The sequence below is a fragment of the Nicotiana tomentosiformis genome, chromosome 2 (genome assembly GCF_000390325.3).
Source record: "Nicotiana tomentosiformis chromosome 2, ASM39032v3, whole genome shotgun sequence".
Classification (NCBI taxonomy): domain Eukaryota; kingdom Viridiplantae; phylum Streptophyta; class Magnoliopsida; order Solanales; family Solanaceae; genus Nicotiana; species Nicotiana tomentosiformis.
In genome coordinates, this window is record NC_090813.1 from 21,190,692 (window position 1) to 21,262,330 (window position 71,639).

The 71,639-nt window shown below is 38.3% G+C and overlaps 5 protein-coding genes and 1 pseudogene across 9 annotated transcripts; 4 read left to right on the forward strand and 2 right to left on the reverse strand.

Annotated features, from left to right (window-relative positions):
* Positions 1 to 17,852: 17,852 nt before the first annotated feature.
* Positions 17,853 to 22,382, forward strand: LOC104102316 (protein IQ-DOMAIN 3-like). 2 transcript variants are annotated; one of them, XM_009609998.4, is made up of 6 exons: positions 17,853 to 18,093; positions 19,059 to 19,136; positions 19,236 to 19,556; positions 19,955 to 20,176; positions 20,782 to 20,901; positions 21,266 to 22,382. In XM_009609998.4, exons 2-6 carry the CDS (start codon positions 19,062 to 19,064, stop codon positions 21,986 to 21,988), a joined length of 1,461 nt encoding a protein of 486 aa, XP_009608293.1. In that variant the 5' UTR covers positions 17,853 to 18,093; positions 19,059 to 19,061; the 3' UTR covers positions 21,989 to 22,382. The 2 variants fall into 2 exon arrangements, with proteins under 2 accessions (XP_009608293.1, XP_009608294.1); XM_009609999.4 differs by having other exon boundaries at positions 17,860 to 18,093; positions 19,062 to 19,136.
* A 1,487-nt stretch (positions 22,383 to 23,869) lies between these two features.
* On the forward strand, positions 23,870 to 29,951 carry LOC104102315 (interactor of constitutive active ROPs 2, chloroplastic-like). 4 transcript variants are annotated; one of them, XM_018772858.3, is made up of 5 exons: positions 23,870 to 24,164; positions 26,055 to 26,139; positions 27,255 to 27,435; positions 27,916 to 29,577; positions 29,677 to 29,951. In XM_018772858.3, the coding sequence occupies exons 2-4, from the start codon at positions 26,120 to 26,122 to the stop codon at positions 29,554 to 29,556; spliced, it is 1,842 nt and encodes a 613-aa protein (XP_018628374.1). In that variant the 5' UTR covers positions 23,870 to 24,164; positions 26,055 to 26,119; the 3' UTR covers positions 29,557 to 29,577; positions 29,677 to 29,951. The 4 variants fall into 4 exon arrangements, with proteins under 4 accessions (XP_018628374.1, XP_009608289.1, XP_070051163.1 ...); XM_009609994.4 differs by having other exon boundaries at positions 23,871 to 24,164; positions 27,913 to 29,577; XM_070195062.1 differs by having other exon boundaries at positions 23,871 to 24,164; positions 27,913 to 29,571.
* A 3,180-nt stretch (positions 29,952 to 33,131) lies between these two features.
* LOC104102313 (subtilisin-like protease SBT3) lies at positions 33,132 to 35,743 on the reverse strand (annotated as a pseudogene).
* A 2,017-nt stretch (positions 35,744 to 37,760) lies between these two features.
* On the reverse strand, positions 37,761 to 39,544 carry LOC104102312 (small ribosomal subunit protein uS12). Its single transcript, XM_009609992.4, has 4 exons — positions 39,388 to 39,544; positions 38,326 to 38,481; positions 38,103 to 38,229; positions 37,761 to 38,012 (listed from the first exon to the last, which is right to left on the reverse strand). Exons 1-4 carry the CDS (start codon positions 39,390 to 39,392, stop codon positions 37,872 to 37,874), a joined length of 429 nt encoding a protein of 142 aa, XP_009608287.1. The 5' UTR covers positions 39,393 to 39,544; the 3' UTR covers positions 37,761 to 37,871.
* A 4,742-nt stretch (positions 39,545 to 44,286) lies between these two features.
* Positions 44,287 to 46,982, forward strand: LOC104102310 (subtilisin-like protease SBT3). The gene has a single exon (XM_033657698.2). The coding sequence runs from the start codon at positions 44,503 to 44,505 to the stop codon at positions 46,816 to 46,818; it is 2,316 nt and encodes a 771-aa protein (XP_033513589.1). The 5' UTR covers positions 44,287 to 44,502; the 3' UTR covers positions 46,819 to 46,982.
* Positions 46,983 to 49,128: 2,146 nt separating this feature from the next.
* LOC104102311 (subtilisin-like protease SBT3) lies at positions 49,129 to 51,627 on the forward strand. The gene has a single exon (XM_009609991.4). It carries the CDS (start codon positions 49,165 to 49,167, stop codon positions 51,460 to 51,462), a length of 2,298 nt encoding a protein of 765 aa, XP_009608286.1. The 5' UTR covers positions 49,129 to 49,164; the 3' UTR covers positions 51,463 to 51,627.
* Positions 51,628 to 71,639: the final 20,012 nt, after the last annotated feature.

The window sequence follows — 71,639 nt, forward strand, 5'->3', positions numbered from 1 at the left end:
GATTTTTCCACCAATCAAGTAGCAGAGGTGGGATATTTTGGACCATGCCGAACCTGGGGACTTCGTGCTTCATTTTCTGCAAGCAAATAGAGTTAGCCCTTCCCCCTCCAAATTCGACCATTTACACAATAATGATAAACATATTGGCACATTTTCTCCAAGTAATGCACATAACATGGTAGTGTCCATTGGGATTGTGGAAATCCCGTCGGACTTTGGACAAGGCTTATCTTAGCGGGCTATTACGTTAACAACGTCATAACTCGTACTAGGTTTAACATGATGCATGTACATTTGATGGTCGAGTAAGGTTTCTAGAATGGTCTAGACTGGTACTCTCAAGTGGACAACTTGAGGGGGAAAGGCACGGGACCGTCGATTGCACCGTTGATCGACTAGTCTACCGCAAATAAGCCTTTTCGATTTAAAAAGGGTAATTCTGGAATAGCGCAGACACTCATCAAGTGCCGCTATGTTGATAATTGGCACGAATGGAGTATGATGTGGAGCATGCTTTATACAGAGATAATAACGCGTTGCCAAGTATTTGCAAGATAAATATGTAAAAGCAGCAAATACGGTAATAAGTTAAAACATGAAAAGCATAATAAAGAAGGACAAAGGAAGAAGTTAGTTCGTGGAATATATGAAAGAATGTAATAAATCAAGTAAGGGAGTAGGGATGGGAGAGGCATGATATAGCACTCAAATGAAGAGCAGTCATAGCAAATAATGGGGAAGGTATGTGCATGTTAAAAGTAATTTAAACAAATAAAGGTGGAGAAGGTAAAGGATGTGCATGTTATAACAAAGAAAATAATCCACATAAGCCAAGTTCATTATGGTAAGGGCCTAAGTGTTTCCCCAGCAAAGTCGACATGCTATCGCTCCCCGTTTTCTCATGAAAGCGGGTTTCGACATCGTGACAACTCTTTTGGATGGAAGATAGAGTGTTAAAGAAAAGAAAAGTCGCCACCTAACAATTTTTAAGGTGCGTTAGGGCATCTATCATGTAGATAACTCTGTTTGACTAGTCAACGCCACCAAAGATCGGGTAAGGGCTCAAATTACCTCAAAGAGAAGCTGTTAGGTACTCTTCGAGGTCCACAACTGTGGGTCCCGGCCGAACTTAAGACTATGTGGATTATAATTAGGCAAGATAAACAAAGAGAGTATGGGTCAAATGAATTTATTAACACAATGAGAAGTAAGGATTACAAGGATATAACTATTAAACCTATATTAGATGTTAAACGAATAAAGAAGAGAAGGGGGTCCTAAGTTTTTTAGCCTAAAGGATCACCCCGTGCAACATAAATAATACTTCGCAACTCCCTTGAGGTAGGGAGTCACTCATATTATTCAGCGGGCACAAACTATCATCTCCTGCTACCCGATTACTATGTTAAAGTTGTTTACCTAAGCGCTCTAATTCAATTCCAAGTCGTGCCCACTACCCGTCCTATACCTATGGTCCAGGAGGCATTGGACCTCTATTTAGGGTGGTTCTAGACTTAACTTAGGCTGCTCAAAATGATAAAACTAGGCGATATACAAAACAAATTGGACTTCAAATAAGAGCAGTTAAAGGCTCAAGTTAGCCTCCACACTTAGACAATAAATGCACGTAAAATAGGTTCTCACATTGAGCATTGGACAATTTTAGAACTGAAGCCAATTAGAAATCATTAAGACCTATAGACATGGTTTCTATGTGACCTTGGATTCAAATGTACATATATGACATTACTGCTTCTAGTGGCTTAGACGAGGAAGCAGTAAACCATTTGCTATTAACGTTGGTTTTAAATACCAGTTTTAGAAAGGTGACATTGTCCTACAAATATGATATCTAATAGTGGCATAGTTAAGCAAATGAAAATAGTTCTAGGAACCCAGCCTTGACAAGGGGATAAACAATATTAAGCGAATGACAGTATCCTATAGGCAAGATCTCTAACAATTGACAATTGAACCTTGATTTTATAACACTTTACCTCTATGAGCAGGTTATCTAGGCGGAGCAATAACAATAACAGTAGCTAATTGATTAGTCAAGGTCCTATAGGCATGATTTCTAGGTGAAAATAGAACATAAGCCAGTGAGATCCTATAGGCAGAGCATCTAATGAATATGCTATAATCATACAAATCGAAAGAAAGTTCACTGTCATTTATTTCATGTATGTTGTCTAGTAGCACGTAGCAGTAGAATAATTAGAGGGTTTACACCCGTGCTTTGATAGTAGACAAGTTATGTTTGAGTTTCCTAAAGGCATAATTTCTACCAGTGGAAGTTAAATGGCATATACAGCAAGTCGGATAACAAGTAAATCACATGAATCCTATGGGCATGTTTTCTACCCTTGCATGCAAATTTCAGAGTATGCTTGTTACCCAATTTCACTATCACTCCAATTGTTCATTACAGAGTTATTACAGACCCAATGATAAACATAATTATAAAATATTATACAAGCAATGACAGTAGGCCACAGCGGGCCCAAAAGGAAATACCCAGCATTTCTTGGGCCTTCAACAACTCTCACATAGCATACCCAAATTCCCAAGAGGGAATTATATTCATTAGCACAACCCAAAAGCCATAGGAGAACTCAAGCCAAACCAAACAGCCATAGATTGACCAATATTACCCAGACATTGAATCACTTAAACCAACTAGTTTACATATTCAGTAGACAGTAGGAAGAAAGAGCTGAGTGTCAGAGATAGCTTAGGTCTCAGTAGTAAAGAGAGTGGCTAAAAGACCCCAAATTCTAGTGTGTCAGAGTTTACAAGGGTCTCAAATGGACTCCGAGCAGTGCTCACACTAGGGAGGTCAATAGTAAGAGTCTTGGTGGCCTTGGCTTTCAGCCGGCAAAGAATTATCGGTTCAGAATAACACATGTAACAAATGAGAGGGAGTGGACAGTGGTAAAGGGATAAAAGTTGAGGAAATACACTTATAGTTTAGAAAGCAGACATAGCAAAGTTGAGAACACAGAACAGTTAATCAAAAAGGTCAAGAAGATTTAGAAGCAGGTGTAACACTTAGCAAAAATAACACATTGGCAGAAAGCACATTGGGAGTTGGAGGAGAATCAAGTTCTCTGAGATTACAAGATCAACCAGATTATCATACTAAGGTGCATATTATCAAACAAGTCTAAGTGGGGCACTAACTTAAAAGGTTTAAAGCTTAAATGCCCAAACTATGCTAAGGATTCATCACAATATCATAAGACATCCATGTTAACTTATATCATGAAGCAAAAATGAATCAAACATGGTATGAAAACACAAACTAAGATAACCATTCTAAAGGTTTCAAACAGTTACTAAGGATATAGGATTAAGCAAAACAGAGACATGCTGTTAGACACATCAACAGGGGAGCAAATAATAGTTGATAGAAAAGGTCTTAACATAGATTAGAATGCATTGCATGTGCAAGTCTGTCATTATAGAGATTCAGAACAGAGTGGGAAAGCAAGCTCATGTCAAATAGCAAACATAGGCATTCAGGTATTGACATAGTAGACTAATGCACTTAAGAGGGTTCAAATTATTCAAATTAGGCATAAACATGTCTCAGAACTGACAGCATTAGGTAAAATTAAATACTAGATGCAAAACTAATCAAAGTTGCACACAAAAGTAGCCCAAAAATACATTAAGCGGTGAATTTCAGAGGTAAGAATGTGCGAGTCATAAACACATAAGAACGAAATTGCAAAGCCAAGTGACTTACCAGTTAAACAGACAATAAGAAAGAAGAAATTCCACAATATTTCTGAGTATCAACAAAGAACAAGAACCCAGAATCTCAATGCGTAAAAGTTCCCAAGGGCTTCAAAGGAACCCCGGACAGTGCTTGCACTAAGAAAAGGTTGAAAAGTCGAATTCAAGGTATAGAACAAGGGAATGAGAGAACAATAAAGTGATAGCTCCAATTTTTAGTGAAAATCTAGCGATTAAGGTCCCTCCTAAATGGGAATGGGGAGGGGTTTATATAGTTATAGAAATCCGGCAAACAAATAAGGCAATGCTATAAAATTAACATAAATAAGGAAATAATATCAAGCAGAATCAGTAAAAGTCAGATTAGGGAAAAATTAGATAAACCCTAGTTGACAAAAATTGGAGATTGGCCGGAGATCTTGTCTAATCGAACCCGTATAGCCTCGCCACGATGCATATGGACGAGATATCGTCCAGATTTTGAAGGGTGAAGCTAATCTCCCTTGATTCGGAGGTTTACACTTGACAAAATAGAGCAAGTACTTATGTAACACTATGGAGAAACACCCAGTAACGAAGGAACACTGATATGATAAGTAAATAATGGGGGAATCCCATTATCAGTGGGATTAGGAGTGGCAATTAAGGGGAGGCGGCTAGGGTTCTCCAGAAGAGTGAAGGGGAGATTGAGCATTTAGGGGCGGCGGGTTGGTAGAAATGGGCTAAGGTTTTGGGTAAGGGATAATATAAAGGAACGGGTAGGTTAATTATGGGTCGTTGATCATTTAAGATCAACAACCAAGATCAAACGGGGAAGCAGGGCGGTTTATTAAGCGGGTCGCGATCGGGTTGGGTACAAAGGTCGCCTGGTTTGGGCTTGGAGTTTATTGGGATAAGGTGTTGGGCCATTTTGGTTCGAAAAATTGGTTTAAATCTGGGCTACTATTTAAATATGCAAAATTTATTTAAAAATAAATACTATTTATGCACTAAAATGATTATAAATAATAATCTAACGTTATAAAAATATAAAAATGTTATTTGGACACAAATAACATAAATAAAAGCAATTATGGATGAGTATAGACTATTACTGCAAAATTGTGCAAATAGCTTAAAAAATGCTAATGTAATTATATATAATGAAGTAAAAATATTTGAAACATGTATTATAGGTGCAAAATAATAATTTTAGGTAACTACGCCATCACAAGATAATTTGAAGGAGTAATTAATAATTATTCAAGTAATTTAAGTACAGGAAAATCAATTTAAAAGCTCTAAAAATTATGAAAAATTATAAAAAATGATCGTATAGATTTGTAAGCTAAATAATGATGCAAAAAATAATGTTTTGAAAGTATATATATTATTTGAGAAAATATAAGGACAAAATTAGGTATCAACAAACATCATCCACGAAAGCTCTGAAGTAGTGGACGAGGACACAACGCCTAATGCCTCTCCTAGGCGAGGTGGATCACCCCCTCCCCACTGCAGCATCACAAAATCTCTTGGTAAGACGGCCCCCACATCTGTGGGAGAGGAGGCACCACCAGCGATAAAGAGGCCTGACTAACTGATACCCTGACTAGTGTCCTGCATAAGCTCGTTCAGGATGCAGCCGCAATAAACGCGAGAACATGTGCTTCACTACCAGTGGACGAGCAACATGATCAACCTCCTCCTACTCCTACGTCAACAGGTATCACTCACAATGTTGTTAACAATGCAGGCGTGGACGCTCTCACAACCATTCTGAAATGGATGAAGAAATGGAAAATGAGAATAAGGCACTTCGGGACCAAATGAGAGAACACCAAGAAAGGGTCGATAAAATACCGGGCGCTCCAAAGCTATTGCCGAAGAGAGATGATGGTCGGTTCGTCGAGCAGTCGTACAGTGATAGCACTGACTTACATGCCATACCAAAGACCTTTAAAATGCCACCTTATCTGAAAATATACGATGGCACAACTGACCCCAAGGATCATGTGACCCATTACGTCACCACCGTGAAAGGCAATGACCTCGCCAAGGAATAAGTATCCTCCATTCTGCTAAAGAAATTCAGCGAAACCCTCACGGGAGGTGCATTAACCTAGTATTTGCAACTTCTTGTACGTTCCATCAAAACCTTTGAGGAAATGGCTGATAAGTTCGTTGCGGCCCATGTTGGGGCCAAGAAGGTCAAGGCAAGAGTAAATGACATCTTTGCTATCAAACAGTCTCCGGGAGAGGGGCCGAGGGACTTCCTCGCCCGTTTTTACCGAGTAAAAATAACCTTGCCCAATGTATCGGAAGGAATATCGGTAGCTACTTTTAAAAACGGGCTGAGTAGAAATTGTTCAAAGGAGACAAGAAAATTATTAAGTTTATGAAGTATCCCCTAACGACTTGGGAAGAAATACATAATGCGTATTATGCCAAAGTACGAACAGATGAGGACGACCTCAATGGGCCGACCTATCGACTAACCTTGATGCAAGTAGAGTCCAGAAAAGATCGAAGAAATGATATCAGAAGAGATCCTGCAGCCTCAAAACCAAATCGGGAATGACATCTCCCACATGTCAGAACTACCATTGTGTCCTCCTCCCACCATGAAGAAGGCCCACCCCGATCAAGAACAAGGACTTACCGGAATGAGAGAGGTATACCCCCTTTACTATCCGCTCACAATTTCTGCGTGTCACCTACAGAGATTGTTTACGCCTTGGAGAAGCTCGGACCAAAGGTGAAGTGGCCATAAAAAGATGAGATCAGACCCGAATACAAGAAAATCAGATGCCCTCTACGAGTTCCATCAAGAGCGAGGACACAAAACCGAAGATTGCATTGCCCTAAGATAGGAGGTCGTAAACAAGTTGTGACAGGGACACCTCAAAGAATTGTTGAGCGATCGTGGAAAGACCAACTTTGCCAGAGGATGTGAATAACATCAAGGGCTGCGAAAACTATCCTCACCAGCCCGCAACATCCACATGATCATCGGTGGCGGGGACGACGTTGCCATCAACAATGTGAAAGTTCACCACAACCCACAAGATCAAGCGGTCAAACACCCACGAACGGTATGATGAACTCGAAGAAAGTATCATCTTCGATAAGTTTGATACCAACGGTTTGGCTTTACCTCACTATGACGCTCTCCTTATTACTTTACGAATTTTAGATACTGACGTAAGACGAATTATGATAGACGATTGGAGCGGCGTGTGTATTATCCATCATCGAGTACTTGCACAAATGAAACTCGAGGACAAGATAGTGCCACGCTGCATCATACTAACAAGCTTTAATAATGCAGTTGAGCGAACATCTGGCAAGATCACACTCCCCGTCCTGGCGGGAGGCATCACTCTGGAGACCACATTCCACATCATGGATCAGGACATGACATACAACGCTATAATAGGGCGACTATGGATACATACCATGAGAGTTATCCCCTCCACCTTGTACCAAGTCATCAAATTCCCAACCCTATGGGGCATATTTAGTATACGAGGGGAGCAACACACATCCCAGGAATGCTACCGCATCGCCCTACACGGCACGGCCACCCAATAAACAAAGGATAAAGAAAAGAGGCATAATAATCAACAGGGTCGAGATCGGTATGCGATGACAGCCAGGACGTCATCAGAGACCTCGATATGGTCAAGGCCGCAGGATCGACCATAGAGGACCTCAACCCCATTCAGTTAGACAATAACGACCACAGCAAGAAAGCTTACATCGGCTGCAAACTTCAGGAACCGGGTAAGTTTCATGAATTTTTAACTGCTAACGCAGATTTGTTTGCTTTTAGCCATACAGATATGCCAGGTATCCCAAAGGAGATCGCCACGCACAAATTAAACATCGATCCACTCTACCTCTAGTGAGGTAGGTTATGCGTAAGTTCAACTTCGCAATTAATGATGCAGTGCGCGAAGAAGTGGAAAAATTATTAGAAAATGGCTCCGTCAGAGAGTCGAAGTACCCCCAATGGGTCGCCAACATAGTCATGGTGAAAAAAAGAACGGCAAGTGGCGGATGTGCGTAGATTTCACTGACCTGAACAAAGCTTGCCCCAAGTATTCATTTACATTACCTCATATCAACCAACTCATCGATGCAACGGCCGGACACGAGCTACTAAGTTTCTTGGATGCCTACTAGGGCTATAATCAGATCCTCATGGAGGAGGAGGACCAGGAAAAGACTACCTTCATCACCCACCAAGGTACGTACTGCTACAAGGTCATACCTTTCAGACTGAAAAATATGGGAGAAAATTACCAAAGGTTGGTGACGAAGATGTTCAAAGAAAAACTCAAAAAAATGATGGAAGTCTACATCGACGACATGTTGGTCAAATCCAAAAGGAAAGAAGATCACATTGACCACCTAAGAGAAGCCTTCAGCATACTCAGGCAATACGGCATAAAACTAAACCCCGAAAAATATGCATTCGGCATGGCCTCGGGAAAATTATTGGGTTTCCTAGTGTCGCAGCGAGGTATCGAGGTCAATCCCGACCAAATAAAGGCCATCGAAGGGATACTAGAGCACTTGACCACCAAAAGGCAGGTCCATAGGTTGACCGATCGTATCACCGCCCTTTCGAGGTGTATCTCACGATCCTCCGATAGGTGCCATAAGTTCTTTGGCGTGCTAAAAGAGGAGAACGGTCTCCAATGGACCCCTGAGTGTGTCCAAGCCCTAAAGGAGTTAAAGGTGTACCTGTCCTCGTCACTGTTGCTCTCAAAACCAGAACCGGGACAACCTTTCCTCGTCTAACTCGCCGTGTACGAAGTAGCTGTGAGCGTAGTCCTGGTCCAAGAAAATAAAGGTATGCAATTCCCCATCTATTACATTAGCTAAACACTAGTCGATGCCGAGATAAGATACCCCCATATTGAAAAACTGGCTCTGGCCTTAGTCTTAGCTTCATGAAAGCTTAGACCGTATTTCCAATACCACCCCATCTCGGTCGTCACGACCTTTCCCTTAAGGAGCATTTTACATAAACCAGAGCTATCGGGCAGGTTAGCCAAATAGGCCATCGAACTGAGCGAGCATGACATTACATATCGGCTGTGAACGACGATAAAGTCACAGGTCCTCGAAGACTTTGTCGACGACTTCAGTGCAAAAATAATGCCCGAAGTCGAAAAAGAAGTCGTACACGCTTCTCCTTAAACACGATACCTCTGGGTCCTGTACACTGATGGCACGTCTAACACGTCAGGATCTGGGCTAGCACTCGTACTCGAAGTCCCAACAGGTGAAGTGATTCGCCGTCCATAAGATGCCCGGACATGAATAACAATGAGGCCGAGTATGAGGCCGTAATTGCAGGACTAAGACTAGCACTCAAATATGGGGTTAAGCGGCTAAGATTGTGTTGCGATTCTCAACTCGTGGTCAACCAAGTCATAGAGACTTTCCAAATTAAGGAGCAAAGGTTACAAAAGTACCAGACCGAAATCTGCAAGCTGCTACCCGATTTCGACGAATGTCAGCTCGAATAGATTCCCCAATCAAAGAACACCGAGGCGGACGACCTCGCCAAGCTAGATGTAGCCACAAAAAACATTACAACCCGGAGAAAGAAATATGGTCCACCTCCTCAACTCGTCGATAGACCAAATTGAGGTAAGAACCATAAACCTGACTTGGGACTGGCACAACCGTATTATTACATATTTGCAGGATGACATACTTCCCAACGATAAAAAAGAGTCCAAGACGCTACGAATGCAAGCAGCCAGATACAACATCATTCACAATGACATGTACAAAAGGACATATGGCGGCCCTCTAGCGAAATACTTAGGCCCAAATCAGACGCGACGCGTCCTTGAAGAAGTACACGAAGGGCACTGTGGAGCTCACTCCGGCAATCGAGCTCTAGTTAGATGCCATATACGGGAAAGGTATTATTGTCCCACCATGAAAAAGGTGGCCGCAGATTTCGTGAAAAAATGCAAGCAATGCCAGAAGTACGCCCCAATGATCTATCAAGCAGGTGCAATGCCAGAAGTACGCCCCAATGATCTATCAAGCAGGCGAACACCTACACTCAGTAACTTTCCCTTGGCCGTTCATCAAATGGGGAATGGACATCGTGGGCCCCCTCCCGACAGGACGAGGTAGCTTACGGTTCCTCTTGGTTTTAACTGACTATTTCTCAAAATGGGTGGAAGCAAGAGCATTCACCCAAATACGCGAATAGGAAGCGATCACCTTCATATGGAAAAACATCATATGCCGTTTCAGACTCCCCAAAGAAATCATCTACGACAATGGACCCCAATTTGCAGGAAAGAAGGTTGCCGACTTTTTTGAAAATGGCATATCAAAGGATACTCTCAATGCCTTACCACCCCGTGGGTAACAGGCAAGCGAAATCCTCCAACAAGTCAACACTGAACATCATGAATAAGAAACTCAAAGACGCCAAGGGACTGTGGCCAGAAATATTACCAGAAGTACTCTGGGCCTACCGAACAAAGCCAAAGACGAGCATAGGAGAAACGCCATACTCGTTAGTCTGTGGGACTGATGTAGTAATACCGGTCGAGGTTGGGGAGCCCAGCCTAAGATACTCCCATAAAAGCGGACCCTAGAACGATAACAGCAGAATGCAGGAACTCGACGAAGTCGAGGAACGAAGAGATATGGCCTATATGAGAATGGTCGCCCAAAAGCAACAAGCAGAATGCTATTATAACAAAAAGGCAAAGATCAGACCACTCAAAGTCGGGGACTACGTGCTTAAAGCCAAAACAACAAGCAAGCAAAGACCCGCGGGAAGGTAAACTAGGAACAAACTGGGACGGCCCCTACAAAATCATGGCAGCAGCAAATAAAGGGTCGTTCACACTAGAAACAATGGAAGGAAAGCTACTACCAAACAACTGGAATATTACACACCTCAAGTACTTCAACTTTTAAAGAATGAGGTCCCCAAAGTCACACCATTTTTCCCTCACTCGAGTTTTGTCCCAATTGGGTTTTCTCGAGGAGGTTTTTAACGAGGCGATGATGGGGATACTTCAGGATTGAAATGCACACAGACGAAGGCACTGGAGGGCTAGTTCATTGATCGATTTCTTACTATTTTTCCAATTCGACCAATGAAGGGACTAGATAGACCGGGATTGGGACTGAACTGCCAGCCAGTGCCCGAAAAATATGTAAATCTCTCCAAGTATATAAACAAAGCATAAATACATGAAGTTTATTTCTACTCTCCCCAAGCACAAGTTAAATTTGACCTCGTTCGAATTAACACCTACTCGGCCCACGGCCTTAACTAAATGAAGGTTACATTCGACCTCGTTCGAATTAACACCTACTCGTCTCACTGCCTTAAATAAATGAAGGTTACATTCCACCTCGTTCGAATTAACACCTACTCAGCCCACAACCTTAACTAAATGAAGGTTATATTCGACCACGTTAGAATGAACACCTAAATAAACATACAATGTGTTCGACCTCTTTCGAATTAACACCTACTCGGCCCACGGCCTTAACTAAATGAAGATTATATTCAACCACATTCGAATGAACACCTAATCGGCCCTCGACCATAAATAAACATGCGATATGTTCAGCCCCGTTCGAACCAATACATACTGGCCCTCGTCCATAATCAAACCTAGGCTTTATTTCCACCTCGTTCAACCTACTCGAACAAAGTTATTATGACTAAGGCAACCAAACAACAAAATCAAAAAAGCATACAAATTTGAATAGAAGAAAAAGAATCAGGTACGAATAACAAAACTAACATTTCATACTTAGAATATTTTTTACAAATACATGCCTACGAAAAATACACACAAGTTTGCGACTAAACAAAAAAGAAGGAAAAATAACTAATCGTCGCCTGAACCAGCAGCACCACCAGCTTGATCGCTCAGGCCATCTCCATCTACCTCTTCGCCATCACCATCGCCATCGGGATACTCATCCTCGTACCAGGCGTCTTGATCTATCCGATCCACGCTCGCATCCTCCTCATCATCACCGGCCTCCGGTGTAGCGGGATCATAGCCACAAACAAACCGAGCTTTACGTGCCTTAGAATGAGCATCCTCGAAGTCGGCTTCTGAAACAGCTCCCGCCCCCATCAGATCCCTAAATATATCCAGTTGGGCCTCGACGTGAGTCCATTCCTCGTACAAATCCCATGGAACATCAGGAAAAATAGAAGTACGGGAAGAGGACGGATGAGCCAATAACTGTTCCTTCTTGGCCTCGAGAGAAGTAACTCGATCACAAAGGCCTGAAGCCTCTTTTTCCAGCTCCCCTATCTGCTCATCGAGCCACTCATCTCTCAACATGACCGTCTCCAGAGCACTCTCCCGCTCAGAACGGAGAATGCGAATCACGACCTCCAAAGCCTCCGCTTTCCTCGCAGCCGATAACTGGACCAACTTCGCATTCTCTAAACCCGCTGCTTTCTCAGCGACCTCGCCACTCAAAGCGTCTGCTTTGAGTTGACACTCCTCGAGCTCGGTGCGCAATAAGACCACTTGGGCTTGAAGGTCGGCACATTGGGCCTCGACCCCCTGCTCACCTCAAGATCCTCCTCTTTTTACCTTAACGCCCCCTCAAGAACGCTGCATTTTCCGATGACTCTTACCAAGTCGTCATCATTCTCCTTTAGTTCATCTCGGAGAGCCCGAAAGTTGTCGCTCTTGCCGAACCATCTACAGATCTCGCGATGCTTGTTATGGTATTCATGATATTTCGGCTCCATCTTCTGAAAAATAGCCTTATGCCTCTCCTATCGTCAGACGCTCTCAATCTCCAAAATCACAGTCTGAAAGAAAGAGAAACAGAAAACGAAGAGTAAGAACGAAACTTTGAATTCGCCATACAAAAACGAAGAGGGATCGAAAAACTTACCCTAAGAGCGAGGCCGGCTATGCTCCTAGACAGAGTGGCATCCTTCAACCTTTCGAGGGTTTTACCCTCCACATCATAACAAAGGGGACCAAGAGAAGGGACCACGTCCTCCGTGTGCACCAGCAAATCCCGATCTATGGGGATCGCAATAGTCCGTGTGGTCCCCTCCAACCTCACCTCGAGTCGAGTAAGTCCTTCCCTCATCATCCTTACCTCCTTGACATCCATGTCGGAGCCCATTTCGTAACCTTTCTCCGCTACGGATTTTCCTTTTAAGTCGGCCCTCGAAGAAAGATCCTTGGCTGGTCGCGAGGCTGCTAGCTCGTCCTGCCGTAAGTCGTTAAGAACTCTCGTCGATGGACCTTCAAATCCCATCACGATTTCAGGGAGAGATGTACCCTCTTCTGCTTCAGACGATGGCAAAATCACGGGCTACAATTTGGCGTCACCTTCAAGCTCTATGGTTGCCGTCTATTGGACGACGAAATCCTCTATCACTGATATCTTCTTGTGGGGAAGCAAGTTACCTCCACTCGGCGACGATTCCCCTTCATCGTCCTTATCTACTAGATGATGCATTGGGGAAGTCGGAAGTCCTGCTGCATGTGTAGTCGACGACCGGGCAGACCTAGCCGCGGCAGAATAAGGAATATAAGCGGATAATCGGGCAGGCCTGGTCGCGGTCATAATGGGAACAGACCCCAAAGAATAAGCAGCCCTCCTCTTACAAAATGGAGGAGGATGGGCCCTTGGTCTATTCGAAGGTCTTCGGGCTAAAAAAGGAAAGAATAAAAGATTGTCACTTCCTACATAAAACTATAACGAGCAAGCGACCATGAGGTCAAAACAATATAGATGAAAAGATGTATAGGTGAACTCACTGGTCGCGGAAGGCGCATTCCCGAACTTCTTGAGAAAGGTCGGCCATTCACGAACACCCACTGTGTAAGGCAGAATCCAGCTGACCCAGTCATGAATGTCCCTGACCAAAGGAGGGGGCGTAGTCTCGGCTGCACGAAGAAGGGACGGAATATCAAACCACGAATAAAATAGGAAAAATAAATGCTCTACTAAAAAGGAGATACTTACGGGCGTAATTTCAAGTCTCATGAAATCCGCTCGCGTTGGTCACCATGACCTCGGTTTTGACGAAGAAGTAGTTGAGCCGGAACTGGTGATTTTCCTTATCGTCCATCTTCACCACCAGGCATTTACTTCCTCAGTGGTGAAGATGCAACATCGTCCCTCTATAGAAACTAGGGGCGAAGAGAGGCATCAGGTGACGAAGTGTGACCTCGACCCCGGCCAATTCCACGAATTTAGTTAACATGCGGATGAGCTTGTAGATGTATAGAGAAAGTTGGGCCGAGCAACACCGTAAAAGCGACAAAATTCTTCCGCCAATGGGAGAAGAGGAAAGGAATAGCCAACATAGAAAAGATACACATAGAACGCGCAATCCCTGGGGCAGTGTACTTGTACCAATTCACGCTTCGCTATGATCAGATCAATATGGGCAAAAATCTTGAACCTCACCCGGAACTCAGCAAGATTGATCTCTTTCATCGTTGATTCTGGGACCTCAGGGTCGTCCTCGGGCATCTTTGAAAAGTCGGACCTAACTTTTTCAGTACGAGGGATTATTTCCTCCACCGTAGGGAAATTCTCATCTTCAATGGCAACAAAAACTCTATCATCATGAGGAGGCATATGCACCGCCAACGAGATAGGGTCAGATGTCGCGCCGGAACCAGAAGGTACGTTAACCATACTTTCGAGAGAAGATGTTTTTAAGTACGGAAGAGTTAGAAGCAACTGGAATCACCAGAATCAGGGGAGTGGATACGCACGAACGAAGCAAAGAGAAGACAAAGATTCAATGTGAATAATAGAGAAAAAGACACATGGATTCGATATTAAGAGTATGCAAAACACAAATGAATGGTCTCGCATCCTTATTTATAAGGGTTCAAGCGCCAGGACCGAGAAATCAGGCCATCATTACCCAGCGTAGGTATCGAAATGGCAGAGGTACAGGAAACGATGCAAAATCGGGAAAACGCATCATAATGATGCATGATGTCATGGCGTCATTCTGAAACGATGCGACCCCAAAGGTTGCAGCTCACGAAAGGTCATATCGTCACCTCGTCTGAAACGCCACTACTCGACTTGCTCGCCTAATTTTGCCAACCACGATAAACAGAGTCCGCTTATCAAGGCCGCCTGAGATTAGCTTTATTAAGCGGAGGAACTAACTGTATAGGCCAAAATCTGCCTTACAGATATTTAGCGTAATATGGCATTAAGGAAAGAGTCGGTCGAGGTGGACCAGGAAACAACAAAGTCATTGGCCGAGGTGTCAGCCATGAGCCGTAGTCGAGATGTCGACGAGAGCCGTAATCGAGATGTCAACAAGGGTCGAGGTTGAGGCTGAATATTGATGACAGGAGCTGTAACAACTAGTTTGTCAGGGTAAGATATTAAAAGGGAATATTCTAGTAGATATTCTCTGCACTTGTACTACTAGGGTTTCTTAGGAGAATGCCCCATTTATATATAGAGAGGAGACAATGATAGGGGCATGCAATATTCATTTGATAAGAACACTTTTCAGTAGAAGATTCTCTCCCACTTATAAAAATACAAAGATTGCCTTTTGATAAAGATTCTTGTTCATATTATTCCTCATCTTTCCACCAGATCCGAGGATTGTTCAAACAAATCTTATATTTTTATGTCACTCATTATTGTCAGGAGAAATATTCGTCCAATTCATCCATTATTGGGTGAATTATTCTCCTTATTTACTTGAATGTCATTTATTGCTATTTATTGTCAGTTACACCTCTATTATTGTTCATACTTTAAGAATATTTTGCACTTGTTGTCATCAATGATTTACGGGATCTGTCCCCACCTTTCGCACGTTTTAAAGATTTGCATCTAGAGTTATTATCCTTAACTAGATTGAACCCATCATTATATAAATTTAATAGTTTAATCGAAAATTACACTTTTTGGTCAAACAACTACATAAACCTTTAGGAAAACAAGAAAAGAACAACTAATTTTATGATTATCGGCTCTTTCCATTTAACTACATACTATGATTTACAACCAATATGACTAAATGAAAAAAGAAATCTAAAGGAGAGGTTCAACAACACCATCAAATACAATTCAATTTGAATAATTGAGATTTTCAATAGCCATCAAATATTTGCGGATACTACATATTAATGGTAGTTAGCTTCTCGAGTTTTGCCTTTTGGTTAGGGAGCACATAACTGTAGATGATTAGCACAAATTGTAATGTTTACAAAGTTCCAGCCCTTTTATGAGAAGTAGAGATACTAAAAACAACTGGAGGATTTAGTCAAATGCATGAACCTTTGTTGCAAAAATAAAATAAAAGGTCTAACACACGAAAAAGAAAATGCAATAATATCATTTTAAAATATTTTGCAAAATAGAAAAGTATATTCTCTTCGTCCCAATTTGTTTAATGCATTTTAGATAACTGTTTGTTTTAACTTTATCTAACATGGCAGCATCCGAAATCGAATGGTTGGGTGAAGATGAATAAGCTACTTTCACCGAAACCAGTTGTAAGCATAAATATAAACAATGTGGGAGTAATCATTGGTTAGTAAAGAACAAAAAAGTCTGAATTTGGTAAAGGCAATCTTTTACTTATTAATATTTAAAAAGAAAAATATTTCTATTTATGAAGTGAGTTTTTTTTATATATATATATATATAATTTACATGAAAAAACATTATACATCTGAAAAGACCACACTATTGCAATTTTACAGACGATTTTAAGTTTAAAAATACTTTTGCCAATAGTAATATATCCTTTTAAAAAAAATCAAATTTCAAATACTAACAACGATCATGTATACATTGATAACGTAATTTTTTAAATAATAGATGCAATTTAATTTGTTATAGTTGCAAATTACTTGTCTAGTTTTTTAGGTTACTAATTCTATATGATCAATTAGCTATATGTACTAGGGCAGGGCTAGGTGGAAGTAAGTGGGTTCAATTGAATCCCCTTAATGGGAAATTTATATCATGCAAATAAGCAAGAATGGGTTTTTTCGGAATATACATAAATTTTTGAATCTCCTTAATGTAAGTGGACTTTTTAGGGAAATCCCAAATGTGGTTAAAAATTATTTTAGTTTATGAGTTCAAAGAAAAGGTATAGTATTTTTATTCATATGATGGCACCAATTATGTAATTAATATTTTACGCCATCAATATATAATCATTTATCACACTCCTTTAAACATAAAAGTAAATTCCAGAAATACTTTTGCAGATATATATTTTAGAATATTTTGTCCAATACAAGATTGTTACTCCATATTATGAATTTAGGGGTTTGGTGGTAGGATGTACGGGGAAAATAATATATATATATATATATATATAAACTTTTTATATTATTAATCTCTTGTTTGATAGTATTTTTTAACTTATGTATAACTAATATACAATCTATTTGGTGTTATCCGATGTATAATTAATGCACAATAAATTATGGCATTAATAATACCATGGTTTTTAATGCATGGATAAGCACATATATACCCTTATACAATGCATGTCATTTTTAATACACCAAACCAAACAGTAGATAAGAAATAATTTCAGCATTACTAATATATCCTATTTAATACGTCATCCGTTTCAATTTATGTGAACCTATTTAATTTTTAGTCCGTGTCAAAAAGAATGACTCATTTTCCTTATTTGGAAACAATTTAATTGTTTCCTTTATGCAATAATTTATAGCCACACAAAATATATGTGCCTCATTTTACACCACAAGTTCAAAAGTCTTCTCTTTTTTTAAACTCCGTACCCAATCAAATCAAATGAGTTAGCTAAGGAGTACTATTCTTATGCCCCTACTAATCTCAGCATTATTAATATTTTTTTATTTTTTTATTTTCGTTTCTTTTTTGGAATGTGAAAACTGGAGATACCATAAATGCTTAACGGTACAATGAAAATTGTGTCGGCTAAATATGTTTAAAGAATCTAATCATTGTTCATCAAATACAAAAAATAGTGAGTTGGGTGGGGTAACTGATAATTTCATGTAGGGTCCACTCTTCCAGCTCCTCCAAGTGGAGGGTCACACATACTCACATACTTAGCTAAAACCAGCTGTTTTTCTTTCATATTCTCTCATTCAATAGTTGGAATTGTTCTTAAGCAAGATCTATTTTCTCTCTCTCATTTGTCACTACAAATGAAAAAGGGTCACTAAAGATTAGAGGGTCCAATTCTTTTCTTATCTTTTTGTTTCTGTTACAGAGGAGAGCCACATTGTAATTCTTGATATACAGAAAAAGCTTCAGTCTTTGAACAAAAACAGAAGCTTTCTGAGATCTCTGAAGCTCCAATTTTGCAGGGTATTATTCATATGTTCCCCTTTTATCACATCAAGAAAATATATGTTTTGGCTACCTGTTTGATTTTTCTTTCTTTTTGTTTTCTTGAAGTTCTTTACTGTTTTGGTATATGGGTAGTGTAAAGTTGATATTTTTCTGTGAAATTTAACTCATTAGTAAACGGAAGCTACTAATTGAAATGTCATAATTCAAATACCTTCCATTTTCAGAAACTTTTGTTGGGATATAGGTTGCATTATCTTAAATCCAAGACAGTTTGTATATTTTTATTTTTTATGCTAATTGAACTATCCAGAAAGAATTGAAAAGGAGAGCCAAATTATGTATTGATGAGATTCTCATTTTCAGCCTAGTATTATGGATTAATGGTCTTGCTTGCTTGTATCTCTGGTTGAGAAATTAGATTTAGATAATGTAGGCTCAGCTAACTTGTTATTTTGGTTAGACATTAAGTATTATTCATAGATCTTTTAGTTACTATTTCATTTTTCAACTTGTATCTTGAGGTGGCCGAGTGTCTTTTGGAACAACCTCTCTACCTCCCTAGGGTAGGGATAAGGTCTGCGTACATGGGCGGATTTAGAAGGTTTTGCCTTTATATATTATGTTTTGAATACCCTTGACACAGCCAAAAAACATAGCTTAGTGGTCAAGGGGGTTCAAAACCTTTGTATGGTAACTGTCTCCGCCACTGTCTGCGTACACACCACCCTCCTCAGACCCCACTCGTGGGACTCCACTGGGTTTGTTGTTGTTGTAACTTGTATCTTGAGGTGATCTTAGCTTTTATAAATTACATGTACATTAGTGTAAAATTTTGATCTTCCATATGATACCTCATAATAATAGGTTGGATATTTCGCTTTTTGTAATTTTACTTAGTTTGCTGAATTTCTAGAAAAAAACAGTTGAATCATTCCTGTAATGTAGTATGTGTTGTCTTCTAAATGGGGTAATTTGTGCAGAAGATGGGGAAGAAAGGAAGCTGGTTTTCTTCAGTAAAGAAGGCTCTGAGCCCGGATCCTAAGGAAAAGGCAGAGAAGGTTATCTTGAAGTAACCATATACGTTACTTTTCTAGCATGATACAAGGTTTTTTTCTTTTCATCAATGGTGCCTGACATTTTTTGAATCTCAATTTCAGAAAGCAAGTAAATCGAAGAAGAAATGGTTCGGGAAAGAAAAGCATCCAGTACCAGATTCTTCAACTTTGGTTGTTACTACTGTTTCTCCTCCTCATCCTGTTCCTCCGGTGGAAGAGGTCAAACTGATTGAAGTGGAACAAGAGCAGACTAAACATGCTTATTCTGTTGCAGTTGCCACGGCAGCAGCTGCTGAAGCTGCTGTTGCAGCTGCCCAGGCTGCTGCGGAGGTTGTTCGGTTAACTACAGTCAATCAATTTGTAGGAAAATCCAAGGAGGAAATAGCCGCAATCAGGATTCAGACTGCATTTCGAGGATATCTGGTATGCATCTGTACTCATATGCATTCAAGTGATTTTTCCATTTCCCGGAAAATTTTCTTTTTTATAGTTTATGATAAACTTGATTCTCTCAGTAAAAAAAAATAAAGGAATAGAAAGCCGGGGGCGGAGCCGCAAGCTTGCATACGGGTTCTGCAGAACCCACTAGCTTTGGCCCAGACCCTGTATTTTTGTTTAGAAATTTATTTAATATGTATAAATAATGTATCCAGGACCCAGTAAACTGCCTTTTTCTGAAATCCAGAACCCATAAACTCAAAATCCTAACTCCGCCTTTGTAGAAAGCTACATTGCGGTTTAATTTTGCTGTACTTGTGAGAACATGTAATAAATGATCTGGTACTGAGATATAAATTTCCGTGGGGAAATCTCATTTGCAGGCCAGAAGGGCATTGAGGGCTTTAAGAGGACTTGTTAGACTCAAAACATTAGTTGATGGACCTACTGTCAAACGGCAAACTGCAAATACTTTGAAATGTATGCAGACTCTATCACGTGCCCAGTCTCAGATTAGTTCTAGACGGAGCAGGTTGTTGGAGGAGAACCGAACTCTCCAGAGACAGCTTATGCAGAAACATGCGAAAGAACTTGAGAGTTTGAGGGTCAGTATTCTTCCTTAATTCCACATTGAACTTGAGAGTTTGAGGGTTAGTATTCTTCCTTAATTCCACATTTCTTTAAGACGTATCTGAGATGAATCTGTTCTCAAAACAAATGTGATGCCATACAGCTTGTGTTCAGTATTTTAGTGAAGTTCCTTGGTACATGCTAAATACCGAATTTGTGGGAGCGCAGAAGTCAAAACTTTCTGCAAGATGGAATTTGGTGTATACATTTGACATCCTATCATTACACACTGAAAATTTTCTATTTTGGAATATCATTGGAGGCAACTCATCTTATGTCCCAAATTTGTGAACAAATGCTTTAGGGTGTAGTTTCTCGAGCCTTTTTGCTTTTTGACAATGTGCTATAGGTGTATTTAACGGCTCAAGATCTTTTAACATATTTTGCTATCAGCCAACTTGATCCTCTTTTATTTTTCGACTTTTTTCTTTGGGGATTTTTTTTTTTTTTGTGTGTGTGTGTGTGGGGGGGGGGGGGGGGGGGCTCATTGGATGTATACTGTGCATGCATATCCTAGTGGGAATGTATAGTTCTTAAATGCTTCTTGTCTAATTACACTTACCGTTTTCTGTTTCGATAGAAAGGGGAGGAATGGGATGATACTCTACAATCGAAGGAGCAAATTGAAGCAAGTTTACTCAGCAAATATGAAGCTGCAACAAGACGAGAAAGGGCACTAGCCTACTCATATTCCCACCAGGTACTCCACTAATCACTCTTTTATATACGGCGATTAACATTTTGAAAGAGGGCGCCCAAGGTGGGCTTTAGATGTATTCATGCCATTGTGCCATGGTGATGTTCCTAGGGATCATACTTTGACCTCTCACATTTTGTACAGTCAAATATTAATAATGATGCTTATCAAAAGAAATAAACTCAAATTTTAATGATGATATTATTGCAGATATCTTGGTTTCATCTCTTTTTGTTTTCCCATATTAACCAATACACGGTGCATTCTTTAAAGGAATATCTTTCTATGTTTAAACATTATGACTTTTCTGGTGAACTGTTGATGACATTACTACTCATTGATTATGTCGAAATTGTTGACTCGACAGCAAACCTGGAAGAAGTCATCAAAATCTACCCGTTTGTTGTTTATGGATCCAACCAATCCTCAATGGGGTTGGAGTTGGTTAGAGCGGTGGATGGGTGCTAGGCCAACGGAAACCCAAAGCATGTCGGAGAAAGAACTTAAAAGTGATCAAATGTCTGTTAGAAGTGCCAGTATGAGCATTGCTGGAGGAGAAATTACAAAGGCATTTGCCCGGCATCAGCTGAATTCTGAACTCCCGTCTTCTCCATCCAGCCAAAAGCCAAACCGTCGTTCAAGCCGCCAGTTCCCTTTTACCCCTTCCAAGCCAGGCGCTTCTCCAACAGCTAGAAAACTAAAACCAGAAAGTGCGAGAGTCAGTGCAATAAACCAAGATGATGACACCCGAAGCGTGTTTAGTGTTCAATCAGAACGGAACAGGAGGCACAGCATTGCAGGGTCATCAGTAAGAGATGATGAGGAGAGCTTGGCAAGCTCCTCTTCGGTGCCAAGTTATATGGCGTCCACTCAGTCAGCAAAAGCAAGAACGCGGTTGCAAAGCCCATTGGGTATGGAAAACGGTACAACACCAGAAAAGGGATCAGCAGGTTCTGTGAAGAAGCGACTCTCTTACTCAGCTTCACCAGCCATTACAAGGCGGCATTCAGGCCCACCAAAGATCGAAAGTATCTCCACAAACACAAATACTTCTATTGCTGACGTTTATGCGAATGGAGTTGTCAACTGACTCATCTTGTCACAAGTAATAAAGCTGTCCCTCGGCCTGCAATACCAGTTAAATGCAGAGAAGATATAAGGATTTGAAACAATTTGTTGATCGATTCGTGCAACTTCAACTTCTCCATACAATCAATATGAAGTCATTAGTTTATGTGCATGCCTGCATGGTACTTGCCTTTTAATTTATCAAAAAAAAATAAAAATTGATACTTGCTTTTTAATATTTTTTTTCCTCCCACGAATGTTGGTGATTTCAGATTGTGATAGTTGTGAATTTATTTTAGAGAAAACGTTTTCTTCATTGTGATTATATGATTCCATCTTTATTATGTACACAAGATAGTGAAAAGAGAAACTATTTCTTTATTTAGTCAATGGACATTGTTGTTTTTCTGTCCTTAGATCAATTGGTATTTGCCTTCAAGAATTCTGGAGATGCTTGCAAAGATGGCCTTACATCTGAATGTTAATCATAAAAAGTTTTCTATGCTGTGAAACAGAACTTCAATTCAGACCTGGTCAGAACAAGTATCTTCAGTTCTGAAAGCCAGTTTGACATTCCAGAAAACAAATATTAATTAAAGTAGAAGATGACGACAACAACAACAACCCAATATAATTCCACTAGTGGGTCTGAGGAGGTAGTTTGTATGCATACCTTACCCCTACCCTTGGGTAGAGAGACTGTTTTCGATAAACCCTCGGCTCCCTTCCTCCAAGAACTCCCCACCTTGCTCTTGGGGTGATTCGAACTCACAACCTATTGGTTGGAAGCTCGATTAGAAAAGGAGGTGATGTAATTAGTCGAGGTGTCCACAAGTTTGTCCTGACGTTATTAAAAAAACGTTACGTTATTAAAAAAATGTTACTTAATTCGAAAAGGAATCTGTAGTGGAAATTATTACATATGAATTGGATATCATGTGAACCATCAGATAGAAAGCAGATGACAAATTGAAAATGGAAACATGATGTGCTACTATCAGCAGTAGGATGAGTTTAGCCATCATCAGTTCTTGATATCCTCTGTCTACAACAATCCAAATCTTTAAGCAGTGACAAAAATGAGAAAAAAAATAAACAATTGCTGATAAGAAAAAAAGACAAGGAGACATAAGTTAAAAAGATATAGATTAGGATGCATCTGTATTTAAAAATTTCTGATTGATACAAATGTCAAAAACTAATTAACATTAAAAGAAAGAAAAAAGAACTAATAAACCTAAACTTACTCAGACCCCGGTACATCTACCAAATCATGTTAATTTATCGTGGTTAAGTAATAAGTCAAGTTCCAAATATACATTACTTAACCATAATTAATTGATAATTTATTTGCAAAAGAAACATATTCCAATCATACAAATATATGAGGATGAATATTTTTATTATGTGATGCCACATTAGATATAGGAGTATATACAACACTGAAATGGCTTGTAAAAGGGTAATTTTAGACCTTTTTCCTACAAAATATATACTAGTACTATAACAAATAAAATGAATATGCTAGATTATGTATTTACTGATTTACAGAGTCGTAAAGGTATATGAGAATAATTCAGTAAATAAATAAAAATTAGAAGATATTGGCATCGTGTAAAATATTTATGCTTATTCAGCATTTATACAATAAAAAGTAATTTATTCATAAGAATCATAAATTAAAAAAATTATACATTTAATTGCGATTAAGTGATAAAAATGGAGTATAAGATAATGGGAGTAAATTTTCTCCTTAACCTGAGTCCAATAAATTAAAAGAGCACATGGTCAAGCGCTTGTTTCCCGAGCGTGGGCATTAATTTTTCCATATCAGCACTTTTATTATCTTCCATTAATTTTTCTTCTTTTTATAGTTAAGTTCGGTTTTACTTTCTTTATCCATACACTGACAAATACAAACAAACATAGAAGTGAAAGAAGACAGTACTGGACACTGACTTGGGAAACTGCGTAGTGAGTTTAGCTGAAGCTAGCCTACCACTCTCCTGCTAAGTAGTGTGTGTGTGTGTGTACGAACACAAATTTAGCTCTACCCTCGAGCTCTTCACCCCCACTCTTCTTCTCTCCTCTTTAGGGTTCTTTCTTCTGCTTCATTTTCTTGGACCTTGAGCCACATTTTTTTTTTCACTTTTTTTGTCGCAAGAAAGCTGGATTTTCACTTGGTTGAGATCTTTTTGGTAAGTTCAAAGCTATTCATTTATATCTCAGAAGTGTCAAAGAAGGTTTGCTTTTTATTCTGCTTTTGTTCTTTGGAATGTTTGGTCTTCCCCTCTCCTTATATGAACTTTGTAGTTGCTGAGAGCACTGATTTCTCATATGGGTTGGTTTCTTTTCTGATAAAGTTTCAGTCTTTGAGGAAGTGTTGTGTTTGTTTTACAATGTAGGTTGACATATATAGCTTTAGGACTCTGGTTTTGGAGGCTTTGTGTAACGTGTGTGCAGATGAAACTGATTCTCTTCTTCATTTTTTGGTCTACTTAGAAAGGGCAATGAAGAGTTTCTAATTTTTTTTAGGTCTATATCACTTAGCATAAACATGAATGAGAGTAAAATAATATCCAGAAACTTTAAAGGTGTGTTTGGTAGGAAGGAAAAAGCTTTCTAGGAAAATGTTGATATGATGAAAGTAAAACATTTTCCATCAAAAGGAGGAAAATAACTTTACTCACTTAAAGGAGGAAGTTATTTTCCTTGCAACTATCTTAGCTAGCGTTTGAACATAGATTTGGTTGAAACTTGCGAAAAAGAGTTTTTGATGTTGTGTTGAAAAATAGTTTTTTGAATTTGAAATTGTGTTTGAACATGCATTTTACTTGAAAAATTGTTGAAGTTTTATGAGCTGAAGAAAAAAATTACACCCAAACCAGTTTTTGTAACTTGAAAATTTTTCTTCAAAAATTGATCAAATTCCACAGACATATAATGTTTTCAATTTTTTTTGAAAAAAATAGCAAAAATCTATGTCCAAACGGGAGCTTAGTTTGCTTCAACTAACATGAACATTATTATTAATCTCTAGTAGTCAATAGTTTAATCAAAAAACCTGATTTGCTGATATTATTATTAATTTTTAATAATACAAACACGACCCCACTTTTAGAATTATACTGGGCTTGTTGTTGTTGTTGTTGTTTTAAAGATACAAGCACTAACCAAACACCAGACAACATTTTTCAGGAAATTATTTTCCATGGAAAATGATTTCGGTCACACTAAACACACCCCAAATTTATTTAGTTTTTTACATATTTAGTTTGCTTTGTAATTTTACATAAATAAACTGTCCCCCAAGATACTTTTTATCTTAAGTGTAAACATGATTTATTAGTTTGGGTAGGGGACAGGGGTGTAGAGAAGCTAATAATGCATCTTACTTTGGTGCTGCATCTGTTGATGGACTTCCAGTTTTCCCTTCTTTTTGGGAAGCATTATCTGTTTATGTCCTTAAAAGTCACTGATGATACTGTGTTAAATGGGGACTTTTGAAATGTTTGCTAAAATGTGGTTTCAAATGCCATTTTCTTAAGCACCACGTTGTTCCAAAGATGTTATTGCTATACAGTGTAAGCACTGGAGTAAAAGTTGAAGTAGAAGTTAAGAAAGTTGATAAATGGCTTACATAATAATATTTGTTTCTTGATTGCAACTTTTTGCCTTCTTTCCAATTTTTTGTTTTTCTTTTTTGTTTTCATTCCTCCTATTGTTAGTTTGTTAGTGGGAGTGGAGGTAGTTTATATGGTGTTTTGTTGAAGGGATAATGTTGTTTGTTTGGTGTTATATCCATTTTTAGTGTTAAACTTTTCAGATTCCTTGATGAACCATTATCTATTTATAGTTCGCATATGTCCTTCTTGAGCCGAGGGTCTTTCGGAAACAACCTCTCTACCTTTATAAGGTAAGGGTAAGGTCTGCGTACACTTTACCCTCCCCAGACCCCACTTGTGAGATTTCACTAGGTTTTTTTTTTTTTTTTTTTTTTGTTGTTGTTGTAGTTTGCATATGTCCATACAATAGCATTTCTTTTTCAGCAATGAATCGTCTGAAATGTATCCTTTATTGTGGGTCAGGTGGGACTTTGACGAAAGCAAATATAGTTTGTTATTTCTACATTGACTGCTGAGAGGAAACTAATATGCAGACACCAAAAGCAAGGTATTTCTAGTTCATTCACTCTGCTTTTGTTGATCTTCATTTGCGAGTAAATTCAAAAGCCTTATTGTTGCTTGTTCAATTTTCCGCCCCTTCTTCCATGAGAATATGAAAATTGGTTATGTTGTTAGATCAATTCAAGAGTATCTTAATAATTTATGTACCACAAATTCTTTGTTTCAATTGGTCCCTTTTATTTCATTCTTACATAGCCAAATTGACTTCCAAAACAGCAGATGATGATTGTCTTGAGTTATTGGTCCTTTGAGTGTGGCGCTGCTCCGCGACAGTAAATTAAAATACTAGTCTTAAGAAGCTAATATAGTTGTGAAATATATGTTTGAGATGTTCATAACTGAATTTTGCTATGAAAATTAACATGCTATTGGGTGTTCAAGAAGATCAGCTTTGCTATCTCCCGAAAAAGAAAAGTGAAGTGTATTGGAGAAGATTAGATTCCTTTCTTTCATTTACTCAACTGTCCAGCTTCTACGTTATCCAGTTGTTGTATCTTATCTGTTTGTTGTAGCTGAGTTTAAATTTCAAATACGTAGCCTATTTCTTTGGTTAGTTAGACTTTCTCTGTATATAAACTCATCACTGATTCAATAAAAGAATGCAACAGTTTCCAATCTTTCAATATATGCCTCTACTCTTTAAAGTGACCCTGAGGCGAGGAGTAGTAGAACAATAATTCAGAGTTCCATTTTGTCTTTTCATGTTGCAGCTGCAGATATTTGATATGTGATCGATCTTTGAAAATCTATTATTTAAACATCTACTTATAATACAATACAAAAGAGATACTTTACCTCAGTTCTATAAAGTTAATCTGCATGAAGGGCAGTGCACCACTAAGCTCACGCTATGCGTGGGGTCTAGGAAAGGACCGGACCACAAGAGTGTATTGTACGCAGCCTTACCCTGTATTTCTGCAAGAGGCTGTTTCCACAGCTCGAACCCGTGACCTCCTGGTCACATGACAACAACTTTACCTTGTACGCCTAGGCTCCCCTTCTAAAGTTAATCTGTATGGCAGTTGTGAAATCATTCTCTGCTGATAGTTCATGTCTTGTCTGCACTTGTTGCCCGCCTTCTCATATGTTTTTTGTCTGAAGGACTGTCTCTGTTGAGGTGCCACAAAGGACATCTCCAGCTACACCAAAGACAGCTCGAAAGCTCAGAGCATCAGGGCCAGATGTTGATTCTGTTTCATCTCCAATTCCAGCAAGCAGGACACCAAAAGACAAGAGTCCCAAAGTTGTTGGTCGCCGGTCACCACGAAGTCCAGCAGTAGAGGTACTTGAGTAATACATTAAGCTTGACTTTCCTTTGCACAATAACTATCGTATATCAAACATGTGCAAATAAAGAAATTTCCTCTATTAAGCTTTTAATTGTTGCTGTTTTTCTCATTCTTTTAATTAGCAGTTGGAATATACCCTTTATGCTTAGTTAAAATCTGCAGAACCGTCTGCTGCTGTTTCTTTCTTTGCTCAGTTTGTCATCCTGTTATGGTGGAAATAATTGTCGCACATTCATTAAACACAGTGCTCCTGTTAATTTGCTTTTTCCTTTAGCTTCTGTTGCCTGTATGACTTGCTGGTTCAAGGCAGTTGCACTATTTGATGGCAAACTTACTCTATTATACAACTTTAGAAGTCGAGAATTCGCCAATTTTCTCTTCCTTATATTACTGCTGTTTTAGTTGTTCTATTCCTACTTAAAGGTCCTCTAATGTTACTAAGATGCTCATTGTTCTTTTGTAAAATACAGCAGAAGCGTCTAGGCAGAGTATCCGGTTTGGAAGACCAGCTTGTTCAACTCCAAGAGGAGGTGAAGGCGGCAAAGGAACTACTCAGTTCATCAGAGTCATTGAAGAAAAAGTCTGAACAAGAGGCTGACGAATTCAAGAAGCAGATTGCAGCCATGTCAGAGAAGCTTGAGGAGTCTGAGAAGCAGCTGCTTGAGCGCTCAGATTCTGAGGAAGCTCGACTCCTGGAGCTACGCAAGATCTCAAAAGATCGGGATCGAGCATGGGAATCTGAACTTGAGGCTGTGCAAAAGCAGCATGAATTGGACTCTACCGCTCTGGCTTCTGCCATGAATGAAATCCAGAAGCTTAAACTGCAGCTTGATAGAGTAGCTGATTCTGAAGCTACTCAAGCTCGCCATGCTGAATCAGCTCATGCTGAGACCCAAAGCTTAAGGGTAAAACTCAACGAAACCGTTTCATTACTTGAGCAATTACAAAACCAGTTAAACAAAAGCAAGGAATCTGAAACCAGTGTACTTGAAGAAGTGAGTAAAGCTCAGTTGGAGCTAGAAGTCGCAAAGCTGACTGGCGACACTCTACGCTCGGAAGGTTTGAAGGCAATGGAGGCTTGCAAATCCTTGTCATTGGAGTTGGAACAGTCAAAGGTTAAAGTGGCTGCATTGGAGGAACTTGTCAGCAATCTCCAGTATGATCAAGGCAGCAAAAGCATGAACCTGGTAGATCCTTCAGAAAGTGGAATTAATGTGGAAGCTGATGAACTCAAAACTGAACTCAGTAATCTTAAAGATGAAGTAAATGAACTAAGAGCTGCATTGGAGGATTCCGAGAGAAGGTATCAGGAGGAATGCATCCAGAGCACCTTGCAGATAACAAGCACTTATGAGATAGTGGAGTGCACAAAGTCTGAATCGATTCAAAGAGATACTGAATGGAATTCAAAGTTAAATGCTGCAAAAGCAGATATGGAAAAGTTAAAGGAGACACTGATGAACAAAGAAGCTGAACTACAAAAGATTTCAGATGAAAATAAGGGCCTAAATATACAAGTTGAAGAAATACAGGCAGCTGACGGAGAAACTGAATTACAAGCTGAATTGAAGAAATCAGAGTCAATCTTGGCAGATTTAAGGGCAAGTTTATTTGATAAAGAGACGGAGGTGCAGAGTACTACTGAGGAGAATGAGATGCTGAAGTCAGAAATCAAGAAGAGAGAAATGGAGAGTAGCAAAGTGACTGATGAGGTTCTTGCCTTAGCAGAAGCCGCGAGAACTTCTGAAAGAGAGACCCTAATGAAGTTGGGGTATTTGACTGAGGAAGCCGATAAAAGTAGCAGACAAGCAGCACGGGTCATTGAGGAATTGGATGCAGCACAGGCGGCTAACTCTGAGATGGAAGCTGAGTTGAGGAGGTTAAAAGTACAATCAGATCAGTGGAGAAAAGCTGCTGAAGCAGCTGCAGCTATGCTATCAACTAGCAATAATGGGAAATATGTCGAGAGAACAGGCTCTTTAGACTATCACACTATTGGTGGAAAGCTGCGTTCTCCGTTGTCTGAAGATATGGATAATGATTACTCACCCAAGAAGAAGAATGGCAATATGTTGAAGAAGATTGGTAGTTTATTAAAAAAAAGCCACAAATAGATGCATATCGATATCGTGCAGGTTGCTTCCAAATGAACATTGTTCTATTTCTCTAATCATCATTGTCTAGTTTTTTCTTTTCTAGTTTTTGTTAGTATGTTTACTATTTTCCCTTCACAGGTATTTTTGCTGAGCTTCAGCCTCCTAAAAAAATCTCTTAGCTGATTTTAGTAAAGCTATTCCAAAATTGATGAGGTCTTTGTGATCTCACCTGCCAATACTGATATGCTTCCTTAGGAGATAGTAGTAAGCAATGTAACTTTATTTGCAATTTTCAGTTTATTTTGCTGTTGGAGCTTTCATATGTAGACTGCTGTATGTTCCAACATGTTTTGATAAGTGTAATGAACCCGGGCAGTTGATTAATCTTACAACTTGCTGTTTCGGCTACTTTAGATTTTTATGTCAAAGAAGGCAATCTGGATGAATTTTCACTGTAGATTGGAGGTAGTGTGTGCTTCATATCAGAGACGGAGTCAAGATTTGAAATTTATGGGTTGGAGATTCTAGTTCTTTTAAGTTATTAGGTTCTAAAATAATAATTTGTACATATTCCATGAATTTCACAAGACAAATACATAGTCTGTACAAAAGCTATTGGGTTCGTCTGAACCCGTAAACAGAGGGCTAGCTCCGCCCGTGCTTCACATAAGCACTTGTGTTTTGAATAAGTACTCATATATTAAAGAGCTTTAATAATTGTTGAAAAATTTATAGGTGCGGTCCTTTATTATTTTTTAAATAAGTATTTGGAGTAACTTCATATTTCTGGAAAAGTGAGTTATTTTAACAAAGACAAATACGCTAAAGGCTTTCACAATACCAAAAAATTTCAATCACAAGAGCTAGAATCGTTGCTGCTCATTGTCCTGAGACGAACCCAGAACAATGAACAACAAGAACTGAACAATGATCGACCGAAAACTATCCATGTAAGCCAAATAACGAGGAGCATGAGCATCAACAAGTCCTCACCTCAAAAGCTAACTTTTGGGGTTGAGTTAGGCCCGAAGTCCATTTATCACGGTATCAGAGCCAGGCTCATCCCAATTATAGGCCCATCCCAATTATTGTTACCGATGTTGGGCCCCCATTTATGTTGTTCACGCTATAGTTTGCAGGTCTGGGCGTGAGGGGATGTTGAGTTGTCCCACATCGGTGGGATTTGAGGTTTTTGGTCTCCTTATATGGTTTTGGGTAATTCTCATCACATAAGCTAGCTTTTGGGGTTGATTTAGGCCCGAAGCACAACACAAGGATGCCGTCATTGTCTTCAATATCGCAGGTTCGTCATCTTATGCTCATCGAGTTTCAGATTTTAATGGTGATCGTGACGTCAATGCTTGATCCCGACGATTCGATGATTTGGAGCTAATAAACAACTAGCCTAATTGCTAATTGGTTAAAATGCAATTTGAAACAACCGAGAAAATTTTATGGATGGTCATTCAACCTTGTGTTCGTAATTGCAAAAAATTCATCCTCGAGATGTTGCAAAAAATTAACCTTTATCAGCGAAAAACATAAGACAAATGAGAACGGAACTTCTGTGGTTGCAAATGAGCAAGGGGCTGCTGATCCATTTGTTAGAGAGGATCAACAAGTTTCGGATAAAAATTATTAATGTTTTTGAACCTTTTTTTTCTTCTGAATACTGTTAATGATCGCCTATGTTATTTTTTATGATCGCCTATGATATACTTCCTCCGTTTTAATTTATGTGAACTCATTTGACTGTGCACGGAGTTTAAGAAAAGAGAGAAGACTTTTGAATTTGTGGTGTAAAACGAGGCACATATATTTTGTGTGACTATAAATCATTGCATAAAGGTAAATTGTTTTCAAATAGGGAAAGTGATCATTTTTTTGGCACGGGCTAAAAAAGAAATAGATTCACATAAATTGAAACAGAGTGATTATTTGACGAATGCCAAGATGAAATTGAAAATCGCCTTTTCTATACTTACCAATTTCTTATGAAAAATGTAGCAGGTATAACTGATGTGTTCAAGCATACTCTTTGAGGTCAATGGATATGTACTGAAAAGAAAGCTATTTCAAGATACTGTTTGACCATGGATAACTCTTAATCTTACGCAATAATTTGTTGTTGTCGAGGAAAAACTAATGCATCCAGTTTCTGCACAACATGCTCAATAGAATTATCTTGTGAAATATAACCATGGAGCCAAGGGTCTCTTGGAAATAGTTTCTCCACCTGCACAAGGTACGGGTAAGGTCTACATACGCACTAGACCCCACATGTGGGAATATGCTGAGTATGTTGTTGTTGTAAATATAACAATGGAAAGCCTACTGTCTGTATGTTGCTACTGATTAATGACCCCTATCCCTCTTATTTTATGTGTATTAGTTTCAGTTTAGAAATCATTCAGCTCTTCTTCAAATTAAAAGTGGGAAGGGGAGAGGGAAGGGCGAGGAGTTGTAATAGTTGTAAGCATTTAGTTCAGAACTTCAACCAATGTGACTGAACAGCAGCCGGTTTTCTGTGCCTCAAACTGTGGCTCTTCTTGTAATATGTCTAGTTTTAGGCGCTTTAAATTTCTAATTTCCTTGTGTAAAATTTTCTTCACATTTCCTTTGTTGACTCAACGCTCTAATGCTATAGACAAAAGGCTCTTCCCTTCTCACTTTTCAGTTAAACACATCTTTATACATACAGCCAGGGTTGTGCATAATTTGGTAATCGTACCGAAACTGAAAATTTTGGTATTTGGTATTGGATATTTTGGTATTCGGTATGATATTTGATTTAAATTTTAAAAAAAATTGGTATTAGGTATGGTATTTGGTATTTTAAAATGAAATACCGAAATACCGATACCGTACCGAAATATATATTGTATTACACAATACACATATTATTAATTATAATATAAATAGAAAAAATCTAAAATTTTACTTTTCTTTATTCTCCAAGTTTATCAATTAACTCTAAGCAAATAACAAGACATTTATATTGATCAAATTTATTCCTTTATGTATAGTTTTCTCTCTCTGGGTTGATATTTGCTGGTTTTGGACAAACTTTTGTCAACAAACATTTTTAGTTTTGTATTTTTGAGTACTTTAATTAAGAATATTACAGTCTATGACTCTATGCACTAATTAAAATTCAAACCGAATAAACCGAAGTTACCGAACCGAATAAACCGAAACCGAAAGGAGAAAAATCGAACCATACCGAATTTAATTAGGTACGGTATTGGTATAGCATTTTAAGAAACCGAATACCGAAAATACCGAACCGAAATGTCTAAATACCGTACCGTACCGACCGACGAATACCCCTACATACAGCACTGTCATTAGTTCTCAAGTATAGGTCCAAGATAATCCTTTGTTCCATATCTTGGGGCTTATTACAGCAATACAGCAAGTGAATTAAGATTTTCAGTTGTACTAACACCGCAATTTATGCAGCGTAGGATACTTAGATTCTCCGGGGAGGTCAATAAGTCGATATACTACTTCATGGTGATATCTTAAAAAAAACATCCAATGATTTTGAGTTCTATGTAGCAACAAAATGTTAAACAACAACAAACTCATGCTTTAGGGATAAACCAAAAAAATGTTATTCAACAGTTACTTCAAACATACATGCACTTTGCCAGCTAGTTTAACATAACTCTCTTAGAGAGTTTCATACTTACAAGTTACAAACGCAACAGTTTTGTTAACTGCAGCATTTCAGGTCCAGGCATCAATCTCTGGAGCTACTACTATAGGACTTCTTACTGTGTGATGGCCATTCTCTTCCTCCCAAGCGATTGAACCAGATTGTGCTTGATCTTCCGCAATGCCCTTGTAACGTATGGTCAGACTGTAGTCCTGCTTCTGATATTTCTTCTCAAACACCAAGGTCTGCGGATAGATAGATATTGTAGAGTTTTTCGGTGCTTTCACTTTTGCTTTATACGTAGCTGCATTAACTCCAACATTTGTGACTGTCCTCTTGAATTTCTGCTCCAACCAAGTGTAGTTCCCATACGGGCTAAAGAGAGCAATAAATGAAGGGTAATTGATATAATTGGATGGATTTGAGCAGTTGTGCTTAGCTGATGATCTAGTAATTGTTTTGAATTGTTCAACTGTCAAATTCATGGAGCAGAGAAGATTCACATAGTCTTGTGGATTGGCATCATATATAAGGCCTGGATCAACTGCACGGTTTGGATCAACAAGTCCGGCTCCCATGGCTAATGATGTAGCATCCTTGTTATCATCCGCTGTTTTGATGGGTTTTTCAGTATTATCCAAAGGGTTGGCAGTGGTCATCATGGCAGATCGAATAGCCGAAGGACTCCATTCAGGATGTACTCCTTTTAGCATCGCAGCAATTCCAGCAACGTGAGGAGTAGCCATGGAAGTGCCTGATACAAGACGGTAATCACTATACAAATCTGTATTAACACCAACAGTTGCAGCTGAAACGCTCGATGGTCAGGCTGCTAAAATTAACACTCCTGGTGCCATAATATCTGGCTTTGCAACTCGCATATAGCTTCTAGAGGGGCCTCTCAAGGAAAATGCGGAAACGACTGGAGCAGGCTTTACATCAATATGTGTCTCCTGGAAACTGATGCTGGCTTTAGGTTTAACACTTTTGGTTGCATAAACTGTTACTTGTTTCCATTCCTTGCTGCTAATTACAACTCCAGGATTCGGAAAATAATTCAATGTTAATACATCCAGATCTTCATAAACATAGATTGCGGCTCCAAATCCTGACTCTGAGATGGCCTCCATTTGATCAGGGACTGATATCTTCTTGTGCAGCTATAACAAATCATGATACTACGTCCAGCATTAGGGACTTGAGATAATAAGTCAGATGAATCACAAGTAGATAAACTTCCATTGTTAACCAAAGCCAAATCCTTGATGCTGGTTCTCACCGGAAACAAGTTAAATCCAGTAATCTTTAAGCCATTCCCAAGAGTTAAAGTCCCCGAAAATGATCGGTCAGTATTGCATGATGCCACAGTAAAGATCCAAGGGACTCCATTGGTTAAACTTCCCATTTCAGGACCATCATTTCCAGCTGAAGCAGTGACAAAGACACCCTTCATCATGGCACCAAAAGAAGATATTGCAATAGAATCTTTATACAATGGACTATTATCCCACCCATAAGAAATGGTCAGTATGTCTACACCATCTGCAACAGCTTGGTCCATAGCAGCAACTAAATCCGAAGTGAAGGTTCCTTCGTCAAAGCTAAACTTATACACAGCTATCCTAGCTCGTGGGGCAATACCTCTTGCTGTTCCAGGAGCATATCCAAAATATGAAGCTTCTTCAGCAAAAGTACCAGCAGCAATGGAAGCAACATGAGTGCCATGACCATCAGTGTCTCTGGCAGAATTCATTGAAATATTCACACTAGGATCATTAGCCAAAATCCCCTTGTTAAAATAATTAGCTCCAATGAGTTTCCTGTTGCACAATAAGGAATTGAACTCTGTTCCTGGCTTGCATATTCCCTTCCACTTTTTGGGAATTTCAGACAATCCATCATCCCTGAAACTGGCAGATTCTGGCCAGATACCAGAGTCAAGCACACCAATGATAACATCTTGACCAAAACCAGAAGCTGGCCATAGACCAGAAGCAGGATTGAGCTTAAGAAACTCAGAGGTATGTGTAGTGTGAGCTTCAACAGTCCTGTCTTTATAAGCTGAAAGAAAGCCTGGTGATTTCTTGAGAGCTACAAGTTCATCTTTAGACAAAACAGCACTGAATCCATGAATGACATTATCATAAGAATAAAGAAGCTTTGGAGTTAGATGATGATTATTTGGAGTAGTGGGAACCTCAATCTTGATGGTATCAATAATGGAGGAATGCCAGTTTTGGTGACTAGCAAAGATTTTAGGCATAAAAGACTTGTCCAAATGGACAATGTAAGTAGACCTCTCTGCTGATGTTCCTAAAAACAAAGACAGACTAAAAAGAAACCAAGAAAATGGGAGAAGAGTTACTAATGTATCCATTGTTCTATATTTCTACTTGTGTTTTCCTTCTATAAACAGAGCCTCCTTTAAATACACATGTTAAGAAACAACCATGTTTGGCTGGTTTTGTAAAAGTAGATAATGCAATTTGATTATTTGAGAAATTGGTAAGCATGTACTTCTTGCTATAATGCATGTACCAGAAACATGGTTGTAAACGCTAAACACATTTTGTATTTGGCGATTATTATTAGAGATACTTAGCAATCAAGGAGCACTGAGGATTTCTAGCAAGTGGCACGTTACACCCAAGTTACCATCGAGAAAATGACCCTACCATAGTGATTGATTGGTAAATATTCCATACTGAAATGATTTTGCAGTCAATCAATCATTTTGGGATGGTCATACTTTTCTAATATATGCATGCCAACTCAGTCATTCCACCCCTCCCGGCTCCCCCACCTCTAGGGGTGGAGCTAGAGGGGCTCCGAACCCGTATAGTCCAAAAATAATATACACTATATATACAAAGTCACAATTCTCCCTGTATATATATTTATAGTAAATATTAAATTACATTCGTAAAATTTTTGTCTACGCCACTATCTACCACTCGACTAAGAGCTCATCGGATTTAGTTCATGTAGAAACAGGACCTCGTTCATAAATGAAATGAACCATTTATTTCTATTTTTTTCAAATTTACTTTACCATTTCTTGCACATGTAAAAGACTAGGAGTTGATTGTTCACACCATATTATGTCGACAAAAATCTATGGAAGTTTCGTCTAGCAGATTACTTATATTTTCTACTAGGATGAAGAGAAAATAGTGTAACTCGTTGATTGAATGAATTTTGCTCTTTTCCAGGTGACCTTTCTCTATTGTTACTTTTGATTAAAATGCTGATAATTTTGTAACCCTTTAGTGGATGTCAGACTTGGCTTCTTTTTTGCCAAAAGGGTTTTTTTGGGCTAAAATATCCTACCAAAATTAAGGTGTTTATTCACGCTATTAGAAGGAAAAAAGTATTTTGAATAGAAGCAAAAGTAATTTTTTAGAAGCAGAAAAATATAATTTTTCCCCAAAAAGCACTTTAAAAAAAATACACTTAGAAACACTTTATAAAAGTTTGACCAATCAAAATTTTTTCTTAAATTAATTAGTCAAGCACAAATTGTTTCTCACTGAACGTACTTTTTAAAAAGCACTTTTGAGAACAACACTTTTCAAAACAATCCGATTTAGAAGCTGGGTCAAACAAGCTATAATATTGATTCCTAAAAGGGTGCTACTACTTTGCATTTTGTTATTCTTAGGCTGACTGTTCTCAACATTGCCTTGCGTCGACTTTTATGACAACATGATGAAACTTCAACCTATTCCTAAGGCTATCTCACTATGCTGGAATAAACCTAAACTGGTAGCCATTAAAGTAAACACCGATGGAAATTTTATTCATGGTAATGGAAAAGCGGGATTGGGAGGAGTAGTGAGAAACAACCAAGGAGATCTCTATTGGATGTATATCAGTGTGTTGCAATCCTTTGGAGGTAAGGAACACACTCCTTTGGAGGTAAGGCTCACATCCCCCTCCTATCTTTTGGAAATAAATACAACACCCCAGGAAGCCTGGGAAATTCTATTTAAAAAAAATAAAAAAAAGGCTGATTGTTCTTTCTATGATACGATTGCTTCACTATACTGTTTGCTGAACTAAGATGCTCGTGTTAAGAATAAAAGAGAGACACCACGGTAGCTGCCTGGGACATTAGAGGTTAACCGATGTATTTGTAAAGGATGTTATGAGCAATTGATCTTCCTCCTTTGGCAGTTGCTTATATCTGCTGTCAAGGGGATCAATGTAATGTAACTTTGCTCTGAAAACTGCAGGTAACTAAGCATTTCATCACCTAATGTTTTGGCAATCCAAGTTAAAAGGCACCAAGGGAAATACTTAACCACCTTTGGTTTTCCATTAAGCAGATAAAAGTTTCATGCGAAGACAGGAAGGAAAATTGGCATACATGTGCCATTTGTCCATTAAATAAGCTGATCATTCTGAAGAAGCCTTATAGAAACCTCAGCACAAGTCTTTTACAACCTAAAATGCATGCAGTCTTTTCTTTTGTTCCCTTTTTCGGGTTTTTTTGGGGGGAGGGGGGGGGGGGGGGTTGTTGCAAGATGTTAGGTAACACAAGTCCACAACTCAAGGGAGATGAATCAAAATTCCAGTGCAATATGCCTAGATTAAAAATAGTTGTTCAAGAAAGTAGTAACTCAAGACAGCTAAAAGTACATGGCAACAGTGTTTTGGCAAAACTGAAAAATTAAGATCTTGGTTTCTCCTTCTTCTCCTTGAAGAGAGCCAAGAGAGATACACCAGATACCTTCACCACCTTGAACCTGACACCAGGAATATCTCCCACGGCATGACCCTTTCGACCAAATCCAGCAATCAATACCTCATCCTGCAACTCCAAAAATAAACGGTCAGGAACTAAGAAAACTGACAATAACAATATTTCGTGTGGGAAGATATGTGGAAGTAAAGGACTCACATTTTCTTCAATGTAGTTCAAACAACCATCATTAGGAACAAATGCAGCAATCTTCTTTCCATTTTTGATCAATTGAACCCTAGCACATTTACGAATAGCAGAGTTGGGCTGCTTAGCCTCAATACCTCTACAATTTCAAAATTAACTGGTTAGATACAAGGGCTTTTGAAACAGAATGGATAATGGATAAGTTATCAAACTCGAGTAAAAGAGAACTACTTACATCTTCTCAAGCACAATGCCTTTCGCATGGGATGAGCCAGCAAATGGCTTCTTCCATTCATTTCCAAGATGGGACTTCTTATAGGACTTGTCAGCCCACCTTTGTCTTCTACGGTGGGACTTCAGCTTGCGTCCAGCTCCCATACCACGTGTCTTCCTGAAAATTTTACCCTATTAGGAGACAACTCGCGTAATGAACAGAAGCATATGCTTTCTCACTTTCACTAGTATATTCTTAAGTACATCAGAGCACCTCAACTATTACTCATTGTTGGGGGAATGACATCGTAATAGAGAATAGACATTTCAATGCAAAACCAACATATCAATCTACAAGAAACAATGATCTTCCAATTGCTAATTGCCTTGGTATCATAGAATTTGTCTCTAAAATCCAGGAAGAAGCACATCACATTACTTATTCCTAATTTTGCAGAACTCCTGAACACATCAAGCAATCTCATTACAAAGCGCTTTAAGCAACAAAGAAAATAAGATTCCTTCATCAAAAAAACAAAGAAAATAAGATTCTTTTTTGATAATTGTAGTGTCCAAGCCAGCTTATGCGGATCTCGACTAATTCCACGAGAAACCTACTGTCTCACACCAGCAACAGGCGGTAACTCCATAAAAAAAAAATCTGTTAACTTCAAAAGGCACCATCAACTCGTGCAACAAATCAACTGTTCCTATAACCTCCATGTCCAGCGTTTCAAATTACAACATTCTAACAATCAGGCACTTCAAATTTCTCATATGTTCAGCAACTCGATCAACAATTGTTACATATTGGGCATGGAAAAGCTATAAAATCTGCATTACATAGTTTATTCATATAATATATATATCCGGTATATTAGAAATATTCATTTTTAAGCAGACAATAATAGAACCCAGATTCCAGGATAGGCAAAAGGGGAGAGAACTATTAGGAATCGATTAAAAGAGGACCAAAACACTAGACTTGAAATACAGATATAAAGTTTTCACATGGAAATAGTGCAATTTAAAGATGACTGTAACATATAGAAAATGATTAAAGGAGAAAAACAACAAATCATACCCCATGTTTGCTGACTGAAAAGAAGCTCAAACTTCAGACTAGGGCTTGAGTGGTTGCAGATGAGAAGAGAAGAGGCAGCCGCTCGTAAAACCCTAACCTTTATTGAAGTTGTGTTTTTGAATTATTGAATGAATTGGAGCTCTTGGATTGGGCTTCTGGATATTGGGCTGAAGAGCTTTGGGCTTATATAATGGATTTTTACGCATGTGTACTACATTAGAAACTATAATAGCATGTTTGGCCAAGATAGAGAAATCAATATATTTTAAGAAGTGCTTTTGAAAAAAATATTTTTGGACAGAAACAGTCTGTGCTTGGCTAATCACTCTGAAAACTACTTTTGAACAATAATTTGTGTTTGGCCAAGCTTTTCAGAAAGTGCTTTTAAGTATCAAATTACGAATAAGGACATGAATATATTTACTTAATAGTTAATATTATAAGTAAATAAATAAATTTTTTCATTTTATTTAAGTAAAATATGAAAATAAAATTTAAAAGTACTTAATTTTTTTAATATAAGTTAAATATATTAAAAATCATTCAACAAATATAAAAATATTCACCCCTAAAATCACTATATATTAGAAAGTTATCCTAAAGATAATAAGAAATATGTATACATTAATATCTTAAGTATTAAGTTTAACGGTTATTTTGGTATATACTATATTTTGTTAAGGGTATTCTCGGTAAGAAGAAAAGTCGAAACTGCTTCTGCTTCTGCTTTTGGGAAGAAGCTACTTTTTTTTGCTTCTAAAAAACTGTTTCTGCTTCTTCCCAAAAGCACTTTTTTTCCAAAAACGTTTGGCCAAACACCTCAAGTTAGGAAAAAAATGTGCTTTTGGGAAGGGGAAAAAAACACTTCTGGCCTCTTGAGAAACTTGGCCAAATAGGCTATTATTTACTCTCACTATTTAGGTTTTAACTTAATTATAAGTTGATATACAATTTATCAATTATATACAAATTAGTATTAATGCGTATCCATCTCATTATATTAGGAATTGAATAGGGAATTCTCTATTCTCTCTCTCTCTCTCTCTCTCTCTCTCTCTCTCTCTCTCTCTCTTCGATCTCTCTCTCTCGCTCTCATTCTTTATCAGTATTCTTATATTAATATCTTCATGTGGATAAACGAAAAAAATGATATTAATGTTAAGTGAAAAACGAGAGAAGATTAGTACCTAGCAAAGTTCTTGCTTCAGATCCTATGAAAACGAGGAAGTAAATAAGAAAGAAATTAGCTCTGATGAAGAGAATCATCATCTGAGCTAATCTTTTAGCTCTGATGAAGAGAATCATCATCTGAGCTAATTTTAGCTTGAATTGGAAACTATGTTAATCAATAAATAACATAATATTAATTAGAAGCGAGTAGATTGAATCGAAAACTATGTTAATCCATTAAAAACTCCATTGACAGTCATTAAAAAGCTTTGAAGATTTGACAAAAAATAATTTCATAAAATTCGATTTTCGAATTCAAAGCTTTGAATTCGAAAATAGAATTTTACGAAATTATTTTTTGTTTGGATTGGGTGTTGTTGCAAATGATTGAATATATCCGTTGGAATTTATATCTCAATTTTGAGATAATTTGGTGAAGATTCAAGGTGGTTTTGGTTGAAATTTCAGATTGCAATTCGAAAAAGAAGACATAAATAAATTGTATATATTTTCTATGTCGAGCGTAGAAATGGTATACAAAATATCTATAACTTACATAATTGTATATAAGTTGTATATAAATTATATGTAAATTATAGTTTTTGACCGGATTATGTACCCAAAAAAATGTGTATTTAAGTTGTAGATAAATTGTAGATTTTGACCGAATTTATTTATATTTTGTAAAAACTTTTGTTACTTCCAGTAAATATGAAAACTTAAATAAAATCTTGTACATATACGGAAAAGTCCCTTATTGTTTTATGTTTGCATTTTCCTTTTTATAAGATTTTATATGTTTTTGGTTTGTTAGGCATACTGCTTGTAGTCTTTAGGCAAGCCGATCAGCAAAAACATCAATGATTTCAAGGATCAGCAATGTTCTTAAATAATCTGTCTTACTCATTGGAAAAGCTTTAGATTAGTATTAACAACATTCTTGTTTAGTCCCGAAGGGACGGCCCAGTTGAGTTTGGCGGGACGTCCATACGGGCGACGCGGGATCAATCCACCGCAATGTCCCTCTAAGTCTGAGCCTGTCGTACGGGGCTTGCCTAGTGCGGTTTACATTTCCTGTGTGGTTTGCAGGCTATTACACAGTGAGGAGTTTACCCAGTGCGCATAGAGTACTCACCCGAATGACAAGGACTGTGGCAGAGGCTGTACCGGCTGCGAGTTTTCCTGAAGTTCCAAAAAAAAAAACATTCTTGTTTAGGTATAACAGTGATTGCTAACAACACTAACTGTAGTAATAATAGTTTTTACACCTGCTAACTGTTACAACAAAATACTTTTAGGGCACCAAAGCACGCCCGATGATTTGGTTAGTTTTATGCTGGCTCCCAGGTTATCGCAACTATTTTGTTTTATCGCGGTATAGGACCGGCAATGTGTGCAAGCTCATACGGATAAAATTTTCACCCATATAACAAAAAAATAGCATCATGCGCCACTCAGCCAAGTCTGACGACCACTCAAGGGTTACAATTAGTCAGCATTTTAATTGAACGTAACACTAGAAAAAGGACCAGAATTCATTCTGCCAACAATAATTTACACTCTTTGCTCTTCGTCCTACTAAAAAGAATAACTTGTGAAATGCTCAAGTAATTTTCCTAGATTGCTTTCAGAATAATATGAGTGAATAATCAGCTCATTTCTTGATAATGACATATGTGAGTACAGGCAAAATTAAACGAGTTGGAAAAAATAGAGAAGTAAAAATTTTATGTGCTTACAATAAAATTGCCACCTAAGATAGAAGGGATGGAATGAATAGTTTGGTATGCAAAAATTAGAAAAATATGACCCTCCCAAAATGATTGGTTTACTGCAAAAACATTCCAATACGGAACATTTACCAATCAATTACAATATGGTAGGGTCATTTTTTTAAAAAGTAAGATGAGCCTATCCTCAGTGCTCTTTGAATGCTAAGTTTTATCGCCATATACAAAATGTATTTGTCTAAACATTAACAACCCATAGATATATACTTTTCTATTGGAGTATTAGTGAAGAATCTTGAATGAATGTAGTTCCCTTTGAGGTTTTTCTCACTCTTATCATGTGTCTCACGTACGTTTGAAGGATAAAAGAGATGATGCGAATTAGTCGAGGCGTGCGCAAATTGAACTAGACATCCTAATATATATATATATTTTTTTAAAGAGATGATGATTAATTTATGGAATCTTTTAACCAAGACTTCTGACGAAGAAGACAGAGGTTTGTCGTGGTGAATTGATTAATTGAAAGACTTTATTGGGATTTTGTGAGACTTTTAAGAGAAGAACACATGAGTTAGATTTTGTAATTGTTATGTGAGTGGAAAAAGATATTTTTAGAAACAATCTCAAAGCACTTCTTCTTTAAAGAAGCTTTTTGAATGGAAAAAAAAAACTTCAATAATGTCCATAGATTTTTTTGCAACTTGTCGAAGATTTTTCTAGTTGATGTTTGTTTAACGTCAAAATCGTAGATCTCAAATAAAAATACACAGTTTATCCATCTACCTTGCATCGAAATCTCTTGTACATACCTCTCGTTCATGGAAAATTTTTTACACACTAAACCTTTCAGAAGTGTGTCTAAGACATACTACTTTTATGTTTGACCAATTTTTCAAATAACATGAAAGTCACGCCCTAATATGGTCGTGACACATGTCATTGACCTTAAAAAGGAAAAAATATATATTAGAAATTACAATTAAAACCCATCTTCCCATTTTCTATCTTAAGCACCATTGTTGCTGCCACCATAGTTGTTTGTGAGAAAGTTTCCAACAACACTAAAATTCAACCACACCATCTAAACAACTAGCTGAAAATAATCGAGCAATAAATTGAGTTCAACAACTCAATAATCAACAAAACCCAATTGAATTTACAAGTTTTTTTTCGATACCCCAACAATGGTGGATTCTAAACTTTTCTACCAAACCTTTAATACTACTGTTAAAGCTTTTAAATCTATTACAAATAAATAGTTTTCACAATATTTAGATAATAAACCAACAAAAATTGCTCAATTTTAGATCTAAAATTTTATGTTCTTTCAAAAATTCTATTTGGGGAAGAAGATGGGGGGAGGGTGGTATGAGGAAGAAGACCAGAGGGAGGGGGAGGGGTTCCTGTGGGGAAAGGAGACAAAAAATGGGATTTTTACGGGCTTCACGCATTTTTTGTGTGTGTAAACACACAAGTGTTATCGGGACAAAAGTAGTGTCTTAGATACACTTTTGAAATGTTGAATGTGTAAAAGGTTTTCCGTGAAGGAGAGGTGTGTAACAGGCATTTTGCTACAAGGTTGATGGGTAAACTATGTACTCAGCCTTATTTATATATGTATAAATATACACACATACATACATACTTCAACTATCACTTGAAATGTAATTTGGTGCATGTGCGAGAATTCGGTTTGTGTAGTGGGTAAACATGAAGCACGCAACTTTAATTTTCACTAACAAAAGTGTTCAGGTCCACCGGCTGAAACTTCTTGTTTTCTTTCAAAGAAAACAGTCCTACAAAATGACAACTTACCAAGTTCTCCAATTGCATTATTAACTCGACAAAGTCATAGTTAATGGATGACCGTTCAACTTTCACTTTATTGTTAATCAATTTTATGTAAGTGCTACAAAAAGTCACCAAACTACTTTTGTAATAAAAAAATCAATCAACTTTGTCTAAGTATCATACAAGGAAACAAACATAACATGGTAACAGTTGAGTGATTTATGCAATATTGAGTATGTGATACTTAATTATGCAAAGTATAGTAACTTTTTCGTTACAAAATTTTAGTGACATTGGATCATTAAAGTGACAGTTGAGTAAGCAACCATTGTAATTAACCTACCATGGCTGTTTCTGAGATTGTGTATTAAAGGAGGCTCAATCATAGTAGGAAAAAAAAACAAGTAGAGAGTTAAAAACTATGGAGACAAGACTAGCTCCTCTCACGTTTTCTTGGTTTCTTTTGTGTCTTTCTTTGTTTTTAGGAATCTCAGCACAGAGGTCTACTTACATTGTCCATTTGGACAAATCTTTTATGCCTAAAATCTTTGCTAGTCACCAAAACTGGCATTCCTCCATTATTGATACCATCAAAATTGATGTTCCCACTACTCCAAATAATCATCATCTAACTCCAAAGCTTCTTTATTCTTATGATAATGTCATTCATGGATTCAGTGCTGTTTTGTCTAAAGATGAACTTGAAGCTCTCAAGAAATCACCAGGTTTTCTTTCAGCTTATAAAGACAGGACTGTTGAAGCTCACACTACATATACCTCTGAGTTTCTTAAGCTCAATCCTGCTTCTGGTCTATGGCCAGCTTCTGGTTTTGGTCAAGATATTATCATTGGTGTACTTGACTCTGGTATCTGGCCAGAATCTGCCAGTTTCAGGGATGATGGATTGTCTGAAATTCCCAAAAAGTGGAAGGGAATATGCAAGCCAGGGAAAGAGTTCAATTCCTCATTGTGCAACAGGAAACTCATTGGAGCTAATTATTTCAATAAGGGGCTTTTGGCTAATAATCCTAGTGTGAATATTTCAATGAATTCTGCCAGAGACACTGATGGTCATGGCACTCATGTTGCTTCTATTGCTGCTGGTAGTTTTGCTAAAGGAGTTTCATATTTTGGATATGCTCCTGGAACAGCAAGAGGTATCGCGCCACGAGCTAGGATAGCTGTGTATAAGTTTAGCTTTGAAGAAGGGACCTTTACTTCTGATTTGATTGCTGCTATGGATCAAGCTGTTGCAGATGGTGTTGATATACTGACCATTTCGTATGGGTGGTCTAATAGTCCATTGTATGAAGATTCTATTGCAATAGCTTCTTTTGGTGCTATGATGAAGGGTGTCTTAGTCACTGCTTCAGCTGGAAATAATGGTCCTGAAATGGGAACTTTAAACAATGGAGTCCCTTGGATCTTTACTGTGGCATCATGCAGTACTGACCGATCATTTTCAGGGACTTTAACTCTTGGGAATGGCTTTAAGATTACTGGATTTAGCTTATTTCCAGTGAGAACCATGATCAAGGATTTTCATTTGGTTAACAATGGAAGTTTATCTACATGTGATTCATCTGACCCACTATCCCAAGTCCCTAATGCTGAACGTAGCATCATGATTTGTTATAGCACTGCACAAGAAGACTTATCAGTCTCTGATCAAATGGGGGCCATCTCAGAGTCGAAATTTGGAGCTGCAATCTATGTTTATGAGGATCCGGATGTATTATCCTCAACTTTTTTTCCGAACCCTGGAGTTGTAGTTAGCAGCAAGGAATGGAAACAAGTGATAGATTATGCCACCAAAAGTGTTAAACCTAAAGCCAGCATCAGTTTCCAGGAAACACATATTGATGTAAAGCCTGCTCCAGTCGTTTCTGCATTTTCCTCGAGAGGCCCCTCTGCAAGCTATCTACGAGTTGCAAAGCCAGATATTATGGCACCAGGAGAGTTGATATTAGCAGCCTGGCCATCGAACGTTTCAGCTGCAGTTATTGGTGTCAATACATTTTTGGAAAGTGATTACCGTCTTGACTCAGGCACTTCAATGGCTGCTCCTCACATTGCTGGAATAGCTGCAATGCTAAAAGGAGCACATCCCGAATGGAGTCCTTCAGCTATTCGATCTGCCATGATGACCACTGCCAATCCTTTGGATAATACTGATAAACCAATCAAGACTCCGGATTACATGGTTAAGAGGGATGCTACATCATTAGCCATGGGAGCAGGACTCGTTGATCCAAACCGTGCAGTTGATCCAGGCCTTATATATGACGCCACTCCACAAGACTATGTGAACCTTCTCTGCTCTATGAATTTGACAGTAGAGCAATTCAAAACAATTGCTAGATCATCAGCTAAGCACAACTGCTCAAATCCATCCAATGATATCAATTACCCCTCATTTATTGCTCTCTTTAGCCCATATGGGAACTACACTTGGTTGGAGCAGAAATTTAAGAGGACAGTCACAAATGTTGGAGCTGCTGCAGCAACATATAAAGTAAAAGTGAGAGCACCAAAAAACTCAACAATATCTATCTCTCCGCAGACCTTGGTGTTTGAGAAGAAATATCAGAAGCAGGACTACAGTCTGACCATACGTTACAAGGGCGTTGCGGAAGATCAAGCACAATCTGGTTCAATCACTTGGGTGGAAGAGAATGGTCATCACACAGTAAGAAGTCCTATAGTAGTAGCTCCAGAGATTGATGCCTGGACCTGAAATGCTGCAGTTAACAAAACTGTTGCATTTGTGAGTTTGTAACTCTCTAAGAGAGTTATGTTAAAGTAGCTGGACATTCTGGCAAAGCAAATGTATGTTTGAAGTAAAAGTTAAATAAATAAAAAATTGTTATAAAAAAGGCATGACTTTATTGATCTTTAAAACTTTGTTGCTACATAGAACTAAAGCCATTAGATGCTTTTTGCAGATACACCATGAAGTAGTACTATATCCACTTATTGAGCTCTCTGGAGAATCTTTGGCTAGATAAAAAATGCAGTGCTAGAAGAACTGAATTTTTTTAAATTCACTTGTTTTAATAAGCCCCAGGATATGGAACAAAGGATTAGCTTGGACCTATACTGAATAACTATTGGTAATATTCAAATTCGTCCAAACAATGTTGTATGTATAAAGAAGTGTTTAATCGACAAGTGACAAGGAAAGAGCCTTTTGTCTATAGCGTTAGAGCATTGAGTAGACCTTTTGCCTTAACCAACAAACGATATGTTAAAAAAAGTCTTACACGGGGTATTAAGAAATTTAAAGCGCCTAAGACTAGACATATAACAAGCGGAGCAACAGTTTGAGACGCTATAGAAAGCCAACTGCAGTTCAGTCTCAAGGGTTGAAGTTCTGCACTACATGCATGTAACTATTACAACTCTCACCCTTCCCTCTCTCCTTTCCCTCTTTCAATTTTAAGAATACTTATATAATTTCTGAACTAAACTAGCACAAATAAAATCATAGGGAATACATTGACATATGCAAACTTGATCAGAATTGAGTTGAAGTAACTGGAGAATCAGACATGACACCATATATCTTTGAGTATATGAAGTTACCGAGCAATTGTTTTGCATGAGTTGATGAGTATGAATATATATAGAGCAGAAGTTTCTTTTCCATTTCTACCAATAGAGCTTAAAAGTAGAACTTAACTAGTCACCAAGATTGGCAATATCCATACAGTAGGCTTTCCATGGTAATATATCATAAGATAATTCTATAGAGCATGTTATGCAGAGACTGAAAGCATTAGTTTTGCCTTTGACAGAAACAAATTAATGTTTAAAACATGCAAGTGATCTTTTCTATTTGGGATTTTTCAAAAGTAAGTTTCATGTTCTTGTTCTCTTTTCTTCCAATTTGAAATAAATAGTACACATGCTAATAGAAACAACTACAAGTATATACATGCACAGAAAACGTGTATGTGTGCGCCCGCCAGGGCGTATGTAGTGTAATAATAACAAGTTCAATTGAACCCATAACTTTCGACGCGAAGTAAAACTTTAGATGTAAAAATTCGTTAAAATTGCAAATTAGTAGATATGAACTCATAACTTTAAAAATATAATGAGTTAAATGCTAAAAAACTTAATTATTAAATCCATAGAGTTAAAATTCTAGATGTGCCTCGGCGAGCACCCGTATGTATAAAGGAGGGAAGGAGGGATGAATGGGCTGGCATGCATGCACTTAGAAAAGTATGACCTCCATGATTAATTGACAATAAAATCATTCCAATATAGGACATTTACCAATCAATCACAATATGGTAGGATCATTTTTAAAATAGAAATTCGAGCCTAACGTGCCCACTTGCTACAAATTCCCAATGCTAGTACTAAGTTCTATCGCCAAATACAAAATGTGTTCGTCCAATCAATGACCATCCATAGTTATACTAATCTATGTGTTCTTCATATGGGATTCCAAAAGGCTTTTGTAATTTTTTTGAGATGTTCTAAGTGTTATGTGAGTGGACTAATAATTTTTTTATAAACAACCTCAAGTACTTTTGAAGAACCTATTTTGAAAAAAAATATCTTCAATAATTTCCATAATTTCTTTTTCCAAAACTTGTACTCCTAAAAGATTTTGCAAGTTGGTATTTGTTTAATGCAAAAATCGTGACAACATAGTATTACTCAAAAAAAAAAAAAAAGACGAAAGAATAGCTTATTAAAGCAACCAGTATTATATAACATATGTCATTTATATAAGTTTTATTAATTAACATTGTTGAGTAATATATATTCTAATCTCAATTTATCACTTGAAATATGATTGGGTGCTTGTACAAATCTGTGTAGTGTGTGTACACAGGAAGTCGCCACTTTAATTTTCACTAAAATAATGTCACCACTGGTCCACTGGCTGAAACTTCCAAAGAAACCAAGTCTTAGAAAATGACAGCTTACCAAGTGCTCCAATTGCATTATCTACTTCACAAAACTAGCCAAGGGCGGGGGCCCAAGCAAGGCTGTTTCTTAGCATGTGTATTTAAAAGGAGGCTCTGTTGTAAGAGGAAAAAAACACAAGTAGACAGATAGAATTATGACATCAGTACCTCTTCTCCTGTTTTCTTGGTTTCTTTTTGGTATTTCTTTGTTATTAGGAACCTCAGCAAAGAGGTCTACTTACATTGTCCATTTGGACAAATCTGTTATGCCTAAAATCTTTGCTAGTCATGAAAACTGGCATTCATCCATTATTAACAACATCAAGATTGAGGTTCCCACTACTCCAAATGATCATCATCCAGTTCCAAAGATTGTATATTCTTATGATAATGTCATTCATGGCTTCAGTGCTGTTTTGTCTAAAGATGAACTTGTAGCTCTCAAGAAATCACCAGGCTTTCTCTCAGCTTATAAAGACAGGACTGTTGAAGCTCACACTACTCATACTTCTGAGTTTCTTAAGCTCAATCCTGCTTCTGGGATGTGGCCAGCTTCTGGTTTTGGTCAAGATGTTATCATTGGTGTGCTTGACTCTGGTATCTGGCCAGAATCTGCCAGTTTCAGAGATGATGGATTGCCTGAAGTTCCAAAAAGGTGGAAAGGAATTTGCAAGCCAGGAGCAGAGTTCAATTCCTCATTGTGCAACAGGAAACTCATAGGAGCTAATTATTTCAATAAGGGTATTTTGGCTGATGATCCTAGTGTAAATATTTCCATGAATTCTGCAAGGGATACTAGAGGTCATGGCACCCATGTTGCTTCCACTGCTGCTGGTAGTTTTGCTAAAGGAGCTTCATATTTTGGATATGCTCCTGGAACAGCAAGAGGTATCGCGCCACGAGCTAGGATAGCTGTGTATAAGTTTAGCTTTGAAGAAGGAACCTTTACTTCAGATTTAATTGCTGCTATGGACCAAGCTGTTGCAGATGGTGTCGACATACTGACCATTTCGTATGGGTGGTCTAAAATTCCGTTGTACGAAGATTCTATTGCAATAGCTTCTTTTGGTGCCATGATGAAGGGTGTCTTAGTCACTGCTTCAGCTGGAAACAGAGGTCCTGAAATGGGAACTTTAAACAATGGAGTCCCGTGGATCTTTACCGTGGCATCATGCAGTACTGACCGATCATTTTCAGGGACTCTAACTCTTGGGAATGGCTTAAAGATTACAGGATTTAGCTTGTTTCCAGTGAGAACCATGATCAAGGATTTTCCTGTGCTTTACAACGAAAGTATATCTCCTTGTGATTCATCTGACCCATTATCCCAAGTCCCTAATGCTAGACGTAGCATCATGATTTGCTATAGTGTTGCAGTAGAAGTAGAGGAACAAATGGCGGCCATCTCAGAGTCAAAATTTGGAGGAGCCATCTATATATCTGATGATCCAGATGCATTGATATCCAATTTTTTTCCAAACCCTGGAGTTGTCATTAGCATCAAGGAAGGGAAGCAGGTGATCGACTATGCATTAAAAGGTGTAAAACCTAAAGCCAGCATCAGTTTCCAGGAAACACGCACGGATGTAAAGCCTGCTCCAGTCGTTTCTGCATTTTCCTCTAGAGGCCCTTCTAAAAGCTATCTGCAAATTGCAAAGCCTGATATTATAGCACCAGGAGAGTTGATTTTAGCAGCCTGGCCATCGAACGTTTCAGCTGCAGTTATTGGTGTCAATACATTTTTGGAAAGTGATTACCGTCTTGAATCAGGCACTTCCATGGCTGCTCCTCACGTTGCTGGAATTGCTGCGATGCTAAAAGGAGTACATCCCGAATGGAGTCCTTCAGCTATTCGATCTGCCATGATGACCACTGCCAATCCTTTGGATAATACTGAAAAACCCATCAAAAGCGCAGATAATGACAAGGATGCTACATCATTAGCCATGGGAGCCGGACTCGTTGATCCAAATCGTGCAGTTGATCCAGGCCTAATATATGATGCCACTCCGCAAGACTATGTGAACCTTCTCTGCTCTATGAATTTGACAGTAGAGCAATTCAAAACAATTGCTAGATCATCAGCTAAGCACAACTGCTCAAATCCATCCAATGATATAAATTATCCTTCATTTATTGCTCTCTTTAGCCCATATGGGAACTACACTTGGTTGGAGCAGAAATTCAAGAGGACAGTCACAAATGTTGGAGTTGGTGCAGCTACGTATAAAGTAAAAGTGAGAGCACCAGAAAACTCGTCGATTTCTATCTCTCCGCAGACCTTGGTGTTTGAAAAGAAAAACCAGAAGCAGGACTACACTCTGACCATACGTTACAAAGGCGTCGCGGAAGATCAAGCACAATCTGGTTCAATCACTTGGGTGGAAGAGAACGGTCATCACACAGTAAGAAGTCCTATAGTTGTAGCTCCACAGATTGACGCCTGGTCCTGAAATGCTGCAGTTTACAAAACTGTTGCATTTGTAAGCTTCTAACTCTCTACGAGACTTCTGGTAAGTAGCTAGAAGGATGCTGGCAAAGTACATGTATGTTTGAAGTAATTGTTGAATAGTAACATTTTTTGGGTTATTAATAAAAAATGACTGTGCTCTTTAACATATTGTTGAAGCAACTATAAACATGCAGTGGAATTGGATATATAAGAATATGAAGTTACCAAGCAATTACTATATTACATGAGTAGATAAGCATAACCATAGAGCAGAAGTTTCTCTTCCATTTCTACGCATAGATTTTAAACAGAGATCTTCACTATATTGGCAATAGGAGTCATTAATCAGAAGCAACATTCATTCTGTAGGCAGAGACCCATGCATAAGTTTTGCCTTGACAACAACAAATTTTTGCATAACAAAACTTTTACTGATTAAGTTACTTTATGGGAAAACAGCATCTTGAAATTGCTACCCTTTCCGTATATATCCATTGACCTCAAAGAGTGCTTGAAAACATCACCTACATATCGAAATCTATCAATAACATAATTGGTCGGAGATTAGGAAAAGACAACAATGTTGTTAACAATCTTCGGAGTCAAAACTCCAAAATTTCCTCCCATCAACAATAGGTAGGAATAAATCAGCTTTTCATAAACAATAACAATCTATGTGTAGACAATAAATTGCGTTGAAAAAATAAAATCAAGACCGAAAAATATCGCAACAATCGTAGTATTTGATTTCAAATAATATGCGTGTACAATCTCTATGGTTCCTCTGATTCTACTTTTCCAATAGTAAATAAATTCAAGGACCCTTGAGCTTGATCTTGAATATGTAGTTGTTGCCACGAACGATGATCTTGAATTCAACTAGCACGAACTTTGATTTGAACTCGTACTCCTTGAATCTTGATTTGTTCTTCGTTCTCGAGCTTGAGCTTGATTGCTTGAACTTGATTTGTTCTTCGTTCTTGAGCTTGAATTTGATTCGTTCTTTCTTGTTTCTTGTTATAATTTATGGTGTCTTTTCTAGGTTATGAAGATCCCTATTTATAGTTGTGGGAGGGAAGAGTTATGATAAGAATAAACTCTCTCCGACCAATCAAATTAAAGTGTGACATGGCCACATTTGATTGGTCAGAACATGTCACTTGCACACGTGGCACAATTTCATTGGCCTTGTAATTTGGCTTGGTATGTCTTGTTATTTTGACACGTGGCACGATACTATTGGCTCTTTCGTTTGACTTGGCGTGCCACGTCATTTGACACGTGACACCAAACTGGGCCTCTAGAAAAATGACATTTTGGGCTTAATGAAGTGGGCTCATCAATTTAGCCCAATGGATTAAGACTTATTTATTTAATCCATATTTATTGGACTTATATAATTAATTCAATTATATTAGCCCATAATATTTATTTGGACCAATATATCTTGAATTTAAAATATAGTCCAAATCATTTTATGGATTTAATTTTAATAAAATTTATATGCCTACAAATGCCCCTATTTCAAGACTTGTCAAGGTATAAGCTTTAAAGACTAGACTTAAAGTATTAATGAAGACAATTTGTATCCTCCTTCTTACCAATGCTTTCACGGATTAATTCATGCATCCCTTTTCCACTTATAGCTTAAAATGACTAATTTTGTCAAATTAAGGAATAAAGTAACAGCTTTACTTGCTATTATTTGAGAAGTAGTATGTCAAATCATAGATGGATCAATTTAATGAAATGATCAGCTATGCTTATTGATTTCACAAGGTTAATTTGGACATGACCTCTTTGCATTTGAAATTCTAGTGAAGAATTTCTTTTATTTTTTTTTCATTCACATGAAGTGGTAAGACAACTATGCGTTCATTTTTAGTTTCCAACAAAATAACGTGCCTTCCTTCCACGTCGATCAATGTTGCAATCATGGAAATTTGCAGAGGCCTCAACTTGATCTTCGGACATCCATAACAGTAGAGTTTTCAAATATGTCAAAACGACCCGAATATCAGAGAGATTACTCTCAATGTGCCCCGACTATCAGAGAGATTACTCTCAATGTGGCTCGACTATCGGAGAAATCACTCTCAATGTGGTTTGACTATCAGAGAGATTACTCTCAATGTGCCCCGACTATCAGAGAGATTACTCTCAAGATACTTACATGTCTACCTTAAGATTGGAAAATATAGTTTCCTTTTAAGGACAAACCCATGAAGAGCCAACTTAAGGTGCAAAGGGACTTACATGTCCACCTTAATATTGAAAAGTTATAGTTTCCTTTTAAGGACAAACCCACGAAGAGGCCAACTTAAGGTGCAAAGGGACTTATATGTCCACCTTAAGATTGGAAAATTATAGTTTCCTTTTAAGGACAAACCCATGAAGAGGCCAATTTAAGGTGCAAAGGGATTTATATGTCCACTTTAAGATTAGAAAGTTATAGTTTCCTTTTAAGGAAAACCTCACGAAGAGGCCAACTTAAGGTGCAAAGGGACTCATATGTCTACCTTAAGATTGGAAAGTTATAGTTTTCTTTTAACGACAAACCCACGAAGAGGCCAACTTAAGGTGCAAAGGGACTCATATGTCCACCTTAAGATTGAAAAATTATAAAGCTTCAACTCGAAGACTTCGTGGACTTGACGACATTGACTTGAATATTTGAAAACTTTGAAGATTTGGCGGACTTTGCAGACTTCAACTTGAAGAGTGGCGAACGTGAAGATTTCAACTTAAAGACCGACGGACTTGAAGACTTCAACTTGGAGACTTGGAGGGTTTAAACATTTCAACTTGAAGAGCAGCAAACTGGAAGACCAGAGGACTTAAAGATTTGGTGAATATGAAGACATAGTAAATCCCTCAACTTCAGTGCAAATACTTGGTAGCCTCCTAAAAGACTATAATTACCCTATTGAAGACACTGGTTTATCATGAAGGCTTGCCCCCTCTAAGTCATATGAGATCCAAAGTTCAAAAGAAGAATGAAATTTCAGCCTGATTTTCAAGTGTTGTTTGAATAAATTACTTCCATCATACTTTATTTGGACAACGACTAGGGCAATATGTATCTTTTGAACTTATGCGACTGAACTCAAAATGAAACTCTAAGCTGCCTACGTACCTCGGTGAAGAGGATCAAGTCATACCGTAGTTCATAATGGGTTATTTTTTTTTATGTCCTAACTTTTGGCTATGCTGCCTCTTTTGAGGTTTTTAACCTAGTGGACCCTTTTTTTTGGGTGGTGGGCCGTACACAGTTTGGACTCATACGAGCCAGGAGTGTAGGAACATGTAATTTAGGCTCATGCGTCAAGGAGCGTTGCAATTTCAAGGATAATACTTCTTCAAAAACTTGACATTGATAGGGCCGATTCTCATGCCATCTGCATCAACTAGCTTGTAAGCCCCACTTGAGTAAGCTTCTTGTACGACATATGGCCCATCCCATTTTGAAGTGAACTTCCCTACATGTTTATGAGAAGTAATAATGGGTCTTCGTATGGAAAAGACTTGATCTCCTACTTGAAAGGATCTCGGGCGAACTTTTTTTATTGAAGACGCGAGACAATAGAGCTTGATAACATTCAAGACTCTGTTGAGCTTCCAACCTTTTCTCATCAAGAGCCTCCAACTCTGCTAATCGAAGTCGAGCATTTTCTTCATCAGTGATTCCTTCTTGAATAGTAAGTCATAATGAAGGTATTTGACGCTCGAATGACAAGACGGCTTCGACTCCATAAATAAGTGAATAAGGAGTCGCTTATGTTGGCATGCGGTGAGTTGTCCTATATGCCCATAGAGCTTCTTCCATATGGTCATTCCAATCTCGTTTGGATTTAGAGACGACTTTCTTTAACAAGTTGCATAGTGTTTTGTTGAATGCCTCAGCTAGACCATTGGCGGCAACATTTTACATCGAAGAGTTACATTGCTTGAAGCCAAAGAGATCACAAATCTTGTTCATCAACCTATTATCGAATGGCTTTCCATTATCCGTTATTATGTAATGAGGAATGCCAAAGCGATCGATTATGTTTACTCGGATGAAACTTGCAATATTTTCCTTCTTTACCTCCTTAAGAGCAACAACTTCAGCCCATTTTGAGAAGTAGTCAGTTGCAGCCAAGATGTATGGGTGCCACCGGAGGACTTTGGTAGTGGTCCAACAATATCCAATCCCCAAGCGTCAAACGGCCAAGATGTCACAGTCGGGTGCAACACTTCAGGAGGCTGATGAATAAAATTTGCATGGAATTGACAAGCCTTGCATCTTCGAGTGTAGTCCAAGCAATATTTTACCATCGTTGGCCAATAATATCCCATCCTTTTTATATGGAAGTGGAGCTTTGGTCCAGACTGGTGTGACCCACATACCCCAGAATGTGCCTCTTGCAAATCTTGGAGTGCTTCTTCTTCCTCTAAGAATCGCAAGAGTACTCCCTCGAATGACCTTCTGTATAGAGTATCTTTGTAGTAAAGGAAGCGAGGTGCACGACGACGGATTTCAGTCCTTCTCCTCGGATTTTCTGGAAGTATCCCATATCTTAAGTAGTTGATAATGGGTTGTTGTCATTCTTCTTTCTCAGCTTCAGAAACAGCAACAAGATGTTTGAGTTCATTTCCTTCACCTTCGACCTCATTTGGCGGCGGTACTACCCATTTTTGGCAGATAGTAACTTGCGCTTGATCAGGCAGGGTTAACGATAAAGCATCAGCCTTCTTGTTTTCTTTCCTTGACACATGTTGAATAGTCACGTCATCGACCCATCCCATTAATTTTTAGCATAATCATGATATGGGCGTAGTTCAGGTTTCTTGACCTCGTAACTACCCAATTTACCGACTGAGAGTCACCAAAGAGTTGCAATTGAAACCGCTTCATTTCAACAACCATTTCAAGCCCAAGTATTAGTGCTCGATACTCAGCAACGTTGTTAGAGCAGAGTTGCGTTAACGTAAAAGAGTAGGACAGAACTTCACCTTGAGAAGTGACAAATACTACACCAGCACTAGCTCATCCGCAATGTGCAGCGCCATCAAAGTACATCTTCCATGGAGGTTGAACTTCAATGACCATTGCGTCCTCATTAGGTAGTTCGTCAGTTAGCTTCCAATTATCAGGTATAGGGTGATCTGCCAAGAAGTCTACCAATGCTTGTCCTTTTACAGCCTTTTGAGGGATGTACAAAATCACGAATTGTTGAAATTGGAGATACCATCTCGCTAGTCGATCACTAAGAACAGGTTTTGACATCACGAACTTGATGGGATTTGCTTTAGAAACAAGACGAACAACATGAGCTTGAAAGTAGTGCTTCAACTTTTGAATTGAGAAGACTAGCGCCAAACACAACTTTTCAATTGGCGAATAATTCAGCTCGTTTGGTGTCATCATCCTGCTCAAGTAGTAAAGAGAGTTTTCTTTCCCCTCACTATTTTCAAGGGCCAACAACGCTCCAACATACCTTTCTTGTGCTAAAATATATAGTATCAACGGCTTTCCAAGTATAGGGGCTGCTAAAACCGGAGGCTTCATCAAGTAGGATTTAATGCTCTCAAAGGCATTGCTACATGCTTGGTCCTATTTGAAAGGGACACCTTTCTTCATAAGGCGACTGAATGGTTGGCACCTCCCAACTAGGTTTGAGATGAATCTCCTAAGGTACGCTAACTTTCCTTACAGACTTTTCAATTTGTGAATATCCCGAGGCTCATGCATTTTCAAGATTGCATTTTGGCTTGATCAATTTTAATCCCTCGATGTCGGACAATGAAACCAAGGAACTTTTCGGAAGTAACTCCAAAGGCGCATTTCAATGGATTCATCCTAAGTTGGTACCTCCGGAGCAACTCAAACACCATTCTCAAGTCTTTCAAGTGGTCGCTCTTCTTTCTTGATTTTACCACCAAGTCGTCAACATAGCATTCGACATTCTTGTGAAGAAGGTCATCAAAGATATTCTGCATAGCTCTTTGGTAAGTAGCATCAGCGTTCTTCAAGACAAAAGGCATTACCTTGTAGCAATAAATACCCTTTGGGATACGGAATGCAGTAAGCTCTTTGTGTTTTGGTGCCATGCAAATTTGGTTATAGCCCGACGAACCGTCCATGAAAGACATTGCCTCATAACCAGTAGTAGCATCGATCATCAGCTCTGGAATAGGAAGTAGGAATTCATCTTTCGGACACGCATTGTTGAGATCCCTGAAGTCAACGCACACTCAAATATGGCCATTTTTCTTCCTTACAGGGACAATACTTGAAACCCATGTTGGGTATTTAACTTCACGAATAAAACCAGCTTTGATGAGTTTGTTAACTTCACTTTCAATCAAGGGAACCAAGCTCGGCCTAAAGCGTCTTTGAGCTTTCTTAACAGGACGAGCACCATTCTTGACTGCAAGGTGATGGACCGCTACTTTAGGGTCCAAGCCAGGCATCTCTTTGTAACTCCAAGCAAAGACATCTTTAAGCTCCTTGAGTAACTCTATATAAGTGTTTTCTTCATCGGTTGCTAGTAAAGTACTTAGATAAGTGGGCCTCGGTTCTTCATCAGTGCCAAGGTCTACTTCTTTCAAAGCGTCCACTGTTGTTTTTACCCCTTCTTCAAGTTCAGGTGGAGCTTCCTTTTCATCTTCATCTTCTTGAGGGTCCCCATCATTGAAGGATATGTGGTAACACGGTGAAACATCATCCAATTTCTCGTCATCCTCCATTAGAGATAAAACACCATGCTCGCCTACATCACGTTCTTTAGTGTAGACCATAGTGTATGGATTCATCTTCAGTACCTCATCACACGAAACCATGACTTTTGTTTGTCGCTTCATTTTAGAAGGAACCAAACTTTGGAAATCTTTAGAGATCTTTTGAATTTTGGGTGAAGCGAGTGTTCTTGTATTTCGATAATTTCTCTGGAACTTATCCCCCTTCTTTAATGGACCCAATATCTCAAATATGGAAGTTCTCACAGTTGATTTTCCAAGTCGATAAAAGACAGAAGGCCTGTTAGAAGAGGCCGATTCATCTTCTACAGTGATATAATTGCTGCTCGTCCTTTTTATGGAGATGTGCACTGGTGACAGTTGCTTGTATCCCAAACCTTCACGTGGTTGCCTCGTTGTAGCTTCTGGTGGGAGCTTCCCTAACTTTGACGGCTCATTGGGATTGTATCCAGCTTTTGCAAATAGCCTGTAAGTGTTAGGATCAAAATCTTCATCTGTTCGTTTTGTAGGGAGTGCCACATTCTGCAAACGATTTTGGGCTACAAACCCTGCAAGTGGCTTCGAGGACAACTTTACTGCCTCAATTCGTTTTACCGGAAGAGTTAACTCCTTTAGCATGTTAGTTTGGAGATTAGATGATTTGCCTTCATCTTTCTTCCTTTTAGGGACATATTAGAGCGCAGGACTTACTTTTTTGCCATAAGACGCAATATCCCCTCTATGAGATTTATTCGCGTCGGGTTGTACCTCCTCAGTAACAACTTTGGTTTTGTCGGCAACCACCTCAGCTCTCTTAGCCGTGGACCCGTCATCCTTATCATTCATGACATCATCAACTTTTAGCTCCTTGACAATGCGGTTCTTCAAGTAGAACTTTGCATCGGCGAAGTGTGACTCAGCCTCGGTGAATGGCTCGTCATCAGCAATTATCTTCTTCTCGACTTCACCTTCGTAGTATTTCAAACATTGATGGTAGGTAGATGGAACCACTTTATTCTCATGTATCCAAGGCCTTCTAAGTAAGACGTTGTATGAAGTCTTTGCATCGATCACATGCAGCCATGCACTTGATTGCATATTTTCAATGGTGATTCCCAACCCGATCGCACATATGGCTCTTTGCCCCCCATGGTTGAATCCTTAGATCATCACACAACTTTCTGAAAGTTCGTTCATAGGAATACCAAGTTCTTTCACAGTGAGAATTGGCAAGATGTTCACTGAGGATCCTCCATCAACCAAAATTCGATTTACCCTTTCATCACGCATATAGCCAACGAGGTGCAACGGGCGGTTATGAAGATTGTCACCTAGTAGAAGGTCGTCATTTGTGAACGTAACTTTTTCCTCGCATGCGTTAACTTCTTGATGGATAGACTCGATGAGCTTTTTTGGAGATGGTGCCAACAGTAGGTCATCACTCTTTTCTTCCCCTTTATCAGCATTGCAACAAGAGGCCTCAATACTATCACGGGAAATCTTCATGCAGAACCAACATGGCAAGAAATCCTCCAAGGTCACTGGATGTCGTGGCTTTTGAGGGTGGTGCACCTCCAATTTTTCTTTCTTCAAACACCTAACTGGATTCCGTTTCCTTGGTCCTTTTACCATCATTTTCCTTGTTGGTTGTTCTATTGATTTTTTTTGTGGGCTCCTTTTGTGGCGCCTACGACGAGTCACCAACGTCCAACCTTCATCATCATCAGGTTAATCGACTTCAACTTTATTGTTCTCCAGTAATTCTCCATCTTTACTTTCTTTAAAATCACATAATTCATCCGGACTGAATGAGCCAAAGGTGATACAGACTTGGTTTGCACTTGCTTTCTCATCTTCAAGCATGATCTTCTTTTCACGAGCCAAGTCCATAACTTTGTCCTTGAAGACAAAGCACTTCTCTAGAGGGTGGGTCACAAGTCGATGGTATTTGCAGTAATTTGGGTCATTCATTTTACCAACTTCATTTGGCCGCTTCATCTCCGGAAGCTCAATGAGATTTAACTCGAGGAGTTCTTCAAAAATTGCTGGCACATCAGAATCCAGAAATGGGTACTCCTTCTCTTGCATTTCTTTTAGAGTCAACTTCCCCTTGGTTTATCTTGAAAAGAAGTGGATTTCGTACTCTGCTTCTTGCTCACCTTTGTTGTGAACTTCACAAGTGATGTGTTGACATTCATAGCTTCTTTGTTTTCAGACCTGGGTACAAACTTGCTCCATTTCCTGACTTCTTGCTTGTCATTCCCTTTGCAAGGCTCATAGATAGGCAGCCTTTCATTTCCAGCGGAGTCCATGATTAACTCCATGTCGTGGGCACGAGTCGCGAGTTCTTCGAATGTGCTTGCTTGATACTTTGCAAGATTTAGCGCAATCCCCAATGCATGCTTTGGATGCACATCTCTATGCCAGAAGCTTCACTAAGTATGTCTTTACAGTTGAGGCTTGCATTCCTCCAATGATTGATAAAGTCGATAACTAGTTCACCCTTCCGTTGATGAGTATTTGTGAGTTCCACCATGCTCACAGTGCGCCGTGTGCTATAAAAGCGATTGAGGAACTCTTGCTCTAATTGATCCTAGCTATCAATAGATCCCGCCTTGAGGTCTGTGTACTAATCAAAAGCATTTCCTTTTAGCGAGAAGACAAACTGTTTGACGAGGTAATCTCCATAAGTCCCAGCGTTGTTGCATATCTCAACGAAGTGCGCCACATATTGCTTTGGATTACCTTTACCATCAAACTGTTGAAACTTTGGAGGTTGATAGCCAGCATGCATCTTCAACATATTGACCCTGGCAGTGTATGGCTTTTCATATGTAAGGGAGGACTTGGCAGCAACTTCATACTTGTTCTTAATGGTTCCTTCAATGAACTCCTTCAGTTGATCGATTGGAATCATCCCTTCAGATGAGACAGGGATAGCCTTAGCAGATGCTACTTGTCTTGGAGGAGAATCACTCTCTGGAACTTCTGGGAGTTTGCCAGGTGCGTGTGTGAATTCTTGCTCCATCAAGATTCCTACCCTATCTGTTAGCTTGTCGATTCTAGCATCTTGATTTTGCATGCACTTGGTCAAGCCAGCGATTGCTTCCGTCAAGTTTGCCAACTGCTCCTCCACAGATGCAGTGTTTTTCACCATGGCTTGCATGATTATCGTGGACGATAGAGAGTAGCATGGATTATCACACAGATTGATCCTCGATTGGCTCACGCTATGTGGTGTAAGTGGGGAGGATCCATCACTTGAAACATCATCATTTTCCTTCACAGCAGAGTGCTTGGATCCGGAGAGGTCAAGCAGAGTAAGAGTTTTCTTGATCTTTTCAGCAACATCGCTTCCTCCTTCGGGTGCGCTTGTGGAAGATCTTGCTCCTTTTGAGGATGAAGATCCGAAAACAGGGGTTGATGCGGATGGCACATGGGGTGCTTGCTGTCCTAACGAGCTTGCTTTGCTCCTCGTAACAGGTCCAAAGCTTCCAAAAGTAACATCGAGGATGCTTTCCACATCAACATAGAACCTGAAATTAGCAGCCTTGGTGAAAGTTGAGCTGGGGTTGATTTTCTTTAAAGCCATTTAAATGTTCTTGAACTTTGGTGATTGAAAAGTTGAGGTAGAGATTGTCCCACTGGGCGTGCCAGAATTTGTAGACAATAAATTGCGTCGAGAAAATAAAATCAAGACCGAAAAATATTGCAACAATCGTAGTATTTGATTTCAAATAATATGAGTGTACAATCTCTATGGTTCCTCTGATTCTACTTTTTTAATAGTAAATAAATTCAAAGGCCCTTGAGCTTGATCTTGAATATGTAGTTGTTGCCATGAACGATGATCTTGAATTCAACTAGTACGAACTTTGATTTGAACTCGTACTCCTTGAATCTTGATTTGTTCTTCATTCTTGAGCTTGAGCTTGATTGCTTGAACTTGAACTTGATTTGTTCTTCGTTCTTGAGCTTGAACTTGATTTGTTCTTCGTTCTTGAGCTTGAACTTGATTTGTTCTTCGTTCTTGAGCTTGAACTTGATTCGTTCTTCGTTCTTGAGCTTGAACTTGAACTTGATTGCTTGAAGATTGAAACTTGTGGAAGAATTTGCAGCGTTTGATCCACGAGCTCTTTCTTGCTTCTTGTTATAACTTCTGGTGTCTTTTTTGGGTTATGAAGACCCCTATTTATAGTTGTGGGAGAGAAGAGTTATGATAAGAACAAACTCTTTCCGACCAATCAAATTGAAGTGTGACATGGCCGTATTTGATTGGCCAAAACATGTCACTTGCACACGTGGCGCAATTTTATTGGCCTTTTAATTTGGCTTGGCATGTATTGTCATTTTTGACACGTGGCACGATCCTATTGGCTCTTTCGTTTGACTTGGCGTGCCACATCATTTGACACGTGGTACCAAATTGGGCCTCTAGAAAAATGACATTTTGGGCTTAATGAAGTGGGCTCATCAGTTTAGCCCAATGGATTAAAACTTATTTATTTAATCCATATATATTGGACTTATATAATTAATCCAATCATATTAGCCCATAATATTTATTTGGACCAATATATCTTGAATTTAAAATATAATCCAAATTATTTTATGAATTTAATTTTAATAAAATTTATATGCCTAAACTATGCACAAAAGAAGGTTTAACAAATCTAGCTTGTTTTGGTTAAAACTGAGATAGAAGAAGTACAACTGGAATATATATCACCAAAGTGTGTAGTGTGCTGACTACCAATCCTACCCATGTTAAAATATAGGAACCCTAACCTATAGTCGGATACACAGTTTATTTTTGCGGGGATCCTATTACCCATGAACTATTTTAAAGCGTAATAAACACACCCTTAACAAGAGATTTTGAAGAGTAGAAATTCCACCTAACCCACATCACCATTCGAGCCAATTGCTTTGATAACAGTTAGAAAAAGGAAAATCAGTTAAAGTGTATGCTTTAAGAAAGGGTTTGATTTGTAGGATGAAGTTCTCAAAAGAATATCAGTGGAGAATTATTTGTTCATGAAATACATTCATTGCTGGTAATTTTTATTCCGGACAGGACAAGAAATACCAAGATGAAAGGAAAACGGGTTAGACAGAATGGTTATACTCCCTCCGTTCATTTTTATTTGGCACGTTTTGACTTTTTACGTCCCTTAAGAAATAATAAATGAAATGCATAATTTATCATGATACCCATAATAATTGATGCATATTTTATTGGATTTGAGAAAATGATTTGAAATGAGTAATAAATACTGTGGGTATAACAGAAAATTTTTTTTTGTCTTCTCTTGATATGCGTAAAGTGACAAGTAAAAATAAAAATCTATTTTTAGTATACATCCCAAGTAAAAGTGAGCGGAGGGAGTAATAAGTAATTTAAATGTAATTAATTCCTTATTGTCCAATTGAAAATTGACATTTGTACATATTAGTTAGTGTTTAACTCCTTTTACACCTGTGATGCGCTCCCATGAAAGTGCAACCACATCATCATTGAAGGGTGTCTTTACTATGCTTTAAAATAGTTCCGGGGGTAATAGAACCTCACAAAGATAAAGTGTATTGAAAATTCGACTATAGGTCGGGATACTTATGCATTTTCTATTAACATATACGAGTAGATATATCTCTGGTAAACTATACTCAGTTGACAACAACAGTGAGAATGATATCTTATTGACAATGCATTTTTATTCTTGAGTGGGATTTTTTTTCTCTTATTATGTCCTAACTGGTATTGAAATTCAACTAAACAGGTTTCTAATTGCAATAAGATATTATTGCAAAAAGAATTTCAATATCAGTTAGGACACAATTGAAAATTTCTAGTTGAATTTCAATTAATATAATATGATATTGTCCGCTTTCTAATCTTTTTCAACCAAAATTTTCTAACTTGAAAATTTCTAGTTGAAATTTCGTGATTGAAAGAAAAATTTTACCCAAAAACTGGCTCAAACCAGTATTTGGAACTTGACAATTGTTTCTTCAAAACTAATTAATTTTCATGAACAAATAATGTTTTCAAAATTATTTTTGGAAAGAAATAAAAAAATCTATGTCCAGGAGCTAAAATTTTAACGACACGACTTGTCGTTTTAAGAATTTATGCCCCATTTAGTGACTTAAGGTCTTGAGCAGCCTCGCAATATGTATTATGACCCGCGTGTGTGGCCGAGTTTGATTTACGGATGATTTGGAGAGATTTGAGACACTTAGTCCCTGAGATGGAAGCTTAAGTCTTAGGATTTAACCGTAGTCGGAACTGTGTGAAGACGACTCCGGAATGGAATTTTGATGATGTCAATAGCTCCGTATGGTAATTATGGACTTAGAAGCGTGTCCGAAAAATTATTTGGAGGTCCGTAGAGGAATTTGGCTTGAAATGGCGAAAAATAAATTTTTGGGAAGTATGACCGGGGGGTTGACTTTTTGATATCGGGGCCGAAATCCGATTCTGAAAATTGGAATAGCTTCGTTATGTCAATTATGACTTGTGTGCAAAATTTGAAGTCATTCCAGATTGATTTGATGTGTTTCGGCACAAGATATAGAATCTGAAATTTCAAAATTCATTAGGCTTGAATTGGGGTATGATTCGTGGCTTTGATGTTGTTTGATGTGAATTGAGGCCTCGAGCAGGTTCGTGTTATGTATTGGGACTGGTTGGTACGATTGGACGGGGTCCCGGGGGCCTCGGGTTTGATTCGGGGTGGTTCCGGACCAAGTTTGGGTATTTTGATGCTGCTGGTTGCTGGTTCTGGTGTTGTTCTTCGCGTTCACGAGGAGCCTCTCGCGTTCGCGAAGAAGGATTTTGCTGTTAGGACTTTGTTCTTCGCGTTCGCGAAGAGTTTCTCGCGTTCGCGAAGAAGGAAATTTTGCTGTTCGTTGTCTGACTTTAGAGGCTTATATCTCGCAATCTATATGGAATTTGGAGATGATCCAAAAATAAAAGTTGTAGCCCTTTGTGTCTAGTTTTCATAAAGATAAACCATTTATCATTTGGAGTTGTGTACAAAATGTTATAGTAGATATACTATAGACTGTTCGAGAAGAGTTTGGAAATCTCTGTTGCATATGGTTGATTTTGGAAGCTTATATCTCGTAATCTATAAGAAATTAGGAGATTAGCAATAAATAAAAGTTATAATTCTTGGAGTCTAGTTTTCAGAAAGTCAAACCATTCATCATTTGGAGTTTTGTACAAAATGTTATGACCATTATACTAAAGGCTGTCTCAAAAGAGTTTGAAAATAACTTTTGAAGAATTAGTTCTTCGCGAACGCGAGGGGAGTCTCGCGAACGCGAAGAACAAACCCCTGGGCAGCAGAATAAAGTCCAAATTCATGTCATTCTTTCATTTTTGGACCAAGGAAGCTCGGGTGAGGCGATTTTTCGAGAGTTTTTCAAGGAAAATATTGGGGTAAGAATTCCTAACTTGATTTTGGTTAAATTACATGAATCTATTGTTGTTTTTATCACTAAATTAGTGAATTGGGTTGAAAAATTTAGAAAACCCTCTTGGTTTAAATTTAAGATTTGGAGGTCGATTTGTTATTGGAATTCGATAAAATTGGTATGGTTGAACTCGTATCGGAATGGGTGTTCGGATTTCATAAAAATTATGTTGGATCCCGAGAGGCGGGTTCTGTGTTGACTTTTATTGACTTTTTGGAATAAAATTTTAAGTCGACGTATTATTTTCCGGAATTATTTTTGATGAATTTTAATGAAGTTATATAATTAATTTGGATAGATTTGAGCTGTCTGGAGGTCAATTCAAGTAAGAAGGCTATTTTGGAATATCAGCCTAACTTCAAAAAGGTAAGTGTCTTGCTTAACCTCAAGTGGAGAAAATTTTTCTTAGGCATTGAGTCTTATGTGTAACTTGGGTAATTGAAAACCATGTACGCGAGGTGACGAGTATGTACTTGGTTTATATTGTGCAAATTTTATTGAGTTAAAGTCTTGAGCATATTGTGTAGTAAATTGAATAATTATTGGCATATATTTTATCATCTACTTATCGTGCCTAAACCCTTGTTGTTGACTCTGTTGTTATATGACAATGTGATGTGATTATTATTTGATTATTTATGAAATTTTGTGAATTTGTTGACTTGATAATTATTGGAATTTAATTTCATTTTGGATTTTCCGCTCTGCAAATAATTAATTAAATGAGCTTAAGAAGAGGTGTTTATATAATTATTGAAAATTTGATCTTTTATGAAGACTTTGCTTTATGTTGAGTAATTTCTATCTCTATTGATTATTTTTAGGTGTTGTACACATTGTGTGGAGCATTTGGCTATTTGCTGTGAAATTAATTGACTTGGTTGTAGCTTTGAAATTTGGTTGTGGCCATTGGGCAAATTGTGATATGAATTAATTTTTGTTATGTTGTTGTGATAATTTTTCGTGTAAATTGTTGTGTTGTGTGAGTTGTTATTTTAGGGAGATAAGGGTAGCATATCACCGTTGATATTATGTGGTTATAAGGGTGGCATTTCATTGTTGTGTTTGTTGGCTATTGATATTGTCCGGGCGGAGCGATAAGGGTGGCTATAGGAGTGATAAGGGTGGCAATAGGAGCGATAAGGGTGGCTATTGATATTGTCTGGGCGGAGCGATAAGGGTGGCTATAGGAGTGATAAGGGTGGCAATAGGAGCGATAAGGGTGGCTATTGTCAGGGAAGATATGTGATGATGTGGGGTTGTGATGTTTAAAATTTTTATGTGATGTTGTGATTTTTTTGTGTTTATTTTTATACCTTGTGCAACTTGTCTTGTTGTTAGTAAATTGATAATAATATGATTTTGTTGAAATTGGGAGCCTGTGGCTATTGCCAGGCGGTTTATAAAATAAAATGTGGGCACGAGGTGCCGTGAATTGTGATATGAAATGGGGATATTGGCACGTGAATTGTCCGTGCAGTTGTGATATAAAATGTGGGTACGAGGTGCTGTAATGAAATAATAATGATATTTGGCACGTGAATTGTCCGTGCAGTTGTGATATGAAATGAGGGCACGAGGTGCCGGGCAAATATTATGATTTAATTATGGGCACGAGTTGCCGTGGAAATATAAAAATGGGCTGAGACTCGTATTTACGAAATGTATGAAAATGGACTGAGACCCGTATTTTGATGATTTTGAAATGAGGTGTCACATGGTGACTTTTTAATTGAAAGAATTATATTCAAAATATTTATTTGAAAGGATTTTTACTTAGAAAGTATCATGTAAAAGAATTGTATTTTGAAAGATATTTATTTGAGGAAAACTTATTTGAAAAGATTTATTGAAAGAATTATATTTGAAAAATAATTATTTAAGAGAATTATATTTGAAAGAGAGTTATCTGGAAGAACTATGTGAAAGACATTTATTTGAAGGGCTTGATTTAATTGGGTGTAATTGTATTTATTAATTGTTGAGTGATATTAATGGTGTTCTTATTGTCTGTTGTGCATATCACTGGTTGTTTTATCCTGCTTTTATTATTATTATTATTATTATTATTATTATTATTATTATTATTATTTTCCTATTATTTTGCATATTATATTGCACAGGTTATTAGACTAGTGAGTGTTTTGACTGTACCTCGTCTCTACTCCATTGAGGTTAGTCTTGATACTTACTGGGCACCGCTGTGGTATGCTCACTCTACACTTCTGCACATTTTTGTGCAGAGCCAGATATTGAAGATATCAGCCTTGAGCAGAGTTAAAGCGCGATTATAAAGATTCAAGATAGAGCTGCTTGGCCGTCGCAGTCCCTTGGAGTCTTTTCATTTCATTGTACTGTTAATTTGTAATCAAAGAGTATTGTATATTCGATCCTCGTGATCATTCCATGTATTCAGTTAGAGTTCGTGACTCAGTACTACCAGTCTTGGGAGGTTGTGTATTGTAATTATTTCCGCTGTTAGATTTAAAAATAAAATAAAATGGCTTCAAAATGTAATAGAAATCGGCTTACCTATTCTTAGAGACTAAGTGCCATCACGACGCCTGTGGTGGAATTTTGGGTCGTGACAAGTTGGTATCAGAGTTCTAGGTTCATAGGTTCTACGAGTCACGAACGAGTCTAGTAGAGTCTTGCGGATCGGTATGGAGACGTCTGTACTTATCTTCGAGAGGCTACAGAACTGTTAGGAAATTTCCATTTCTTTCATTCCTGTCCTGCGGAATTTGTTGAATTTGGAATTTGAACCTTGTATCTCCATTCTCTCATAGATGGTGAGGATACGTGCTATGACTAGAGCACCTGTCAGAACAACAGTTGAGGAGCCACCAGTAGCTCCAGTTGGGGGACAGATACCAGAAGCACCTGTTGTTACCCCCGTACTTCAGGAGACTTTGGCACAATTCCTGAGTATGTTTGGTACATTAACTCATGCGGGATTGATCTCTGTTGCACCAAACATTCCGTAGATTGGGGGAGTAGCTCAGACTCCTATCACAACTCTAGAGCAGCAGGTTCACGTTGGTCAGGTTCCGGGTGTAGTACCGGTACAACCTGTTTTTCCGGTTCGGCCTGAGGTCGGGCCCGAGGCATCAGAAGAAGAACAAAAGAGACTTGAAAAGTTTAAGAGGTATAGTCCACCAACTTTTAGTGGCACAGCTACAGAGGATGCCCAAGAATTTCTAGAAAATTGTCACCGTATTCTCCGCACCATGGGTATTGTGGAGGTGAGCGGAGTTGGCTTTACTACATTTTAACTGTCAGGCGCTGCGTATTGGTTGTGGCAAATCTATGAAGAAGGTAGACCAGCCGATGCAACACCACCAACTTGGGCTCAATTTTCGGAAATGTTCTTGAAAGAGTTTGTTCCCCAGACTCTCAGAGATGGGTGGCGCACAAAGTTTGAACGGTTGCGTTAGGGCACTATGACAGTGTCAGAATATGCCATAAGATTCAATGAGTTAGCCCGCCATGTACCTATCTTGGTTCATACAATCAGAGAGCGGGTCCGCAGATTCATTGAGGGGCTCGATTATGATATTAAAATATGCATGGTTCGAGAATAGCAAACAGATGCTTCATTTCAGCGAGTAGTGGAGATTGCAAGGAAGATTGAGGGTGTTTTAGGCAAGGAAAGAGAGTCTAAGGAGGCCAAAAGGTCTCGAAAATCTGGAGGGTTCAGTGGATTTTACTCTTCAGCTAGAACCCATTATAGCGGAGGCTCGAGCAATCGGTTAGCTCAGTCCGCACATCAGATTACTCGGGGTGCTCCAATTTATAGTGCACCACCGATACGAGATTCTTACAGTGGTTATTTCAGTTATTCGTTACAGACTCAGTACGAGCAGCCGCAACCTCCGAGGGGTTGTTATGAGTGTGGTGATACTAGGAATATCATGAGAGATTGTCTTAGACTTGGGAGGGGTGGATTTCATCAGAACACTCCAGCTACAAGCTTTATTCCAGTTGATACTCCACGTGCACAGTCAGCTAGAGGTGGAGGACGGACGGGTAGTGGGCGCCTAAGAGGTGGAGGCCCGACCCGTTGATTTTATCACTATGATTTGGCTGAGGCCAATACACCAGATAGTGTCATTACAGGTGCGATCCTAATTTGTATTATAAAAGGATATTTTCCTTAATTTGATTCGGTTCTGAATATTGAGGTGAATCCTCTTATTATGCTCCACTTATGGGTGAGCTTCGTAAAGTTGTGACCCACTTATATATGTATCCCTGTTGGGAGATTTAGAGAAGTGAGCCTGTGTCTGTCATTTTATTTTTGTGCACCATTGAGGGCTATAAGTTCAAAAGCAAAATTTTATTATTCGATATAGTGGGTTTAATGTGTTTCAGAATAATTGATTCCAATTTTTATGAATTATACGCCCTACAGGTATGAGGGTTCATTATATGTTGTGAAAATTATTTATGAAATATATTGAAAAGAAGAAAGAAAGGAAATTGAAAATTTCAGTTGGCACAATGTGCAAAATACTTGTGACTCGGAGTTGAGGACTAGATCCTCGAATTTTATATATGATGTGAAATATTTAAACCGGGCTGCAGGCCGCGATGGAAGTTATATAAGGACGAGGTCCTTGTGGTGAAATGTTTATGAGTTTAAAATTCTCCCTTGTGAAATTTAATTTGTGCAATAATATTAATAGGGAGTCATGCCTGTTAGGCTTATTTGATAATGCTTTTATATTTTCTGTTCATATTCATCCATTTTTGTGCTGTAAATATTGAGTTTTAGCTTATGAGGTGAGTGCCCAGGTGGCGTTAAATGTGACTCATTAATCTGAGTAGGTAATCATGAGGTCTTCTGCCTCACGTTCTGTTGTCAGTGTTGTGAAAATTCGAAACGAGGTGATGATTAATATGAGATTTATTGATGATGTTGGAATTAATTATGAACAGCTTTTACGACCAGAGATGTGGTGATGAGCATACATATGATGTGTTTCATGTCCTGATATCATTATGATCAGGCAATGCTGAGATTAATATTATTGATATATACCCTGTGGTATTTTGTTGGATTGTGGATATGTTGTTAGGAGTTGTTTGGGTGTTACTCTGGCAGGTGGATAGGCCCAATTACAAGGGAGACTCTGCCGAAATTTCTAAAAAAATTGGGAGTTAGTAAAATTTGGAGGATTGAGAATTTGCAAAAGAAGAGATAAATATGTTATGTGTTTGAGGGCGAATGATCCTAAGCGGGGAATAATATAGCACCCCAGAGAAAGTTTTGAGTTACTTCAACACTATTGAGGAAATTTATATGTGCATAGGCACGAGTTGCTATAGCCAGTTAAGACTAATGCTGTACGTTATTGTGAGAATTCAGGCATTTTTGGAAATGATTGGAGAGTTAGGGATTTTGCTTTAAAACTTATAAGAATGGAGAAAAGAAATAATCTCAATTGAGATGGTGTCGTCGGACCCGTATTAAATTACGGGAATGTAAAATCACTCACAAGTATGTGTGCAAGAATATACTCAGTAATTTAAATTCCTCAGAAAGATTCTTAGCACGTTCGAGGACGAACGTTTGTTTAAGAGATGGAGAATGTAATGACCCGACTTGTCGTTTTAAGAATTTATGCCCCGTTTAGTGACTTAAGGTCTTGAGCAGCCTCACAATATGTATTATGACCCGCGTGTGTAGTCGAGTTTAATTTACGGATGATTCAGAGAGATTTGGGATACTTAGTCCCTGAGATGGAAGCTTAAGTCTTAGGATTTTTTTTTGTAGTCGGAACTGTGTGAAGACGACTCCGGAATGGAATTTTGATGATGTCAATGGCTCCGTATGGTGATTATGGACTTAGGAGCGTATCCGGAAAATTATTTGGAGGTCCGTAGAGGAATTTGGCTTGAAATGGCGAAAAATGAATTTTTGAGAAGTTTGACCAGGGTGTTGACTTTTTGATATCGGGGCCGAAATCCGAT

Excerpts from the sequence above, each read along its gene's own strand:
- LOC104102315 (XM_009609994.4), top strand. The coding sequence starts at position 26,120 with ATGCAGACACCAAAAGCAAG. Across the intron at positions 26,140-27,254 it reads ATGCAGACACCAAAAGCAAG|GACTGTCTCTGTTGAGGTGC; the intron begins GTATTTCTAGTT and ends TTTTGTCTGAAG. Across the intron at positions 27,436-27,912 it reads CACGAAGTCCAGCAGTAGAG|CAGAAGCGTCTAGGCAGAGT; the intron begins GTACTTGAGTAA and ends TGTAAAATACAG.
- LOC104102316 (XM_009609998.4), top strand. The coding sequence starts at position 19,062 with ATGGGGAAGAAAGGAAGCTGGTTTTCTTCAGTAAAGAAGGCTCTGAGC. Across the intron at positions 19,557-19,954 it reads CTGCATTTCGAGGATATCTG|GCCAGAAGGGCATTGAGGGC; the intron begins GTATGCATCTGT and ends TCTCATTTGCAG. Across the intron at positions 20,177-20,781 it reads AAGAACTTGAGAGTTTGAGG|AAAGGGGAGGAATGGGATGA; the intron begins GTCAGTATTCTT and ends CTGTTTCGATAG.
- LOC104102310 (XM_033657698.2), top strand. The coding sequence starts at position 44,503 with ATGGAGACAAGACTAGCTCCTCTCACGTTTTCTTGGTTTCTTTTGTGT.
- LOC104102311 (XM_009609991.4), top strand. The coding sequence starts at position 49,165 with ATGACATCAGTACCTCTTCTCCTGTTTTCTTGGTTTCTTTTTGGTATT.
- LOC104102312 (XM_009609992.4), bottom strand. Across the intron at positions 38,230-38,325 it reads GGCATTGTGCTTGAGAAGAT|AGGTATTGAGGCTAAGCAGC; the intron begins GTAAGTAGTTCT and ends TTGAAATTGTAG. Across the intron at positions 38,013-38,102 it reads TGAACTACATTGAAGAAAAT|GATGAGGTATTGATTGCTGG; the intron begins GTGAGTCCTTTA and ends TTGGAGTTGCAG.